Source organism: Akebia trifoliata, chromosome 14 (genome assembly GCF_017979445.1).
Source record: "Akebia trifoliata isolate Shusen 1 chromosome 14, ASM1797944v1, whole genome shotgun sequence".
Lineage (NCBI taxonomy): Eukaryota > Viridiplantae > Streptophyta > Magnoliopsida > Ranunculales > Lardizabalaceae > Akebia > Akebia trifoliata.
Window position 1 is genome coordinate 27,691,974 of NC_141388.1, and position 72,089 is coordinate 27,764,062.

The following is a 72,089-nucleotide window of genomic DNA, read 5'->3' on the forward strand; positions in this document are numbered from 1 at the left end:
GGTATTTTGTTTATTAGGAAAATTTCATATATCCATTTTTAAGAGAAGATGTTGTAGAAATTTCTATAAAATTATAATTTTTTTAAAGAATTATATTTTTTTTTAAATTAAAATAATTATTTTTATAAATTTTTAATATAAAATTATTCTATTTATATATATTTAATGTAAATATGTATTCTAGTAATTTGTGATGCATTCTGGGTTCATTATCAACCTTAAGGGTATTTTGGTCATTTTACCCTAATACAGCAGATTCCAAAAGTTGTATCAAACAATAATAATTAGATTTTGGTAAATAGCACAACACTTTTACAAAGTTATATCAAACAAGTTTTTCAATGTTTTACCTTCTGACAACAAAATCTTACAGTAGATTCTGGCAGTTGAATCAAACACCACCTAAGTGTCTGTAGTCATTAAATGGTTAACCTTACCATTAGTTGCATTTAGTATTGGATTCTTGGTTAATGATTAGTTCGAGCTAAATAAATGGTTACCCAACTATGGTATATTAGACCAACCACAAAATCAAATAAGAATTGTGGGATTTCGCATCAAAAGTTAAGTATTAGAATATCGATTTGCTTTTGTTGAGACGGTTATATCAACGTGTTCTTTAACACTCTTATCGATTACATCGCTGTATTTATATTATATATTTTTCTTTATTATATGATGACTGATAGATATTTTAAAATTCTGAAGTATGATGAAATATTTTGATGATAAAATTGATAAACTGATGCTTATCGTAATTACTTGCTTTCATTTTAGTCCTTATTCGAATGCTTTAATATATTTAAGTTTACATGATTTAAATTTCAATATAATTATACGTTGCATGTTGTAACTAGATGTTAGAACGGTAGGTTTTTGCTGGGTTACTTCCCATTACTTACCCTACTATTTACCATTTTAAATATTTTGATCATTGAGGAGCCAGTTTACGAGAAGGTGCCTGAAGGTTGAGTTTGTCCATGAGTTGCAGCCTTTATTAGTTTGAGTAGTCGTAGAGTTTAGTAGTTTATATTTTCTATTTTGATAAACCCTTATCATGGCATTGCATGCAATTTTATTTAGTCTTATTGATTAATTACGTCTTTAAGTCAGTTTAGAGATATTATGTCTTCGAAGATTGTGTTTAGATCATGGTTATAATTGTTATTAGTTTTTGCATTATGTTAGTTTATTGACATTATATATTTCCATTGTGTTATAACTGTTGAACATAAACTATTGTCTGATATTACATGTTATCATGAGCTGAGATAGTTAATAATGCCTTAGGATCTAAAAAGAATCATTGAGATTTGTGTTGGAATTGGGGGCATAAAATTTCTTGTCAACTTGAAAAATTATGCTTGAATTATAGTTTTTGAAGTCATTTTGAAAAGAGTCAGGTTTCGTCGACTCAAGAAATATGATTTAAGAAATAACATAAGATCCTGGTTGTGTAAAGACAAAATCCAACGATTTTTACAATTATCCTCGAGATAAACTACATTGGGATATGATCCCTATAAGATCTCAATTGTTGGATGTTGTTTTTAAATAATTAAAGATCTTGTGTTTGTTTTTGAGTCATATTTCTTGAGTCAATGGACCTTTTTGAAAAACTACACATGAATGATAATTTTCTAGTCATTTTGAAAAATTGTTAAATGAAATGGATACCAGTCCAACAAATATTGCACATCTCCCCCATCACAGCCGTACGTTGGCTTTATATTCATCAAAATTCATTTGATACTAAATATAAATATGCGAATCTTTGAAATGAAAAACTTGTTAACACGTGTCCTAATTACATACATGGAGAGCAGACTGCACAGAGCCATACAACCATACTCGGCTCTAGGAAAGATAACAAACGGAACATATAAATACTCTCTTCTCTTGTCTTCCTGTTTCAATAACAGCCTCATTTGCTAAATCCTCATTTGCTTGCTTTTCAGCAATTGCAAATGGCGATTTCTTTCCACACCCCTCTCAAGTACCGTCTACCCATAAACACTAACCCTAACCCTAACCCTAAGAGGACAACCTCTTCGCTTCTTCTCCCAAAGCAAATCCTCGCCCCCCACTCCTCTTCATCTCTAACTACTAAAAGAACCTCGAATTTCAGCCGTCGTTTGAGGTTTTCGAATCGGTCTCTTATCAAATGTTCTGTTTCTTCGGAAACAGAAATCACTACTGGTAAATCTCAATTCCTCTCTAACTACTAAAACATGCTCCTTTCTTTGTTTTGTTTTCTCGATTTTGGTTAGTTTTGCTGCTTAATATATTGTAGCTTTGTTGGAAAATAGTCAGTTGCGAAATTGTAGTTTTGATGTTATTATTGGTTTTGTTGGACTGAATACATGGTTTTAAATCTCAGTTAGACGCCTCGTCCGGTTTAAAATTAATTATTTATATTTAAACATATAAAGATAATTGTAATTTTTTAATAATATAAGGTAGATTAGAAGATGTTTTATTATAAAATTATATTTTATATAGATAATAAAGGTTTAAATTCTAAAAAAACTTAATTATTTTTATTAAAATATGCAAAATCTTGGTTGACTCGGACAAGTTTTACCGACTTGGACAAGATCTTCAAAATATCGTCCGAGTCAACTCATTTATCTCTTGAGATTCTGCAGATGTGAGACGCCAAGTCTATCCACCACGTTCATGGACGGTATGAATCATCTCGGTCTCGAACGAGATTTAAAATCATGGTTGAATGGTGGGGTGGTCAAGAGACGTCATGATGATAGATTGAGTGTAGGGGGGAGACGAGGATGCTGAGATGGATGGAAGGCCTAGGAAAGATAAAATAAGAAATGAATGCGTTTGAGTAAATGAATGAGTAGCTCCAATAGGTGATAAACTAAGAGAATAATCCATTAAGATGGGTTGGACACCTTCTATGAAGGTTGATTATAGCCCCGATTGGAAAGAATATGCAAGTTGAAAGTTTTAAAGAGTGAGAGGAAGACCCAAAAGAATGTGGATTGAGATAGTGAAAGCGGATATGAGCACATTTTCAAGAACAAAAGACATGGCTTTGAACATGATTGAATGGAGAAACAAGATTTGTATATGTGACCCCAAAGCTTTGGGATAAGGCTTTGGAGTATGTTTATGGTAAAGAAGAACAGTTTGTCTAGGGATGTCAATTGGTTGGTTTTGGATCTAGTATCAATGTGTCTACAACCAAAACCTATAATATATGAAAGTCATGTTTGCTATAGGTTTCTGTTCTATTACTAAAGTATGTAGCCCTGGCCACCTAGGTCTTATATTAAATTTACAAGAGGAAAAGGAGAGGGAATCAATAAGCTATCTGCCATTGAAAATCAATAAGATCACTTACCATGCTAAGACCACTGAATATTTTGAGCTTTACATACCACAACCGTTTCAATAGGGGCGTGATTTGTTAATACACCGATTTGGCCACTATTAGTAGATAAAATGATTTCTTTCACTTCTGAATCCCAAACAATTCGATTAGGAGTCAGTACACAAAGATTTAAGGTCATTTCTTCAAGTTGCTCTCCACTTCTAAGTTCATAGCCTTCGCGGTAGCTTTATCGATGTTGCCCACCAAATAAAAGGCCCGCTCAGGACGATCATCTAATTCTCCAGACTTGCATGTTCCATCAATTAATGATGGTGTTGATCACATAGACCTGGTTAGGCTTGGAATGTGTGTGGGAGCAAGTATCTTCACCAATTCTTTCCAAAAGCAAATGGGTATCTATGTAGCTTATGATGACTTGTGGTACTTCCCTCTATTTATAAATAATCATGCCTTTAAGTCAAGATCCATCAAAGATATAGATAAAAAGGGATTAACATTTTTAATTGAGCTTGCTTTACTAAACATTCCAAATAAGAAGAGCATTTTTCATCTTTTTCTCAAGTAGCTCTTTTGAGAGTAACATCAAATCATGTTCCATTACTCTTTATGTTGAAGAGTTTTTCAATTGGCCCATCATTTCCATTTGAAAATATGTGGTTGCAACATTCCAATTTCATAGATAAATTAAAGAATAGCAGGTCTCTCTCCCCTTTCTCTCTTGAAGGGAAGAACATTGTATTATTCTCAATGCAAGCTCAAAGCTCTCAAGGAAAAGCTCTTGTTTTGCAACAAAGATAAATTCGACAAAGTGGATATTAAAAAGAAAGAGCTTTTGGAAGAAATTTTCTTACTTGACAAGAATGAAGAAATTGAGGATTTCTTAGAACTTATTTGGGAGGAAGTGGTAGATTTTTATGATAATTTATACTCTTGAGTGTAATAGTGTTAGGTCGGTGAAAACCCATCCGTAATACCCCGAACCTTGAGGAAATGTTTGAATAAGTACGTGAGGTCAGAGGATTGGGAAGCCTATCAGAAAATAAATATGGGGTAAAACATCTTTGGAAGATTTGTTAAAAAGAAATGCACTCAAAAAAATTATAAAAGAAACTGAGTCAAGTGGGACTAAGAGTTAAGGACAACTTACATAAGGAATGGGAGTCTTGGAAAAAGGAGAGTTCCATTAGAGTGCTTTCCGAACTTACCAAACCATGCTCATGGAGATTACTTCAAACCATAGAGTGCTTTCCGAAGCTTACACACATTTCCAGTCTCCCTTAGAGCAACGAACCCAAGTGGTTACTCTATATACACTTCCTCATGTAAATCACGATGTAGGAAGGCATTTTTAATACCTAACTGATATAAGGGCCAGTCAGACATAACAACTAATGCAATCAACACTCGAGCCGAAGTAATTTTCGCAACTGAAGAGAAAGTCTCAGCATAGTCAACTCCATAAGTTTGTGTGTATCCCTTAGTAACAAACCGAACTTTCAATCTATCAATTGTGCCATCAGGATGAAATTTAACAACGTAAACCCACCTACAACCAATAACATGCTTCTGAGGAGGAAGAGAAACTAGAAACCAAGTATCATTATGGTGTAGAACATCCATTTCATCAACCATAGCTGTTTTTTATCTCGGGTGAGATAATGCATCCTAAAGATTCTTAGGAATAGAAACAAAAGAGATAGTGGAGATAAAACAAGACATTGAAGCATAAGAAACAAATTTAGAGATAGGATGCCTAGTAACACAAAAATGGGTACCTTTGAGAATAATGATAGGTAATTCACTAGAAGATGAAGCAACATCTAATACTTGATCGGAAGGAGCTACTGGTACAGGAGGCAGAGATGGATTCAGATGACAAAGAAGTTGGTGCTGGCGGTGTAGTAGTAGTCCTCCTGTGATATACTCGAAGTTGTGGAGCAGGACTAGGTTCAGAAATAGAAACATGAATAGGTAAAGGAACTCTCTAATGAAGCATCAACAAATGACCCAGTAGTATGGTGTAGGCTCGAAAAATGTAACATCAGCACAAATAAAGTGCTTACGTAATGTAAGACTAGAACATAGGTAGCCCTTTTAGGTAAGAGAGTACCCAAGAATCACACATTTTAAATTCTTGAAATTTAACTTGTCACGACCAAAACCCAAATGATGAACAAAACAGACACAAAAACACGAGGAGAAAGATAAAAAATAGGACGATCATGAAATAAGATTTGATGTGGAGAAGTGCTACCAAGGACTATAGTAGGCATATGGTAGATGACAAGCAGTAAGCATAGCTCCACTCCAATAATATTTGGGAAATTTGAAACACTAAGGCATGAGCAACCTTAAGAAAGTGATAGTTTTTACGTTCAGCCATTGAGAGGTATGAACAAAAGATGATTGATGAATGATACCGTGAGACTGCAAATAAGTAGTATAACGACAAAAAAAATTTCTTTTGCATTATAAGAACGTAAAATGCATAAAGAAGTACCAAATTGGGTTTGAATTTGCATATGAAATTGTTGAAATATATTAAAAAACTGAAACTGCTGAAATATATTAAAAAACTCAGAATGATCCTTCATTAAAAATAACCAAGCCATCCTTGAATAGTCATCCACAGAAATAACAAAAATAAGAAGTAGTGGGGAAGGACCCCATACATCAAAATGCACTAAACGAAAATGACTGGACTCTCTACGACTCATACTAAGTGGAAAAGACACTTGATGGTGTTTGTTAAACTGATATGCTTCACAATTAAGTTTGAAGTCTTTATTTAAACCAGTTACTAGACTCCGTATTAGACGAGAAAAAGACGAGAAAAAGGATGACCAAGCCGACAATGCTCCTGAAAGGTGCTAGAAGATGAGTGAAGAGCTATTGGAATTGAAACATTGTCGAGAAGATACAAACCATTTACTTCACACCTGCCACCAATCATTTTCGTCTCTATATCCTGAAACACACAGTGAGAAGGGAAAAATGTCACCGAACAATCCAATTTCTTTGTAAGTTGACTCACATTAAGAAGATTAAATGGAAATTTAGGAACATAAAATACCGATGACAAAGAAAGACTAGGATTGGGTTGTGAAGTTCCTAACCCAACAACTTTTAAAAATGACCTATCAACTAATTTAAAGTTTTGACTGGAAGATGGAGAAAGAGATGATAACAGGTGAGAATTACCTGTCATATGATCTGATGCATCAGAATCAATGATCCAAGGGCTTATAGAATAAACAAGTGGATACCCTACCTGTTTGGGCTAAAGTAGCAGTAACTGATGAGTTGGGTACTAGCTTGTCATACTCCTCTTGAGAAAAGACAATGAATTCCTTTTCAATACTCTGATTAGATGAAATAGTAGGTTGCACAACATCCTTAGCTGAAGATAATGATGTTTAAGGGACGCCTGGTCTCCTATGAAGATCCCAACAAAAGTTAATAGTGTACCCATTCTTACTACAATGGGTATACTTTTAGGTTCCACGACCTCTATGAATTCCTCTTGAATCTCTACTACCACCTCCACCTCCACGACCACCACCACATCCCCACGACTACCTCTGTGACCACGACCGCCACGATCTCCAAAAGTAGCTAAAGCAGAGCGATCACTCGTAGGTTAGCTAAAAACATTGGCCTATGTTGTGTAGTTTAACTCTCTCTTGGAATAACTTTACGGTCTTTGCATGTTGATCGTTCATTTCTCATAACGATAGTTGTTTCATTTTCTTTAATTGTGCTGGAATAATTTGTCTAGGAGTGCAACTTGGTTCGGTTCGGTTTGAGGTCAAATTGGAACCAAACCGACATAGATCGGTTCTACTAAATAAGAATCAGAGCCGAACCAAATTCCATTGGAACCAAACCAACTCAAACCAAATTAAAGTTAGTTTGGTTTGGTTCGGTTCCACGGATTACAAATATTTTATAAATTATAAGTAATATTTTTTAATGAAAAAATAAATATAAAATTTCATATAATAAATCACAAATCTATCCATAAAAAGTCATTAGTTTATCCATAAAAGATCACTAATCTATGTACTAACTCTTAAAATAATTCTTAATAATTATTATATATATTTATTGCATAGGATTCGGTTCTCGGTTTGGTTTGGTTCTATACAAGCTTGATCCGAGAACCGAACCAAATTGATCGGTTCTCCATTTTTGTAACCCGGAACTGAACCGCAACTTGTTCCAAACCGAACCAAACCACCCCAAAGCTATCGGTTTGGTTCGGTTCGGTTCGCAGTTTGAACCGGACCAAGTTGCACCCCTAAATTTGTCAATATGCCTAGATCATGGACTCTTTTTGCAGTATTCTGTTCATTCAATGTATGCTGTATAGTTTGAACTTGAAAATCAATTTTTGTTTCTTATCTCTTGTTCACACAAGATTGTCCGTGTAACTTTGTTGATGGTTGCTTTATTCAACTCATGATCTTCTGTATGCATGCACTTTTCAAATAAAAAACTGATGCATTTGGTATTTTGGAAGATTTTTACAAGAGTTTAATTTCTACACTTTTATGCTGCTGTAGAAAAAAAGAGTCACTTGGTGGCGAGAAGAGATGTGAGGAATATAGCAATCGTTGCTCATGTAGACCATGGAAAAACAACTTTGGTTGATGCAATGTTGAAACAAGCAAAGGTAGCATCAGAAGAATCTTATGCCTTGATTATTCTCGGGGCATTTAATAAATTTATCTTTATCGATCAAAAAAAAAAAATTCTCGGGGCATTTGCATGTGTGTGTACACGAAGTTATTTTAAGAAACAAAAGGGGAAGTAAGAGAAAACCCGTGTGAGGATTCCCTATGTGTAACAACGACAGAGCATTCTACGGTTTTTAGCCACGTCAACATGTCTGACACTAATACATGTGTCAATATGGACAAGACATGGGGCTGGTTACAAACATCCATGTTGTTGTTCAACCAATTTAATTTAGTGATATAATATAACTTGATCTCTTTTAATCAAAGATTTCATGATTCCTTTTTTGAAACTCTGTTGTGTCTTTTTTACTTAAACCTGTGTGTTTGGATTTGTACATACTGGTGATGCAGCACATCCAGAAGTCTGCCTCAGATTTACTACCCATGAATACTTGTCCCCTGTGTTTGTCATCCTACCCTTTTTTTAAAGCTGTATCCTATCCTTGAAAAGGGTTTTATACTTCTATCTGAGATCAAAACCCTGTCTTCAGTTCACACTTAAACCTATATTAAGAAAATGTTGAAGTGTGCTTTTAAAAAAAAAAAAAATTATTATTAGTTTTCTCATCTATATTTTAATTGAGGAGAATTAATATGCTCTGAAGGTTGGAAATGATGCCATCCTTCCTTACTAGTTACTAAAGATGGTTGGATGTTACTCAGGATAACATGAATCCCAAGGACCATCGAAAAGTCTAGACCAAAATATCCTCTTATCTTTGTTCCAGAGAAACTGATGAAATCTACTTTGAGGCCTAAATAAGTAATTGATGTGATATGATACAGTCATGTGTCATTTTCTTTCATTAGCACATTTTGACTGCTAACTCACAAGTCCATTTGGTGTTACAGATGGTTCTTTTTACACATTTTTTTTACATACAGTTTTTTTTTTTCCTTTTTAAACTTAGCAATATTTCCTTTTGAACTTGACTTCTTGGTAATTGAAACAATCAGTTTCAGAATTAACAGATGTTGTATGATAGATAACAATAATTAAAAATACCCAAGAATACACAATCTAACAAGTTATAATTGCATTTACTATATCTTTATTTCTTTTTCTAATTCTTTCGTTAATTATTTATGGTTTAGTGAAACATAGAAGGTCACCCTCCAATCGTTGTGGATATACAGGCTTAATTTGAAGTCCCAATCGAGAACAGGTTGCTTGAATGTTTGTTTCTCTTAATCGGTCTCGAACACCTTCAAGAAGCATGAAACACCATATTAGTGCAATATTTTCCAAGAATCCAGACTTCTTGTACAACATAATGACCACTCTTTAGTTTCAAGCATGATTTAGTACTGTTGAGTGCTGATCATTTCCCTCTTGTGCAGGTTTTCCGTGACAACCAATTTGTACAGGAAAGGATAATGGATTCAAATGATCTAGAACGCGAGAGGGGAATTACCATACTTAGCAAAAACACATCGATCTCCTATAAGGATACAAAGATCAACATAATTGATACTCCAGGCCACTCTGACTTTGGTGGTGAAGTGGAACGTGTCCTCAACATGGTGGAAGGTGTTCTCTTAGTGGTACTAAACTTGCATTCTCTCTCTTAAGTAGTGGTTATATATGGTTTTTATACAAACATGTCAGTTCCATTCCTCTGATAGCTTATGTTACTGTTTTGATGCAATAATAGATTTCAGCGAATAAAATGAAATGAACTAGGGAAGAGAACTCCTTATGTATAATGGTTGCTTGCGAACACCATATTTAGCTAAAGAGTCGGATCAATGATAGGCTGTCCAGACTATAGTACAAAATCCTAGGCAACTCCACCACTACAGTTTTAGGTTTTTATTTAATTTTTGCTGTGTTGACACATCTACACGGATATGCTCGTCTACCTGTCAAAGACAAATCCTGGCTTATTTGATGTGCCATCCTTTACTTTTATTTAGAAGCTTTATTTCCAATTACTTCAAATGTCATATATTTAAGGTTCAAAATTTTGAGCCGTTTCAGAAAGTTTTTGTGGAATATTTCAGCATTGATCAAATCAGAACAAACCATCGATCCCGAAACATTCAATGTTCTGAAATGTTTCTGTCATGATCATTTCGGTTTTCCTCCACCGAAACATTGCCTTGAATCATGATTTTAAACCTTGGTCATATCCATACCATATAGGTCCTGTATACTTGCAGTATCTGGGTCTCATAGTCTAGAAGTGATCTCTAAACGATGTCTACGGTGTTCCACCCACCATACACTACTTCATGAAATTGTTAACCACTAACAACAATTCTTTTTATTTTTCATCAATAGACACAACTATGGTTGTTTGATAATCTTTCCTTTATAATTCAATTTATATTTTAAATTATTAAGCTCTTGAACAGCTTTTTGATATATGGATTTTCTGGTTGGTAAATAATACTATCTTGGGTAGAGGGGATGGATCCCAGCAAGAGATATAACCTAGACGGACAAGCTGTCCCTCCAAAGGCCACACATATGTTAAGTAGAGTGTTTAACAACACTCTCCCCTAAGTACAAAGTCATCAAAACATAAGCCTTTACACTCCTTTAATGACCAAAGACTAACGGGAAAGCAAAGCTTTGGTCTAAAAATCAACATCTACTGATTTTTGGCATCGAATGGATGCTTCCTTGATCTGTCTTATCCTCATTCCAAAGTTGGTAGTGCTCGTCCTTATCTTTTAATAGATAAAGATAATTTTATTAGCAAGAAAGAAGGGGGGTTGAGATGACCAACCCAAGGAACAAAGACAAGGAATGTGATCAGTTTAGCAGTTTTTTGGGGGCTATGGAAAGAAAGAAAAATGAGGACTTCCGAGGAAAAGGAACAATCATCTCATGAAGTCATTGTTAGAGTGAAGGCTCTTTTTTCCCCCTTTTGGTCGAAAGTATTTAAAGCTCGTTCTTTGATGATTTTGTGTTCAGATGGGATCAAGTGACTCTTGATGTTTAGCTAGCTTCTTATTGGTCTTTTTTCCCCTCTGTTTTCTTTTCTTTAATCCAACCTCCTCTGCAATTTGCTTTTTTTCTTTACAATACAATTTATACTTCTTAAAAAACAAACAAGAATGACAATTCAAATGAATCATTTCCTTCAAAAGTCATGTTTCTTTCTTTCCATATCCCTTGATAGATCTCAATGGGAAGCATGGATCAAATAATCCTCCCATGATTGGAAAATGCATAATACCTTGGGTTGCTAAAAGCATCCCCCACCTTTGTGGACATGATCCAACATACATGGAAGAGCTTAAGAACAAACACCATACACTTTTTGCTGGAAAATGAAGGTTGAAATAATTCACAGACTTCTACTTTTCTTGCATATGATTCAAAAGTTGACAGTAATCTCTTTGTGAGAAATTGAGGGGCCGTTTGGTAACCATTATGTAGAATTGACTATGTTTTTCAGAATTGGTTATGCCAAAACCCATTGTAATAGCAAGTTTTGTTTTGTTTTTTTTTTGAAGCATATTTTGCAAGCAATTAAAGCTAAACTAATCCTTGACATCAAATGCAACACTGGCCTACTCATCTTCAGCATTTTGGAGACATCACACATACACACACACACACACACACACACACAAGCCAACAACACTTTTTGTAATTATTTAGGTTGCAGCTTGTTTGGGTCTAAAATTATTTTGTATCCCTTTCTATTTTAGATGTCTTTTAATTATTTTAGAAATTATATATATTCACATCATTTTTTGTTAGTCCTTATTTTGAAGGTTCAAGACGTGTCGTATTGGGTCAATTTTTGTGCCAATTTGAAAGGTTTCTTTTTAAGAAAAAAAGTTTTCAAAATCTCAAAAGGCTATATGTTAAAATATAAAATGCAAAATTTTGCAATTAGGGTTTGGGGAAAGTTTAGGGTATTTGGTTGGGGTTAGGTAATAGATTATAGGGTAGATTTGGGGAAGAAGTTAATGGTATAGGTGTTTATAGTTTAAGAATGATTTGATGTTTTATTTTTTATGGGGGTTAAAGGATTCTTGATGGTTCAAGAATCAAAATTTCAAGATTTCTTGAAAATCAAGAAAACATAAAAAAGATAGGAAAGACATAAGATTTGTGGAAGAAGAATATAGATAATACCTTGGCCAAGAGTGGTCTCACACCATCATCCAATCACTGGAAAAATCTCTGTAAGCTAGCTGTAAAATTTATTTTGTTTCATCAAAATTGTTAAACCCACTTACAATGCCATATAAATAGGCTCCCTCATGTTAGACTTAAAATCTTAATTCTAATATGATTTAGACAATGACACTTTTGACATTGAGAAGCCAATCCCATGTAAAACTGATGTCCCATCGGTTACAATGCCATATATAGGCTCTCTCATTTTAGGCCTAAAGCTCTAATCCTAATATGACTTAAACAATGACACTTTTGACCTTGAGAAGTCAATCCTGTGCTAAACTGATATTCCATTGGTATTTTGGCCATAACTTTCTCAAAACTCATCGAAATTGCAAAATCTTGGGCTCGTTAGATAGGTAACTGAATAACCTTTCAAATGACACAAAATTGACCCAATATGACAAATTTTGACCCCTCAAAATAAGGCCTAACGAAAAATGATATGAATAGTACATAAACTCATATACAACTTTTAAAATAATTAAAAAACATCTCAAATAAAATAATCCAATCTAAAACTAATCCCAATAAAATAAAACTGGATAAAAAAGAACTTTAGACCCAAACAAACTGCAACCTAGATAATTACAAATTTCTATTAGAAGCCGTTACTGTTGGCTTGATTTGCGTTTCACATCAAAGAGAGAAAGAGAGAGAGAGTCTTCAATGAAAAATCGTTTTTGTTTATATGAACTTTTTTTTTTCTTTTTGAAATAATCTATTTTTTTAATTTTATTTTTAAATTATTGATTATACAAATAATTACCAAATGCAATTAACATACCTCATAATAAATTATAGAGTCGATAATTGATTATCGACGTCATTATCTATTACTAGAATTGTTACTAAATGGCCCCCTAAGTTATTGTTGTCAACATTTTCTTCACGTAGATTGCCTTGACAAAGAAAACCGCCTTTTAGGGTAGATGAGACCACAAGAAAAAAATAACTCTAAACCATTGAGCCAATGCGGGATGAATGGTTGATTACAACTGAAAATATACCTTCTTCTATAGATGCCAAACTCTTACGCCTCTTAGTTGGAGAGAGAAAAGACTTGTTGATTAAAGCTATAAGACTAAAGACTGTCTCCCATTTCCCAATCATTTAAGTTCATTCTAAGATTCAAACCAAGCATCCCATTTATCAGATGAAGCATACATGGATGGGATCCTGGGAAGAAGACCTTTTTAGGGTGCGAATGTGCATGGTGATGGAAGAGAATTCGATCATCCCTACCAACCGTGGAATGGACATGCCTTCTAAACTCAAGTCTCACATTTACAATGCCTCAACACCCAATTAGGTCAAATAAAGACTAACCTCATTGCTGTCCCATCCACCATGATTGGACCCATATTTGCTCATCGGAACCTCTTTCACAGACTCTTATCCTCTCCTTATCTCCAGACCACTTCCCCAATAAACCAATATTTTCATAATTTTTAAGATTGCTTATTTCGACCTTCCATACTTTTTTGGACAATATATCTTCTCCCAAGGATCATATGTTTATTATTTATTTTTCTTTTTTTTTTCCTACATGATTTTAGAGATATTTACTTATCTTGCCTTCTAATCTGTTATGAATCTTGGACACAATTCTTATAGTCAATGAGGGTATTGCTTTTAGGATGCACCCATGAATTTCAAGGATTGTCTGCAAGATTGATATGAAGAAGGCTTACAACCATGTTAACTAGGATTTTCTTGATTATATGCTAGGCAGAATGAGATTCAATTTGAAATGAAGGAGATGGATCCGAAAATGTGTATCTACAAAGAATTTTCTATTTAATTAATGGTTCCTGAGCTGGTTATTTTAGAAACAATAAGGGTTAAGAAAAAAAATTGAACCTTTCATAATGTTTCAACCAATATTGAAATGAAACATTGAATGATTTGGTAATTTTTCAGAATGTTTCTGTTGAGATAATTTCGGATTTTCTCCCAATCAAAATATTGCCTTGAAATGAGATTTTAAACCCTAACTACTACTACTACTACTGCTGCTATTTGGGGGTGGAGTATGTATGATGCATGGTGTTGCTCAAGTAATGGAACTATTTTAGATATTATCATGAATACATTCTAACTTATAGAAGTAAACACTAAATTAATTTTGATACATGAGAGAAGGAAATATTACATGGGGAACTTCAAATAATTTCCTTACTTTTTCCCGCCTTAGTGATAGTAATAATGGTCAAAACTAGTAATGATAAATCAAGTTATTACGGGTATTATATAAATCTTCAATTGAAATATATTTTATTAGTAGGCCCATGTCCTTTTCTTAAGTGCACTTCTTCAAAATTAATGAGATCCATGTCCTTTCAACTTTGTCATATTATTGAGAGCCTTCAACTTGCACAAAAGAACTCCCCACAGGTGTTGTCAATGGTTTGTTGCCCGTGATCATAACTTCCTAATTTATTATCCTTTATTTTATCATCCACCGGGGATGCTTGTAACTTCCATAGGATGCACATCATATCTACTTACAACGGTAACAAATATTTCTGTAGTTTTTGTATCAAATATTAATATTCTACTTTTGCATGCTTATAAAAGTTATTGTGGATAGTGATCCTTTATAATCCTTTTGATTCTTTAAATTAGTTTAGTCTTCAGTAATGGACTTCTTATTTGGAAATAAATTCTAGGGTGTGCATTATAGATTTTTTGCAGTTCTTTATTTTATAATGGGTCCCCTATTTATTATCGATTTCCCAAAAACACAGATAACTAATTTTGATTATAGTTAGGAATCAGGATAGTTGATCCTCCAATCTCTTCTAGGAGTACAATCATATGCATTAGCATTCTTTTGAAGGTGTAATGGGAACTCTTGGCATGTACCTCATTATGCAATATATTGGTGGAATCTAAAAGGAGAAAAGACATTGGCTATTGCATATAATCAGACAATAAAAGAAGAAATGATCTCTTTCTCTCTCTCTCTCTCTCTCTCTCTCTCTCTCTCTATCTATATATATCTTTATTATTACATTGAGAGAAGGCGGAGTAGAAGTGGTTTGAACCAAAATTTGAGTGGTCATAAATGCCTGCACTTTTATATTTTAATTTAATATAATTAGGGTCGTTTTAGTAAAAAACTCAGAAAATTGCAATGCACGACCTTAGCATCACGTTGCTTACTTTCAAAAATTACAAAAATAGCCTTTATTACTATCTAATCTACAAAACCCCTTTTGTCAATATTTTAAATTACAAATAAGCCATTTTGATATATGTGCATTTGCACTTGCCACCTAGTATATATATGTATTAATGATTTATTTTACTGACAAGCAGTTGCTGCATATTTTTTTTGTAGGTTGATTCTGTAGAGGGTCCAATGCCGCAAACAAGATTTGTTTTAAAGAAAGCTCTAGAATTTGGTCATGCTGTTGTCGTGGTTGTGAATAAGATTGATAGACCTTCAGCTCGTCCAGAATTTGTGGTCAATTCCACTTTTGAACTTTTTATCGAATTAAATGCAACTGATGAACAGGTACACATTTATAAGATATTGTCAATATTTTTGGGGTCTTTATGGAAATATAGTGAAGCATTATAAGAATTTATGTTCTAGTAAGTACAATTTTGAGTTTAATATCCAAGCTATGTTCATATTATATGCAGTGTGATTTCCAAGTAATATATGCAAGTGGTATCAAGGGAAAGGCTGGACTCTCTCCAGAAAATCTGGCTGATGATCTTGGACCACTTTTTGAGGCTATTGTGAGATGCATACCGGGACCACGTATTCATAAAGATGGTGCATTGCAGATGCTTGTTAGTGGTTCTTTATTTCAACAATATTTAGTATCACTCGTATATGGTTAATCTTCAGATGCAAATCTCTGTAGTATTGTTTTGAGCATGCATGTGTGTAATTTTTTCTTGGGTCAGAATTGGTAGACTCATGGAAAGGGAACTCATATGTTCACTCACAATCTTGATCGTGTACAAGTGAAATCCAAGGGTCAGGATAAAAAAAGTACCCTGAGAATATAGCAACAGATCTCGAAGATAAATCCCAATAGTTGGATTTAGTATTTACATGGTTGGGATTGTGTGTGAACATACGAGTTCACTTTAATGAGTACGGATCCCAACCCTTTTCTCTTTGTTGTACTTATGTATTTTGTCCACTGGCCGTTGTCAGTTTCCTAAAGATTTCTAGAAATATATGGTGAAAGAAAACAACTGTCAGAAAGAGAGAAATTTTAATAGGTCAAAGTGTATATTGAGGTGGGATGTACAATTCTCCTCATGCAATGAATACGATCGGTAGGAACAAAAAAAGGGGAAAAGGAAATGGGGAAATCAAGATACAACAGCTTGAATAGGAGATGATGTTTGCTGGATGAGGTGAAAGCTCAGTGGTTTGTACCTTCTTTAAGCATCCCACTTTTGTAAGTAATTACATTTTCCGACTTAAGAGGGTATCGAATGGAGTCAGCAACAAGAGGAAATTAGGCAAAACATTATTATTATTATTTATTTATTTATTCATTTTTCCATCACTATTGTCCAACCGAAAAGAGAAAAGAAAATGGAGAAAGGAGAAGGAACTCTTGACATAGAGAAATAAAGATTATCCTCGATAAGACAAGACAATCAAGTCCAAAATTCATTTCCTTTCCCCTCCTCATGAGAGCAGATAAACAGTTTCAATTACTTGCATTATAACATTGGTAACCCTTTTGTGGACTAAAGTGTCAATCATGGCACATTAGCAAGTCTTGGACTAAATTTATTCTTTCCATGACTATGATAATTTCCAGACTCCTTGATAATTTGATATTGTTGACTAAAGCCCAATCAGCAGATTAACTGCTAGGTCCAGTATCACTTTTAATGGTTTGAGGAGCAAGAAGAACGGGGAAGGAGGGGATAATAGAGAGAAACAGTAATGCTAGGTTGCATAGGACTACTGACATATATAACAAGAAATCTGCTCCTATGTCCACATTACAACTCATTAGAAGAGGTAATTAAAATAGTAAAGCACTTATACGTTCAAAATAATGTAGTTAGGATTTTGTTGCATGCTATGGAATTAAAGTCAATGACCATGTAGATAAAAATATAAGCTCTTTTTTACTATTGTCTTTACCTGTGGATTTTTTCTATATGGCTTCTCTCTGAATAATTTACATACTACATATGTGGTAGGTAATGATTTTTACCTTATTTTAGGCAACAAATATTGAATTTGAAGAGCATAAAGGACGAATAGCTATTGGACGCTTGCATGCTGGGAAGTTGCAAAGAGGAATGGATGTGAAGGTGAGTATGATTGTCATGTACTTTGATCTGGGAAAGCTTTATGTTTATTATATTTATTTTTAGTCTCATATAATAGTTAATTTGTTTTAGTTGTTTAACTGACACACTTGTCACAGACATGTCAAAGATAGTGTTTCTTTAATGATCTGTGTAAATTCTTAGAATCCAGTTTAGATTTTTGTAGATTCTTTCTTTAGTTTCCTTTAATTTTTTTTAAGGACTTTGTTTCTATTGTCTGGGTTTTATCAACTGCTTGGTATGTCTTCTGATTCATGGACATATCATTTTGTGTTATTTATTTTGCTGCTTCTATTCTCTTTCTTAGTTGTGGGTACAATATCGTTTTCAAGTAATATTTTCTGTTCATGGTTGGGATGTCTTCTACGGTAAAAGGAACAAATCAATTCATGGCATTCTTGCTACTGTAATTTGAAATTTTGTAGGTTTGCACATCAGAAGATGCATGTAGATATGCTAAAATTAGCGAGCTTTTTGTGTATGAAAATTTTGGACGGGTTCCTGTGGAGACTGTGGAAGCTGGTGATATTTGTGCTGTCAGTGGTATTAGTGATATTCTGGTAAGCTTATTTATATTTTTCACATCAATTCAACAGTATTTTAAACTTTGCACCAACTTGGCAGGGATTCAATTCATAGGATTCTATTTTATTTATTTATTTATTTTTTCCGCTTGGGATATTCTAAATCACTATATGTATCCTTTTTTACAGATTGGGGAGACAATTGCCGATAAAAATTTTGGAACACCATTGCCTGCCATTAAGGTGGAAGAGCCAACGGTGAAAATGGCTTTCTCCATCAACACTTCACCTTTTGTTGGTCGTGAGGTATTGTTTAGATCAACAAGCAGTCATCATCATCCTCTACCATTCATCCCATATTGGGATGACACGATATTTCCTGTTTAGCCTTTTAACTCTTAGAGCTATAATTTATGTCAAAGCATATCTTTTATTGCAGCCCATTGCTTCTAGTACACGGCCTAGCCCACCTATCACTACACCCGGGTTGATGCAACATGTTATTTCCAAAGAATGCTCTAACATAAACATAGAGATTTATGCTCTTTTAGGGTCATTTATGATGATAACATGACCATAACTAGGGATCTTACGTGAGATTGATCTAATAAATTCACTAAAGGTGAATGTTTGCAAGTCAAGTACTACTTCTGCAAGTGTTTGTCTCTAGATGTTTCTTGTTGAATTCTCAATGTAAATGCTACATAGTTGGTTCTCATCCTTCAGAGACTACGAGTGTAATAGGAGCATCCGTCGACAAAGGGATCACCCTAAGATGATCATCTCATGGCTACTGAGAATGAATCAAATAAGATGGTTCTATTTCTCAATATTTCTAACTTGAACGGATCCAATGTCGAAAAGATTGAAAAAGTCAGTCATTCACAGAGTTTTGGGAAATAAAATGAATAGCCCTATGCTTCTCTGTTTTACTTGCTTCATGAGAGGATGGATAGATTCCTCACATCTATAAAGGAAGTGCTTTCCACAGTAGCGTTTCTGAACTCTTTGTTCTTTTGTGTGTTACAAGGCCATGCTGTTTCCATCTGAGCTGTGAGCTGAGGTGGAAAGGTGGAGATGATGAGTGCTTAATTTGTTGTCTAAGCTCCATCAATTTCTCTTTCCGACTGAGGGCATCCTTACCTGATTCTGTGGATGGAGTTTGGTGTGGCCTTCGAGTGAATGCTTTCTGATATCTTTGAAGAGGTTTATGGCATGACCATTTTGGTATGTCTTATCCTGGAGAAATTAGCTCCGAAAGTATAGATTAATTAGCTACTTGTGTCATGATTACGGTTATTGTTGAGTCTTGGGACTTAAAATTCTTGAAGCATTGAATTATACTTTTTTTCCTCTTTCCTTTTCATATATCTTTCTCATTTCTTTTATATATATAATTTGAAGGGTAAGCTGGACTTGTATCCACGACCTCAAAGTTACTTTGCAATGGTTCAAACCAACTGAGCTATGGATCTAAGCCCTTGTTTCTTATATATATGATAAACACGTACAACTATTTTCGGTATTGCTGTTTATGCTTGCACGTAAATTCATATTATTTAGCATATCACCTCCATTTGAATCTGTGAGGAGTTTCCTGTTTTGTGCTACAGCAGCTCCTAGAGCTGTTTTTGTTTTGTGCGACAGCAGCAGCCCCTAGGGCTTTCTTGGTGGGCTTCTTATGTAATGGGCCCCACCTTATGTTATGTATGTGGGCCCCACATACACTTTATTTGATTATTATTTAATATATAGGAGAGGCAGAACCCTTGCACTTTGGACTGTGTTCAGCTCTCTCTCTCTCTCTCCCTAATCTTCTTCTTCTCCCTTAGTTCTCTTCTTCTACTTTCTCTAGACTGTTTTGGTTTTTTACTTGGTATTAGAGTGAAGTTTTTTTCTTCTCTCCCAACCTTTCTTTGGTTTTAAAACCTTATTTCTGAAGTTGAACCCTTCTTTTATGCAGTTTTTTAGTGAAAAGAACTTCGGTTCATTGTGGTGGTGCAAGATAAACCCTAGATGTGTATCTAGGGTGTGGTTGTGTGCTTGTGGTTAGTTGTGACTGAGTTTTGGCGCCTCCTACCCTTGCCACCTCTCTCATAGCTGTCTTTTATACCGGTTGTTGCCTTCCTCGTTGTGTGTTTGCTCTTCTTCGTGGTTGCTCTAATGGATGAGCTTATTTTTTCAAGTGATGATTCGGCTAAGCAAATTACGTCGGTAAGGTTGAATGGAAATAATTACCATTCTTGGTCCCATGCTATAAAGGTGTTCCTACGACCCAAGAAGAAAACAAAGTACCTTGTGGAAGATGCTCCTCTAGAGGATTCAAAGAATTATGAAGATTGGAGTGAAAATTTATTGGTTATGACTTGGCTTTGGTTAAGCATGAAACCATTTATGGCTTCCAATGTCCAACTCCTTTAGTTACAAAGAAGATTTGGAGCTCTCTTGTAGAGATGTACTCTCAAGAGAGTAATGTGACTAGGGTGTTTGAGTTGTTTGAATGCATATTTATTACCAAACAGAGTGATAAACCCTTGAATGAACATTATAGCCATTTGAAAGGTATGTGGAAGAATTATTACTTTATCAATCTTTGAGCACTGATTTGGAAGTTCAAAGACGCTGCGGGAAGAGTTTCAAGTTCTATTGTTACTATCCAGTCTTAACTCGGAGTACAATGTCTTCAAGGATCAGATCCTGGTGAACTACTTTCCATTGCAGCAAATGCATATTCACGTCTTTAGACGGCCTCACTTACTCATTCAACTCCTTCTCTTAAGGAGTCATTTGCTTAGTGATGGTACTCGTGGAACTTCCCGTTGTGGACTCGGCGGTACTCGTGGTGGTAGTCGTAGTTGTAATCATGGTGGAACCCTTAGGGGTCGTGGTGGTGGTACTGATAGGTCCAATTGGAAATGCAACTATTGTGGTAAGACAGGGCATACTGATGATTATTATTGGGACAAATGGGGACGTCCTGACTATGCCCACAATGCATCTGTTGATACATCATCCGCATCTATCACTCAACCATCTGTTTCCAGATCCTTGATTACTGGTTTTGAGTCTCCTGACAATCTTGCTGCTCAACTTAGTCAGCTCCTTCAAAAGTTGTTAGGTCTACCTCCTTTATCTGTTCCTACAACAACTATGGTCAATACAGGTAATTCTACTTGTGTAGTTGCTTGATCTCCTTCATCTTCCTGGGTTATTGACTCTGGTGCTAGTGCTCATATGTCTGGTATCTCCTCTATATTTTCTAATTTCCGTTCATCTAGATCTCATATTATTTTAACTGATGTTTCCTCTCGTCTTTTCCTTGGCATTTGTGATCTTTTTCCTACCAATTCCATGACACTCACTTCTGGCTTATTTGTTCATGAATTTCCTTCTAATTTTCTATTTGTAAGTTGGTTAACAAAATCATTAAATTGTTTTGTAATCTTTTTGCCCACCTCTTGTGTTTTTCAAGAACTCATGATGAAGAAGGTGATTGGTTCGGGGCATGAATGAAATGAGTTGTATTTTTTGGACTGTGGTAAGCTAGTTCTTGTTTTGAGTGCTGCCGTTACTCATATTCAGTAGCATTATAGCTCGTGTCACCCATCATTGTAGAAGTTGCTTCAAGTTCCCACATTGAGTCTTATTTCAGTATTAGAATGTGAGGCTCGTCAGTTAGGCAAGCATCACAGTAGTAGTTTTCCTCCTAGTCTAGAGAGTCATCAGTTGAGTCCTTTTGATGTAGTCAATTCGGACATTTGGGGTCCTGCAAGAATAAAGATTATTTATGATTTTTCTGATTTTGTCATTTTTATGGATGATTACTCTAGAATGTCTTGACTTTTTTTAATGAAAGACTGTTCTAAATTACCCAATTTCTTTTTAGCATTTTATAATGAGATATTTGTTAAATTTGAACTTGGTGTTAAAATTTTTCGTTCTGACAATGCCCTTGAATATACCTAAAATTGTATGTCTAATTTTTGCAGAGACCATGGTATAATCCATCAGCCTACCTGTCCACATACTTCCCAATAGAATGTCATCGTTGAACGTAAACTTCGTCATCTTCTGGATGTCACTTGCATTTTATTGTTTAATATGTCAGTTCCTAAAACTTATTGGGCTGATGGTGTTCTTACTGCTTGTTACCTCATTAATCAAGTTCCTACACATGTTTGGGGTAGCCAGACACCTTTCTCTTTATTATATCCTACGACCAAGCCTTTTCCTCTTGTTCCACGTGTCTTTAGGTGTGTGTCCTTTGTCCATATTCTTGAGACTGGTCATGATAATTGATAAGTTGTCTCCACGTGCTATTAAGTGTCTTCTTGGGTTATTCTCGAACCCAAAAGGACTATCGTTGTTATGATCTTGTAGGGCATCAATATTATACTAGTGTTGACGTCATCTTTTTTGAGTCGACATTTTTCTTCTCCATTTTTGGTCGTCAGCTCAATTTTGATTTGGTTCATTCTCTTCAAAGGGAGTTAGTTTTGCCTAATGTTCCGCTTCCAGTTTCTTTTCCTCGTTTGCAGGTTTATCAATGATTTCAACATCGCTTAGTTGTATCTTACGGTCCAGTTGCAGTTGAACCATCACCTGACTCTCTTGAGGACCCTCCACCTCTTGCCTCTTTTGAAGACCTTCCACATCCTCCTTGCTACTTATTTTATTACTGAAAGGTATTCATTCTTGCACTAACCATCCTATCTCTAATTTTGTCCCTTTCCATCGTCTTCCATCAACTTTTCGCTCCTTTGCATTCTCATTGCTCATTGTTTTTGTTCCTAGTACTTATCGTCAGGCTTTAATTTTTTCTGGATGGAAACTTGCTATGGTCGACAAGATGTATGCCCTTTATCATAATTAGACATGGGAGCTCACTACTCTTTCTTATGGAAAAACCATTGTTGATTGTCATTCGATGTACACTGTAAAGTATAAACTTGATGGTTCTGTTGATCGCCTTAAGGCTCGATTGGTGGCTAAAGGGTATACTTAGACTTATGGTGTGGATTATTGTGCGACCTTTTCACCTGTTGCTCGTTTCAACTCTGTTAGAATTCTTTTAGCTGTTGTAGTAAGTTCTAACTGGCAACTTTACCAACTAGACATCAAAAATGCATTTCTTCATGGAGATTTACAGGAGAAAGTGTATATGGATCAGCCCTCAGGTTATGCAATTGAAGGGAAATGATATCTTGTGTGTAGGTTGGAGAAGGCGTTGTATGAATTGAAATAGTCTTCACATGCGTGGTTTGACAAATTTAGCATTGTGGTGCTTCGATATGGGATTTAGCATTCCACCTCTGATCATTCTGTATTTACTCGTCATTCTACTTCAGGCACTATCGTTCTTACTGTGTATGTGGATGACATTATTGTCACTAGTAGTGACTTTATTGGTATTATTCAGTTGAAGGATCATTTGATTACTCAGTTCCATATAAAAGACTTGGGCTTTTTTCGTTATTTCCTTGGGATCGAGGTTGCATTTTCCAAGAATGGACTCACTTTATGCCAATGCAAGTATTTGTTGGACTTATTATGACGGGCATTCTGTAATCTCGTCCAGTTGATACTCCCATGGATCCTTCTGTCAAGCTTGATGTTGAACGAGAGGAAGTTTTTGAGGATACTGAGAGATATAGGTGTTTGGTTGGTAAGCTCATTTATCTCACAGTTACTCGCCTTGACATTGCTTATGCTGTGGGAGTGGTCAGTCGATTTATACATGCCTTTCGACAACCTCATTGAAAGGGTGCTCCTGTCATATTTTACATTATCTAAAGCGTGCTCCTGGAAAGGGTCTTGTACCGTCCTTCCTCTTCTTTAGTTATTTTTGAATACTCCGATGCTGATTGGGTTATGAGTCGTTCTGATCGTTGATCCACCTCTGGTTATTGCACTTTTGTGAGTGGAAATCTTGTTACTTGATGTAGTACAAAGCAACACGTTGTGGCTTGTTCTAGTGCTGAAGCTGAATATCGTGCCATGGCTCACACTGCTTCTCAGATGTTGTAGGTTGATTCTCGTCTTTGCGACATTGGTGTTGATGCTTCGTTACCTATGCAGATGTATTGTGACAACCAATCTGCCATTTTTATTGCTAGCAACCTTGTCTTTCATGAGTGCACCAAGCATATTGAAGTTGATTGTGACTTTGTTTAGGATCTACTCATGAGTAAATAGATTGTCAAACCCTATGTGAAGTTGACTGATTTTCTCACAAAGCCCTTATCTCGTGCATCTTTTTCTTCTTTATGTACCAAGCTGGGCATCTTTGATATGTATGCTCTAGCTTGACGGGGAGTGTTAGGAGTTTTTTGTTTTGTGTGACAGCATCAGCCCCTAGGGCGTTCATGGTGGGCTTCTTATGTAATGGGGCTCAACTTATGTTATGTATGTGGGCCGCACATACACTTTATTTGATTATTATTTAATATATAGGAGGAGAGGCTGAACCCCTGCACTTTGGACTGTGTTTGTCTCTCTCTCCCTAATCCTCTTCTTCTCTTTTATTTCTCCTCTTTTACTTTCTTTAGACTGTTTTGGCTTTCTACTGAATCCATGGAAATGCTTGCTTGTGGTTTGTAATTTGTATAGTTCTACATTTATGATTGCATGTAAATTTATATTTTTAGCATATGATTCTGGATATATTCTAGCTCGTCTACCTATTTGGTAAGCATGTTTGCTTGACCATGTTGCAACAACATTCTTTATTTGCATGTAGAGTTAGCATATTCCTTATTTGGATCATGGCAGTAGCAGATAACATTTTTTTTCAATGTTCTTTTCAGGGAAAATATGTAACAAGTAGAAACCTGAGAGATCGACTCTATCGTGAACTTGAGAGAAATTTGGCTATGAAAGTTGAAGATGGTGAAACTGCAGATACATTCATTGTTAGTGGGAGGGGTACTTTACATATTACAATACTGATAGAAAACATGTAAGTTGAAGGTTAAGCTCTTTTGTTGATCAGGGTCTTTATATGCAAGTATAGTATATAATCCCCATGCTTTCCAGGCGAAGGGAAGGATATGAGTTCATGGTGGGGCCTCCTAAGGTTATCAACAAAAAAGTGAATGACAAGTTGCTCGAACCTTTTGAGGTGAGGTGGTTGTTTTTACTTGAGTTATTCGCACTTGTGTAGCTAAAAAGAGACATAAATAAGGATTGCTTGATCCTTGATTTATGTGTTAACTTTCTTTGAGATTCCTTCTCATGTGTGTATGTGTGTGTGTTCTAATGGAGGCTTTTTATATTTTCCCTGGAAATGATACGGTTGACAGAAGTTTGATCTCAGTTCAACTCCCAAGATTTACATCCTGTTACTTCTAAATTTTAGTGTCACCATTATGTGCATTCCTTGCAGATTGCTACTGTTGAGGTACCAGAAGCATACATGGGACCTGTGGTTGAACTTCTAGGAAAAAGGCGTGGGCAAATGTTTGATATGCAAGGGCTTGGGTTCGTAGTACTGTTTGCTTTAGTGTTTCTATTACCATTTGATTTTTTGATTTTATACTTTAAATAATTGAAAGATTATAGTCTCCATGTCATTTCTAGAATTTTCCCTCATCAACACGGGGATTGTTGTGAAAACCTTGTATATTTATCATTATGTATTTGATTTAGCATTTTTTTATACTATGATGGTGCGCATCTGTATCTTTTGCTCTTTCTATCTGGCTCATATCATTTGTCTATAATATACAATTTCCTGTTTGTAGTTCCATTGATCTTATAAGCTGAACTCCATTGTTCTACTAGGTCGGAGGGAACATCTTTAGTTAAATATAAGATACCAACTCGTGGCCTTCTTGGATTACGAAATGCAATATTAACGGCTTCTAGAGGCACGGCTATCCTTAACACAATATTCGATAGCTATGGACCGTGGGCTGGAGATATTAGCACCCGTGATCAGGGTTCACTGGTGAACTCTTAGCTCCCATGATTGGTCTCCTCTCTTGAAATATTTATTTTTCTCATCTAATCCAAATTTAAAATTGTTTCAGGTTGCATTTGAAGGTGGAACTACAACATCCTATGCTCTTTGTAGTTCACAGGAGAGAGGTCAGCTTTTTATCTCCCCTGGCCTTGAAGTGTATAAAGGTCAAATAGTAGGCATATATCAGCGTCCTGGTGACTTGTCCCTGAATGTGTGCAAAAAGAAGGCCGCGACAAATGTACGCTCCAACAAGGAACAAACAGGTGAGTGTTCACTCTAAAATATTATTCAATTTTAGAGAATTATTTCTCACTAGTTACCATATATGTTTACATTAATGAAGTGATTGTTAAATTAGTTTAAATCAGATGTTATGTTCTCATTTGCCTTTCGGCATCCAGTAAAAGTTCTTACTTTTCATGTTTTAGTTAGGAAGATATTGTCAAATCCTAGATGATGATTTTTTATTTTTAAAATTTTTCCAAATGAAGTTGAAGCGTATTCTGCATATTTGGATGTTTCTACTATTTATGGATGTTATCTGGGAAAACTAAACTATTGGCAACCCTATACGGAGCACCCCATTCAATCAGTGGATATGAAATCATGTTTTTGTTTACACATCAAAGTAAAATATCATGTTGTTTGGTTTCACCTTCACCTCCTTATTTGGCGGAAATATGCGTACTCATCTGAAAACATTGCCATTTTTGAATGGACCATGATTTGATCTCAACATTCAGGTTTTTCAACCCTAGTTTTGTTTTTGATAGGCAACGTGAAGGTGTGTGTGTGTCCATGAAGCAAAGACACTCCATTTTCTAAAAGTTGGATATGTCAAGACACATGTGACACTCTTATCTGAACAACTTTTTATTCGAGTTGTTTGCCTTTTGATTTCTCACTCTATTTAATTAGGTTTTGACAATATACAGGCATTTAAGTTAAAGTAGGTTGGCATGAACATTGAGGTTAACTCAAATCACCAAATGCATATCTGTATATATTAGTAACAACAATTGATCTATACAAGCAGCAATTCTGCGTTCTCTTCTGTTCATTTACTTGAATTTCTTCTCTTTTTTATGCAGTTGTTCTTGATACCCCTTTGGATTATAGTCTAGATGACTGTATAGAATACATTCAAGAAGATGAACTTGTGGAAGTCACTCCTTTAAGTATACGGATGTGCAAAAACCCAAAGCTCTCAAAGAAGATGAAGTAAACACATGGTAGAGCAACCACATATCAGCCACTGAGCTTTCTTGCAAATTTATATCAGTTTATGTCCCATCCAGCAATTGAATTCTAGTGCTTCAGTTGATGCAAATGTTTGTGGGATCTATTTCAGTGATTCTGAAATGGCACCAGAGATGGATCTTTCATACGAAAAGCTAGAATTGAACCCTATGAAACGTATAGGTAGGGGAATAAATGTTGCTGCCTCATGGAGTGGTTGGATATAACTTCTTATAGAACGCAGATGTTGTATAATTCAGAATCATCACTGTTACATAGAGAACGGAATTGAAACTACAAGACCAATCTCATCTACCATTTATTGTACCTTTAGCAAGAAAAGGTACATTTCAGTGCTTGTTCTATATTGGAGATGTAGTTTTGATCTGGGTTCCAGGTGATGTAAAATTGTATACTTTGGGTTTTAACAGATTATTGTCTTTTTTCTGATCTTCTAAAACATCTTTCATGGTTCTCCCGTATTATCATCGGTTGTTTTAACATATGTGTTCGTGATGAAGGAGCATTAAGACTAATGGAGTGTAAACCCAATGTTGAAACTGCTGATGGTCCTTGAGATTCACACCAAAGCAATCTGGAGGAATAGCTAATGGTCTTGGCCTTGGGATCATGCTCCTACTAGTCCTCATGGATGGATTGGACATTTCCTTGAGTAATTACTAGTTACTGAATTGCCCTTTTTATTTTTTCCTATAATACAAAGAAAAAAGACTTATAATGACTAAAATCCCCTCATCTGCCTACATTTTAAGATACTTTTTAGTCATGGTTTAGAGTTCCGTACCATCTTCAAATGTTACAGTTGAAAAATTGAATGTTTCGGTTTGACTTGAAATGTTTCCATCGAGATATTATTGGATTTTCTCTTGATCGAAATGTTGATGGAGGTAAAAAGCAGGTTTCCTTGATAAGTGTTTGGATGTAAGAAAAAAGATAGCCGTTTGTTTATCCATTAAGGCATTTTCTATCAACAAAATAACAACTCATGCAAACGTGCTTGGGATACTCAAATGTGATTCTAATCTAATGAAATATCATATAAAGAGGGTTGGGATTCGTTGACTCACAAAAAAAAAAAAGAAAGAAAATAAAATTAAATGCAGTTGTTGGGAATTATCTTGAAGGTACATGATATATCCTTGGGATACGTGTTTATTATTATTGAAATTTCTATGAACTTTTACCCTTTTTTAAAGTCTTTTATCATCCACTCGAAGTACCATTTACATGTATATACTCCCTTAAAAGTTGAAACTGTTCGATATTACTTTTGTGACTTTTAAGTAACTTTTGTAATATTATTTTGTGAGAATAATTTTTTATATTTTATTTTGTTATTAAGGCAGAGGGATTGATTCAATGGCAATTTTGGATCCATGGTGGGTTGGACTTCCACAGTAGCACACATTAATCATCAATTAACTGCTTTTCATTCAAGGACGGGTTAATGCAATATGAGTTTACTATGATATCATTTCGCGGTCCTGATTGAATGAATCAACTTAATAATTGATTAATCTCCTCTTGCGCCTCAAGTCTTTAGTCTCACTTCAGCTCGATGATGGAAACTTTCTTTGTCTTGTTGACCTATGACCCGTTGATCTTGAAACGTCTGATCGCGAAAGTGCAGATGGAACTATTACCTCTTCCGTTGTACACGACCTTCCATGTCATCCTTTTTGTACGGTGTCGATTTAACGAGTGATCGGATATCTTGTTGATACTACTCTTGTGAGTCCTTCTTCCGGTGAAGTGACCCAAACACGAGTCCTTTTCTTCCAAACTGTATTCTCGCCAGAAAGTCGAGAGGCAAACCGAGGAAGAGGACATGGTGTTCATCCGGGTGGAAAATCAGTAGGAATAGTTGTAGAAAGGGCTATGAATCAACTTAGGCTACTCATTTCTATTGGTGTTATGAGTCAATATAAATGAATTTACTTTGGTTCTTAATGCCACCTCTACCCATGCATTGCAGTGGTGAGAGTCCGTAGGTTTGTGTTTGATACCAGTATGACCGATACTTCCTTGGGGTAACTCGAGAGGGCACTCCCTCACTTACCTAGTGCAAGTGATGTGCAGGCGTTGCAAGTGCCTGGGGTAGGGAGCCATATGCCTTGGCTCCAGCCCTGCCTCATCCGATTCCCCTAGTCAGATGTAAGTCCTAACACCCCCATAATCAATTTTTGTTTTTGTTAGTACTTTTATGAAATGTGGATTTGTTTGGTAACATTTGGTTGTAGAAGTAATTAAGCAACAAAACGTGTTTAAAATTGAACAATAGATGTTTGGCAACGTTATTAAGAAAGTAATTATTTTTTTATTTGAATACTTATGGTTAATATTTAGTGGAATATCTCAAATAATTAAGATGTAAGATTCTTTAGTGGAATATCTCAAACAATGAAGATTAGTTTTTCACAGTTTCATCTCTAAGAATAATCATTAATTGCATAATTCGACATTAATAAGAGGTGCAACTTTGTTATTTTCATAAACGTGAAAAAAAAAAATGTCTTGTTGGTACAATTAATGTAGCCTACTATCATCTTGTTATTCAAAATATCTCTTTTTTTTTTTTTTTTGTTAAAAAGATAAAAAAAAAAAAAAAAAAGAGAAGAAAAAAATCAATAGAAATATATTTGAATAACAGAAGAAATCGAGAAAACGATTGAGATCAAAATTGATAAAAATAAAATCTAATGACTAGAAGTCATTGACCGATCAATTGAGTATTTATATGTAAATCCACCAAAACCCATATATATATATATATATGAATAACAAAAGAAATCGAGAAAATGATTGAGATCAACCATGATAAAAATCAAATCTAATGACTAGAAGTCATTGACTGATCAATTGAGTGTTTATGTGTAAATCCACCAAATATATATATATAGGGTGGGGTTCCGTAGACACATAAAGCTACTCATAAAGCTACAATGTTTTTGTCTTATATAATTAAAAATGTTCGGAATGGGCTGATTTTTTGTGAGGATGATCTCTGTGGTGAGGGAATCATCCTTGCAAAAAATCATTCCATTCCAAAACTTTTAACTCCATCAAAAGTGATTAACAAAAATTGGATGGTCTAAAATTTTTCATCTTGTAAACATGGGGCTAGAAGTTTCATAATGGGCTGATTTTTAGCAAGGATGATCTCCTCACCATAGAGATCATCCTCACAAAAAAGCAGTCCATTCCAAATATTTTTACCCATATAAGACAAAACACGTTGTAGCTTTATGAGTAGCTTTAGGTGTATACGGATCCTAATCCATATACATATAATATTAGGCACCCAATGCCTAGGGAGTTAACATGGAGCTAACGTTTTGTTCTAAATGGGTTAAAAGTTCTAGATTTGACTGATTTTTTGTGAGGATGATCATCTCACCAGAGAGATCATCATCCTCATAAAAAATCAACTCATTCCAAAACTTCTAACCTATAGAGGACAAAGCATTGGCTGTCCAACTAGACTCAATATATATATATAATGATCCCCACAATAATTTATTACTGAGATGTACATCAAACATTTTATATTTAAATGATACATCCAATTTATGCCTACATATATCAATTGACATGAAATTATAACATACTACCAAACAAGTAAGCTCTACTTTGTATTAAGAGATAAACTAGAAGATTTACAAGGAGGGGTTCTAATTATGATGGAAATTCTATGGGACCTTTTCATTTAAGAGATAAAATAGGAGATTTCCAATGTGTAAATTTTGAACCTGAAATTTTACTTCCCCCCTGAGGAATAAGTAGAAACAATTTCTCTCTTACATCTACTTTAAATACACTTTTTTTTTTCAAAATTATATTATATAGAATAATGATTTTCTAACCAGAAAATCTCCACTCGATTAATATTCGACTGACGTGGCATAAGCCTACAATCATAAATCTTTTTTTTAAGATACACACCTGCACATCTTTTATGAGAGTCTGCGGGTGTGTATCCCAAGAAAAAAGTGCTATGATTCCATATACATATCACATCAGTCGAGTATTGATTAAGTGAAGACTTTCTAATTTGTAAATCAACACTCTATTACAAAAGTACTTTTTTTACTTTATCAGACTAAGCTGGCTTTTTCAACTTTTTATGCTTTTTAAAGTTAAAAGTCACCAAAGCATTTAAAAAAAAAGAGAGATCTACCGGGCAGACCTGTTTGTCGCAATTTTATAATAAAAGCTCCCTTATTTTATGTAGCAAACCTTTATTTTATGGATCAGACTAACATGACTAGTTTAGTAATATTTTAAATCTTACTAAGGATCTTTGGGTCTATATGAATTATCAAATATGCATTCCAACACCATATACTTCTAAATTTCATAACAAAAATCAGATTAAAAAGAAAAACAATTTAAAGAAAAAAATCCATTTTGAACTTGATCCAAGGTATTGAAAATGGATGACTATCAAACTCTGAAATTTAAATCTAAAATTTATGAAGAAACTAATTTTTTTTTTTTCGAAATTCTTTTTTTCAAAGTTCTTAGAATTATGTCTGTGTAACCCTGTGGTATTAGATCATGTTTTTGGGCACCACAAATCAATGAGGTTAAGATCCACTCCAAGGTATGTTGAGTAACAAATTAACCCATCAATTTGAATTTTATGACGTGGATCCTCACTTCAAAGTTTGTTGGGTAATAAACTTGATAAAGTAAGGTTTGGTGGGTAACAAATTTCATAAAGTAAGATTCCCTTGAAGTTGTTAGAATTCCAAGGGAGTTTTTGTAAAAATGCAACAGTTAGATTTACCGGGTAAATCCCTCTTTTTTGAATAGCTTTACCAAACACAACACTCCCTCCAAACCTTGCTTTCTTGACAAATTCTTTGTAGATACATGAGAGTTTAATGGTTTAAATTTCTTCTACTTCGATTTTAGAGTTGTCACCATTCAAAGAGTTTAATGAGGTTAAGATCCATCATAAAAATAAATTTTATAATGTACCCAATGACTCAAAAATGATTCAATCAATAGATTAGGTAAAAAGGTTCGATTGCAAGATGGGGAAGGTGTTAGGCATCCCATCTTACCCACCAAATTGGTGGTTACCATGGTATTGGCCATAAGTGAAAACTAAGACTATTTTTTAAAGAATTGTTTTTTGAGTTGGTATGGTGATGATGATGAATGTGTGTATGAATATATATGCATGGAAAGGTGGGTGCAAGTGTATGAGTGTTATGAGTTGTTTCCCCTAGTTGGGATGTTTTTTATTGCTTTGAGTTGAGAGTGCTTATCCATAAGGAGAGAACTCTTGGATTTTTTGAATGCAAATGATGTTTATGAGAATGTGCTCAAAGTGAGTTTGTTTCTTTGTTGTTGATTCTAAGAGGCTTACCATTAGTTGGAGATTATCGTTGGAAACTTCATCTTATTTGAATGCATGAATGGGTAGGTGCAAATGTGAATGGATACAAATGTTCCCTAAGGAACTAATTATGGACTTAGAGGAGGAGATACCTCACATGGAGGGATTACTTTCAAACCACCTTTACCATTTAAGAATGCTTACACTACATGATACATGCAAAGTTTGAAAAGAGGATTAAAATTTATTAAAAGATGATAAAAATGGACTTACATTACATAATTCATATTGAAAGTGCCCTCGATCCGCGTGTGACAAATATGCTTTTTGGTGTTTGGGAGTCGCCACCTAGCTTTACGGTCTAGGAACTGAATCATGACTCTAAACAGATAAACAATACTTATCTACGAAAAAAGAAACTATGGGTCCGGGGATCACGTTACGAAATTGGAAGGTGTTAGGCACCAATCCCACCTGAAAAATGCCGGTCTTTACTTTTTTCAAAAATTACATTGCCAAAAATGACTTAAAAAAAAATAAAAAAAAATTAATTTATCTAGATGATTATGACGGTCGATTCCTTCAGAACTGGCGGATAGCGTTCCTCATGTGAGTTTTCCTATTTTTGTCTTCGTCACTAGATCCACTTCCAATCTACGAGATAAGGTATTTTCCTCCTAGATCTGAGTATTTTTTGGATGTTCTGTGTGTTTTAAAGGTTTCTGAGTGTTTTTTGAGGATTTCTAGGTATTTTTTGAGTAAAAAATAAGGTTTGGGTGTTATGTAGAGATTTGAGGCTTCATATTTAAAGTTTTGGGAAAACTGGGGAGAGTTTTTCGGTTATCTTTTCTAGGGTTTTTCTTGACCTACGAGTTTATGTTGTGGTGACTTCTTTTATAGAGTTTTTTTTTGGGAGTTTTTCAGTTTGAGTAGGTTTCTTTATGATAAGGTTAAGTTATTTAATTAGAGTTTAATTAAGTATTTTGAATTAGGATTTTGAATCTTACGTACAATAAATATTTTTTAGTTTTTTGGAAAACCCCTTAATTATTTTTTAATTCTTTGGGACCCCAGATGGATGAGTCTTTTAATAAATATTATGTGGGCCCCATTTAAATAAATGGATCACCACTTAAAATTTGATCTGTGAGCTTAATTAATTGGTTTTATTTGTTTAAAATTTTAATTTAATTTATTAAGATTTCACTTTACGTTAATTAATGTTTTAATTATTAAATTTAAAATTTTAAGGTTGGAAAATTACTGTTTTGCTCTCAAAGAGGAGTTTTGCGTTGAAAGGTTGTTTTTCGATGTTTTGAAATCAATTTTTCGTAAGGAATTCAATGAGAGTATCTGTTTGTGTCACTTATGAGTTTTTGGCGTGAAATAGTCGTGGATTCTATGAGGGGCATTTTCATAATTTTGTCGAATTTGGTGAAATAGTTTATTTGATTTTAATTTATTATTTTATGTGTTCGAAAGGATTTTCCTAATCGTAATGTAGGCTTTAGGGATGTTTTGATGTTAGGGGTATTTTGATAATTTGATCATTTTTTAGTTATTTTTCTCGTAAAACTTCTTTTTGTCTCAAAATGATGATTTCTATGTTTTGAGTTATAATTTCATAACGTAGCGTGGTTTTAAAGTTTTTTTAGCTTAAGAGACCTCATTTGAATTCCTGAAACATATCTAGTAACGAATAAAAAACATTGAAATATTCATCCATTATTGGGAACCGTTACAATCGGGTTGACGAATTGATTAATCGGACGAGTGCGAAAATGAGGTGTCTACACGTATTTTAATGAATAATTCTTTTTAGGCCCATACAAATAGGAGTTAAGTCTATTCTTTGCAGTTCTTTGCACGTAACTCTTGCAAAGAGGAAAATCTATAGACACCTCAATTTGAACGCACCCCACTAAAAAATGGTACATTAAAGTATATTTTATTCAAAAAATACTAATGGGCCTATAGGCCCAAAATTTCAAAACTCTAGGTTTTAATTCAAATTAAAGGCCCTAAGACTTCCAATAACCTAATGGACCCACAATAAGATCAACTTACCAGTTAAATCCAATCAAGTTCTCAACCAATCACCATTCTAACCCCAAACCTAAAATCGATTCTTAAGCCCAGTTTCAAGCCCATCTAAAATCCACTATCCTAAAACCACCCTAACCCCCTTTTCAACCCTATCTTAAACTAAGCCCTAACCTAAACCAATACCAACTCATCCCCTAACCTAAGCCAATTCCAATCTATTTTTTTTTTTTGTTGTTATAACCATAAACTAATCCTACGCTCAACCTACAAAAGCCCAATTCAAACCATCCTAAAACTAAATCAATTTACCTATGGAACACCATTCACCTCTCTTTAAGCCCTACTTATGAAGTCCAATTAATATCCATTTGAGGTCCACAAAACATTAAAAGCCCATGCTAATCAAAGTGGACCCTTGGCACCACTACAATCAACCTCCCAAAATCAACTTACCTAACCCAATCATTACTTTCAAAAGCTACACAATCCATATCTCAACCCATAACACTTGTCATCACCAAACCCCTTCAATTCATTCAAATTTTCATCACAAGTCAACCCCGCACCCCTTTTCCTTAATTAACTCACCTAACTACTCATCTCCATACCATGTGTCACATTTCATCACCAAATTTACCCTCCCAAAACTTCATCACCTGATCCTTTACACAAACCATTTTTTTAATCAAACACTCACACTCCTCAACTTAACCAACACTCAACTTAAGTATGGGTTGTCTAATTAATCCAATTGGATTTAATCCATAGGTTTGGGGTCAAAAGTAACCCACTTACCCTTTTTCCACATTTACCCCTACTTAACATCAAAATGCCAAGTACCCCGTGCTTAAACCTCATGCTATTTCCCTCAATATTTTAATCTTGACCATTCTAACCCTAAAAGTAACCCTTTACCCCTATAAAACACCCCCACCTTTTAAAATCTCCTGCTTGAACTTCTTTTTTCAAACTTCAAAACCTTCAAGTCTCATTTCTGTCAATCTCTCATCTCTCTCAAACCCACTAAAACCTCTCACTCTCAACCTAAAATTCCATCAACTCCAAATCTTGATACTATAAGCACCTCAACCCTCAATCTCTAAACATCAAAAGTTCAAGATCAAGTAACATTTTAAGAAAATAAAGATGAAAAACGAATTAAGAGCAAGGTAGGGTGATGACATAATATAAATACCCCATTCTCTCCCTTCCATCTTTCCCATCTCTCTTATTTATTTTAGTTTAACAAGTCCTTAAGATGCAATGAATACTCTCCCTTACCTCCGGTAGATCGAACTTTGATTTGATTGAACAACCATTTTCAAAAGAAAACTTACTTTATACCTTCAACATTTTGTGCACCTACCATTCAAACCATTTTGAGGCCATAGGTAGTTGGGCCCCCTCATTCTATGAGAGTAGGTCCATAACCACAACAACCTATATTTTTCAAAAATTATATTCCCAAGGTGAGATATGGAAAAATATCTCTAAAAGGTAGTCCTCATGATCTTGATCAACATCAAAGTCTCTTATGTTTGAGGGTACGAAATCATCATTTATAAAAAAAAAATGGCCATATATTCGAGGTTACCACCTAAGGTGGAGAAAGAGGGGTGCCTAACACCTTCTCTTATTTTCTTTAATTGAATCGTTACCTAGATCTTACGTAGACCCATGCCGAATCTGTACGAGAGTCACTATAATGTCCAAAATGTCAATTTTTGAAATACTTTACGGGTGACCATTCATATCTTTTTCTAAAAAAATAATGGTGGCGACTCCAAATCCACGTAGCATCGATCTTTGGACTCAAAAATCATATAGTTACACATTGCATAGCCCAATGAGCATGCGGCGATATGCGAATGTCTCAAAGGGACATGTGAACGTTGTTTTTTCCTAGTCTTTAAGAGTAATCGGGATTTGATTGTATCTCAAATATCTATCAAGAAAGTAATAATAGTCATGTTCGAATAATCTTTTGAGAATTTGATTGATGAAAGGGAAGGGGAAGCTATCTTTTCGAGTCATCGAATTCAACTTTTTGTAGTCTATACAAACTTGCTAGTTCATTGTCTTGATTTGTCATAATCGTAACTCCAAATTTCTTTGGGACAGCTTGAACTTGACTAACCCATTTGCTGTCTAAGACTCTGAGATTGGGTATATAATACTTGTATCTAGTAGTTTGAGGACCTCCCCACAGACTACTTTTGTTCAAATAAGATTGAGCTTCCTTTGTAGTTCCCTCGATAGTTTAGAATTATCCTCGAGGTGGATTTGGTGCATGACCATAGAGGGGCTGATGCCTTTGATGTTAGCTATGATCCAACCTATAATTTCATAGTGTTCTCATAGGACATCAAAATTTTTTTTTCTCTTGGGATTTTTCTAGGTTTGGTCTGATGATGATTGGAAAGGTCTACACCTTTTCTAAGAATGCGTATTTCAAGGTATTTTGCAACTATTTCAACTCTAATTTTGGAGGCTCACTAATTAGTGGAATTGGAGAAGTTGGGGGAGTAGGGAGACTCTTGACTACTGGTTTCCACTGTTAATAATCTATCACATGGACATATTCAAGTTGAGAGTTGACTTCTTTAATGGATTTCTCTACAAATATTTAAGCCAAATTGGCCCAAGGACTTTTCTAATGGGCCAACATTCCTTGATTTTTCAAATACATTATTGACCAATGTGTCGATCATATTGAAATTTGTTATAGAAGACATTCTTCTTCACCTTCATGTCTCAAAAGGCCAAATTCATTATTCTGTTTCGGCATTGAATAACAACATCAAATATTGCTAGAAATGGTCTGCCTAAGATGATAGGACCATAACTGTAAGGTTTACTACATGTTTGGTGTTGAGAACTATAAAGTCCATTGGAAAGTAAAAGTCCTTTACCTTGATTATAATATCCTCTACATTCCCTTTGTAACCTTTATCGATCGGTATGCTAGACTCAATGTTATGAAGTAGACGTGCGGATTTTGGGTCTCCCAATATCCAATGATTGAGTCTAATTTTAAGTCAAAGTCGTTGAAATCAAAATTCCTATATTATGGGATTTTGAATTTCAAATTAGATAAAAATCTCTAGATATCTCGTTGGTTATCGAAAGGATTTTGATATGAGATCTAAACAAAATAGGAAAGTTGACTTCCAAGAATATTTAGGGTTTACTGTATTTTATTTATAAATAAAATAGATCACAAAAGAGAGAATGAGTCGAAGACATCTAAGTCTTACAAGCCAAAATCCAATTCGTGATTCAAAAAAACCTTCTCCCTCTTTCTTTCTCTAGCTCATGCACCATAAATTGGAAGCTCGAGATAATTTTCGAGGGATACAAAAAATAGAAATCTTAGAGGAAAGCTGAAGAAAAAATAATATTGTGGAGGAGATAAATCATTATTGCTTTAAAGAAAAGTTTGATTGAAAGGAAATGATTATTCTTTTGATCGTGATTGTAGACACCCCAATTTGAACGGGCCCTCACTCGAAAAGGCCCAAAATAGTAATTTTTCAATAAATTTGGCCAACGGGCCTCGATGGCCCGAATCATCGAAATATTGTATTTTCGCCAAAATCAAGCCTCTAACACCTCTCAATGGGTTAGTAGGCCCGCTAAAAGATTCGGCAAGCTCCCTTCTACCCCACTCCACTCAAAAGATCGATTTTCGACAAAATAGGCCAACGGGTCTCAAAGGCCCAAAATGCTAAAAAGTAGCAACTTGATTGAATCGAGGCCCCTAAGACCACCCAATGGTCTAAGGGACCCACCAAAGGGATCGTACTTATCGTACGCTGTCCCAACCTTCACCGTTCCACGCTTGCATCCAAGCGCTCGATGAAATTATCCAACGGGCCTAAAAAGTCCGATTCGCCAACATGTGGCAATTTAATCGATCTAATAATTTCTAAAAATCATAAAAAGATAAAAAAATGAAAAAATGAAAAAATGTGAGACTTGGGACGCCTATTCTTCATCTACCCTCCACCGCTCCGTCTCGGAATTCGCAAACACCCTAAACACTCAAAAACCCATAAACCCTCAACCTTTTTGTAATTAATTTCCCACTTTACACCCTAACCTAAAATTAACTTCATGTCACCTAAACCCTAAAACCTACCCACCCTCAAAATCCAATCCAAGACTAGCCCTACCCAATCCAAAATAACTTACAACCCCAAAGCCCAACACCAAAAGCCTACAAGACATCACCCTATCCATATCCAATTATCCAAACCACAACCCTAATCCATCAACTACTACCCACATCAACCAATCACAATCTTCACACCAAAAGGTGACACATGTCATCACCACCCTTCACCTCCCTCATCTAATCACCTACCCCCATCATCATTCTCTAAACAATTCATCTAACCCACATCACCTCTCTCAAAAATCACCTCAACCCATACCCTACCCTAACCTAACCTATCCTCATTCTCTAACATCATCAACCACCCACACCTCAACCCATACCCTAATCCATCACCATTCTCTAACATTATCAACTACCCACATCACCACCCATATCCCTTACATATCAACCCATCACTTTCCCTTAAAACACTCCAACAAAATCACCTCAACCCATACTTCCCTCATCATCAACTAACTAACCCATACTTCTCTCTCTAATCAAACAACCACCATCAATCAATCAACCAATCTCATCACCTCACTCTCTCATCACATATGCCATCCCCTTCCTCCTCCCAAAAATCAATCCACCAACCTCTTACACAACCCATTCTCCTAAATCTAAACACCTCACCTCTTCAACCAACCTAACACTCATTCTCCAAACAACCCTCTTACACCCCCACTCCCCCCATCAATCATCACTCATCTTATCCCACCAAACACACTATCCAAATGGATTTGGGTAGGATCCAAATCATTTGGGTTAAAACACAATCCATTTCCCTTATTACACAAATACCCTCACTTTCATTCTAAATTTCATACCCCCATTTTCTAAAAATAATGCCATTACCCATTCTCCTAAACTTTTACCCCATTATACCCCTAAACCTCCTCCAAACATCTATAAATACCTCTCCCCTCATCCTAAAAATGGTTACCAAGTCTTACTAGAAAAAGGAAATCTAATTTCTACTTATTTCTCTTCTACTCTCACTATAACCTTAAAAAATATACATACTCTCTCATAGCCTACTAAGAACTCAAGAGAAGTCAAGAAGCATAGAAAGAGAATGAAGAAAAGAAAAAGAAAGGAGAACCTTAAAGCTTCAAGGTGGGTTCAAAGTGCAACCCCCCCTTCTCTCTCTATCCTCTTCTCCTCCTTCTTTTAGTATTCCCTTCTTTTCATTTTGTTTTAAATGAGTTGAGCATGAATGGACCCCAAGGCTAAAGGTCTAAAAGGGTCATTTCCATCGATGAAATGACCCTATGATCAAGCCGAAAATGAATCCCTATCTAGGGTACAAAATGCACACACGTGGCACTTTTATTTTCTCCTCTTTATTATCAAATAACCGAGTTGCATAGAGGTTACCGCCACTTGGCGGGGAGAAAAGGGTGCCTAACACCTTCCATTTTCTCCAACCGAGCCGCTTACCCGAATCCCTAGGTTCGATTAGTTTCCTATCCATTGCGAGTCACTAATGCCAAAAATGTCACTTTAAAAAAAAATGTACATCAGGTGACCATTCACACCCACTTACAACTTGAATGGTGGCGACTCCAAATTTAGTAGATGTGACCGTCGTAATGACGAAAACCACGTATCTACAGTGATTATCCAAGATGTTGGAAGGATTACTTATATTTTATACTTGCATCTTTAACCTGATCAAAGTAAGACCTCTATCCCATTTAGTTTTAGATTTATAATCATGTTAAGATTGGTGAGTTCAAGATCTAATGGCTATAATCGGCAATGAGATTATTTTGGTTTATCAATTTTTTATAATAAGTTTTTCTTGGTTTATCAATTTTGAAAATACTCCTTCATGTACATGATTTATCCGGTACTTATTCATCACCTCAAACAATGAGGATTAAGACAATCAGTGGTGGTGCTCATAGATTCTAGAAGTACTCATAACTTCGTCCATTCCAATGTGACAAAAAAAAATTGGTTGTTGCATGCAGGCAAACAAACCCTTCAATGTCATGGTCGTCGATAGATGAAGACTACCATATCACGGAAGATATCCTAATGTGAGATTAACTATGCAAGGGCACTCAATACACACATACATATATATCCTACCTTTAAGAGGATATGAAGTGATTTTGGGCTCCCAATTGTTTAGGATGCTTGACCCAATATTATGGGACTTTTCTGCATTAAAAATGCAAATACACCAATGGAGGCCACCAATTCATTATAAAGGGTGAGAAGAATGGTCAAGCAAGTTAATCAGATCACAACAAATGGTGCGGTTGATCAACAAAAAAAAAAAAACAAGTGAAGTGGTTGCACAAATATACCATCTAGAAGTCAAAAATCTTAAAACCTGTTGCACTAGAACTTTAACCACTTCTACCAGAGTTTTCAAACATATTTGAAAAATCTCCAGCCTTCACCATGGGCAGTTTCATGATCATTGCATCCCATTAGTATACCGGGCGAGACACCAACCAATGTTCATCCATCTCAGTACCTGCATTTCAGAAAAAAAATGAAATAGAGAAGACAAGTGAATCATACATTACAATGTGAAAAAAACCCAAATTTGACGACCCTAGGCCTTCAAATTTTCATAAAATTCGACAGACAAAGGGGTCGAATTGGCGTTGAAAAATGTTTGACATAATGTTTGCTCTCTTAAGGTTTGGGATCCGTTGACTCATAGAAAAAATACATGATTCCCAACCGTGTAAACATAAAATCCAACGGGCAAGATTTATCCTCAAAATAAGTATCTTTGAGATTTGTGCTATCTGGATACATATAAATCGCGGCCACTGGATTTCATGTTTACACGATTCAGATCATGTGCTTTCTCATGAGTCAGCAGACCCCGACCCATATTATGTGTATATAAATATGGGATAAACATCTGACCAAGTTATAATTTTGTAGGTGTCACTTTATTTTTTTTACTCTTCACCTCCTCTAACTTTATTATATTAACCCACGTTATTAGTTTTCATCTTTTACCCCTTAGCCTTAATTTTATCTTAGTAAAACTCTTCCAACTTTATTTCTTTTCTCACTTTTAATCCCCTTCACCCCCTCCAACTTTATTATATTTTTTCTTTAACCTCAATTTTTTTTCTAATAATTCCCCTCAAATTTCTTTTTTTTTTTCTTTCCATTTTTTGCTCCTTAACTCCAAAGGGGATGCACGTACCGTAGGAATAGGCGAACTCTCTCTATATATATATATATATAGGGAGCCAATGCTTTGTCCTATATGGGTTAGAAGTTTCGGAATGGTCTGATTTTTTGTGAGGATGATCTTTATGGTGAGGAGATCATCCTCACTAAAAAACAGCCCAATCTAAAATTTCTAACCCATCAAAAGTGGTTTACTAATTAATAGTAAAAATCGATGGTCCACAATTCTTCAACTTGTAAACCATTTTTGATGGGGTTAGAAGTTTCAGAATGGGCTAAGCTTTTGAGATGATCTCCTCATCATAGAAATTACCCTCACAAAAATATCAACCAATTCCGAAACTTTTAACCCATATAGGACAAAACATTGGCTCCCTAAGCGTTGGCTGTCGAATGCTACTATATATATATATATATATATATATATATATATATATATATATATATGGGTCATGTTCGACACCCTAATATTTGCCCTACGTGTTTTGTCCTACATGGGTTAGAAGTTTTGGAATTGACTGAGTTTTAGTGAGGATGATCTCTATGGTGAGTAGATCAGTCCATTTCGAAACCTCTAAGCCCATCAAAAGTGGTTTACAAAAAATGGACAGTCCACGATTCTTCAACTTGTAAAGATGGGGTTAGAGTTTCGAAATGGGCTGATTTTTGATGAGGATGATCTCCTCACCATAGAGATCATCCTCACCAAAAATCATCCCATTCCAAAACTTCTAACCCATGTAGGACAAAACACGTAGGACCAAATTAGGGTGCCGAACATTTCCCTATATATGTTACTCCAGAGACTTTTGTCTCCTTTGAACTATATTCTTTTTCTCAAATTCCACTTCCACCATGACTTTAAAGCACTGGCTTGTTAATCTAGGGTCTGTATGATTATGTGGGAAAATGTTTACCCTGGAAAATGCAATTTTGCTCGTTTATGATTGAACATTTTTATTGGGAAATTGATTTCTGCGTGAAAAAGATTTTCCCATCTTGGTGGGAAAATATTTCTGACTAGATTCCTTATAAAAATGATTTTCTCGTTAGTGTATGAAAATCCAAATGTTTTTATGTCAGTTATTCTCACCTCAAAACTAAAAACCATGCCTACTTTTGACTTTTCCTAGGTTGGACCAATCAACAATAACCATTTTTTGAGTAAATTCATTTCTTTGGACCAATTTATCAGGAAATTGATTTTCCTAAGAAATTTTTTTCTCTGCAGTTATAAACATCCATAGCGTGTAGTCAATATGTCAAGATATTTACTAAGACAACATTTTGAGTATAGTAAATCATATCAATCTTACCTTCCAAAAAAAATCATATAAATGTTACTTTCCCTTTTTAAGACCATTGAAACAATTAAAGCTGGTTTGTACAGGCTGATGTGGATGGTAATGGAGCTTTGGACTATGGAGAATTTGTTACAGTTGCAATTCATCTGAGAAAAATGGGCAATGATGAGCACCTACGCGAAGCCTTCACATTCTTCAATCAAAACCAGAGTGGGCACATAGAGATCGAAGAGCTTGGGGATGCTATGGCTGATGAAGTTGACCCTAACAATGATGCAGACATCAATGCCATTATTGGTGATGTGGACACAGACAAGGTTGGTCTTTTACATTTATACATTAATATTTTTGCATGTAATGTACCCTATAAATTATGAATATATGTCAGTGTACACTTCTCTTACTATCTTAGTCCCATTCCAACAACTTATAGGATGGGTGCATAAGCTACGAGGAGTTTGCCACGATGAAGAAGGTGGGCACCGATTGGAGGAAAGCTTCAAGGCAGTATTCATGAGAGTGGTTCAATAATCTTAGCATGAACTTGATGAAGGATGGGTCCTTGAAGTTTAGCAATGAGGGTAGATGAAACAAGAAAATTTTAAAAAGTGAAAATTGAAGAATTTTTTTTTTTTTTGGGTTTATAAAGTTCTTTCCCTTTCTTTTTCAAGTCTCTGTTGGATAAGATCTTCACTCTAATACTCAATCAATCTAATTTTAAATCTGAATGGTTTAAATTTACATACCTTTTGACGAAGCTTGAACAACAAATCAGCAAGAATGAGATCCCAAAATCAGCCTTTGGTGTTCTATAAACAGCTATAGAATAGATCCGAATAATGGATCTGACCCCTTGCTTCTCTATTCAACTGATAGTTGATTTCCCTTCTTCAAAATACAATATCCCTTCAATCCGAAACAGCGGTGCTCTACCCTTTATTTTTGTATGACGAAAACGATGGGATTCTCTTACGATCATACACAATAGAGGATGGCTACCACTTCCCTCTTTAAAGAGTCTTTCTTTCCAATTCCAACCCATCACCAAATTGGACGAAACTCTAGGAAGATGAGAACTCTAATGTATTTAGAAAATCACAATATCCTAATCGATGGAAACTTCTTAGATTGCAAGAAATTATTTCCAACTTGGTCCCCAATGTTCTTAGCCAATAGCAATTCAATCCCTTTAAAAAATTAATATTTAATTGGACCACAAAAAGATATTTTAATTCAAAGAAAACCCAAAATAAACAAGTAGTTTTGATTAAAATTCTAACAGTCTCATCTGTATGGGACCTTTCAATTACTTCTTTTTTGGGATTGGTAGGATTTGGGTGTGGGTTTCAATATTTTTAAGAATGTGTGCTCCTCTTGGTTTGTTTTCAAAGAGTTCGTAGGATAAGAGTGAGAGTGAAGGTGGGGAGATTGCTATTGTGGGTGTAAGTGTGTCAAGATGGCTGAAAATTTAAAAATGGGATTGTTGTGAATATTCTTGAATCTTTGCAATTCGAGTTATTTCTTGAGTATTTTTCTAGTACTATTAATCATGACTAAATTTTTGTAGCGTTGAGTCTAGACTCTCAAACATTGAATGTGTCAAATTGTGTCTCAATATCTTGGATGTTTTGGTCGAGACTACCATGATTTGTGTCTCAACCAAAATAGTCATGAGATGAGATTTTAATTCCAGCTATTAATAATTTGATTGTTTATTGACCACTATATCTTCCTCGGTTTTATCCCCAAATTTGAGTGTTGCAAACGAATTTTAATAATTTAATTTAGGGTATATTACACTTTGACCCCCTGTAATTTGACATAATTCCATTTTGAACCTCTAACATTTTGATAATTGCATTTACCTCCCCTTCACTAACGGGTAAAAATTTAGATGTTATTTTACCCTTTTATCTTATGTTAGATTTAGAAAAAAAAAAAAAAAAAAACTAAAAAACTAAAATGCCTCCAACTAGGCATTCATTGAACTTATTTTTTCACAGGCATATATTTGTTTATAAAAAAGAATAACATTTTTAAAATGGTAAAATGGTCTTTATAAAGGGAATTTAATAGTTAAGTTGACGGCAATTTACCAAGGGGTAATTAGTGAACTCTTTAGATAATTATAAGGAAGGTAAGAGCAATTATGAAAACATTAGGGGTTAAAATTAAATTAAGCCAAACTATAGGGTGGTCAAAGTCTAATTTACCCTTTAGATTATGAGTTTGAGTTAGAAGACGAATAGAAATCCTCAAAGGAGAGTGTTGTGTCAACCATATATTAAAGAGTCACGATGAATGCAGGTGGTCTTGGTACAAGGCATATGTGGCAAGGGCATAGCTAGAACCTATGATCATTTTCATCAAGATGCACACAAAAAAGATGTGTGGTTCTGTGCCTTTGTGTCACGGCCAAATTCTTTTGAAGCGAGGTCGTGCGGCGCAAAGGGTGTCAAATCCACTTGCAAGCTTATAAAAATGATCGTATACCAGAAACGTAGCTATCAAACAAGTAAACGAGGCAACCCGAGGCAAAGTCCGGAGGTAACTTTGTTGATATAATATTGATTACACGGGGTAACGCGTTACAAAAGCAATAAGGTGCATTACAAAGCAATAGATGATCCTATGACACACGGGACTTCCATTGAGCTGGGCTTGAGGGCTTTAGTCAACGTGGGTGTAGGCCGGGGATTGGGAAGTTCTAGACACCTTTCCTACAAGATGTATACTTTTCCTTTCCTAGGTTTCCAAAAGGAAATATCAAAAGTGGAGGTCAGTTATATTCCCTTATTACAGAAATGCCACTAAGCTAACATATATGCCCTGACTTCATATTGAACCTTACATATTATTACATGGGTGCTCTCGAGTAGCTCCGAGACGAGTTTACACCTAACTCTAAGTGATAGATGTTATGGCCGTCACACTTTACCATGTCAGCCGTTTACCCAACCACGTTCATTCATCACTATTCTATACTAAAAGCTCACCATTGAAAATTAGAGGTTCATGAATGTCCATCCATTTTCGAAGTCTTGGATAACTGTTATTTTTTTTATTAAATCAGATCTAGGTCATTTGCACCAGAGGGTTGTGGTGTAATTTTTCCTAAATGTGGTAGTCTTTCTCGACTGATAAAGTACTACAGGGAGCAACAGGAAAAGTTGCTACTGAGGATATGCTCCTTGGCAGCGACAACAACATAAAAAAAAAGGAAATAGAAAAAAGAAAAAAGAAAAAAAAGAAAAAAAAAAAAGAAAAAAAACACTATTTTTGGAACCATTTATTTAAAGATGCGGCCTGCACACCTGACTAAATCGATAGCATACTCCTGTCCATAGGGGATTTACTTAACTCAATGCGATTTACTCTTCCACTATGACTGAGGTAGTACACCATCACTTGAGCATCACTATCCATCATCGTCACTCCTGCCCACATAATAATGCTTGGACTCACACCCTACAATTAGCGAAGGTGTAGTCCATCAGATTTTGGTGGATACAAAGAATGAACATGAAGTACCTATTTTTCAATACATCAAAGTGGAGTAAAGAATTTGAGATGAACAAGACAAAGCTATTGTATTTTTTGATATCAATATATCTTAGTATAATGTATCTTATTAGTCACATATATTCCATATTCAAACGAACGAAGCCTACCTAGACGCTAGCTTTCATATCAGGCTTAAACGAATAGGTTGCTACAAACTTCTCAGCATGTTCACCATGAAGATCAAAGCACACTGGCAAGTCGACCCAAGTATCCTGCAAGATGTTGTACATTACAACCCTATAAACGCGAGTAATGTCCGAGGAGATCACACATACAACACAGTCATCATGACCAGCACATCTGATCTTACTAAGGCCTGGATACACAAGGAACATTTCTGGTGGCATGGCTGCAACATGGCTCCATTGGCACTTGACATGGTCAAACTCAAATATTTCAAGTGTTGCATTCCCTAATGGCTCCCTAATGACCATTATAACAAGGATACGGCCAGCACACTTGACTAAATCAATACTGTCCTCATCTCTAAAAGGCATGAGAGGAGGGTATATCATTGCGGTACCTTGGAGTAAGTCGAAGCGCACTAGTTTTCCTCTTTGGTTGAGATAGTATATCATCACTTGATCATTACTATCAATCATTGTCAGTCCTTCCATTTCTTTTTTGGGTGTCCACTCAATATACCATACTCTCTGCGAGACCATTTCGATGCCTGCTTCAACATTAGCATTGTTTGTGATCATTCTAACCGAGCTAACTGGCGATAATGTCCAAGTATTGTCCATGGATGAGAATGTGTTCACAAAAATATCATATACGTGCCAAAAAATTACAAACACTTTATATGACGGCCCCATTGTATGCATTGCAATTAACCTTATATTGTGATTGATATCCAACTGAGTTAGTGTACGTGCTGACCCAGTTATTGGATTGCACACAATGAGCCAGCCAGTTTTAGAGATGAAGCACATAAGACCATAAGAGGATGCCACTGGACTTGTTGGTGTTCCATCGAAATCTATGGGGACAGGGAGGCGAACATGGCGCCAGTTGTTGATTTCCAAATCATAGACCACATTGGCTGGCGATTGAGAATTGAGCATGTAGAACCACGCACGACGATTACAGAGTTCATGAGAAGTACTTTTAAAGGAGGGAGATTTAATGAGTGACCTCCACCTCTTACACACCAATTGGCAGCATATGATGTCAACCAAAGGAAGTCGTGCCAATACACTCTCGATGGTGGCATCATCCAGTTTGTTCCATGGATCAAGGCTTGGCATCAAGCAGCTCTCACTGCATCATTAGAAGTTCAGCAAAAGTGATTACAATAGAACAAGGATGGTCTTGAAATGGGTACATGTAGGGGACATTCCAAAGGTTCGATGATCATAATTAATCTTCTGACAACTGAAAATTTCATAAAGCAAAGAGCTAAAATCATCTAGCAAGATAGAAATTTGGGCATAAAATGGGTCCAACACGGGTAAGATAGAAATATATTTGTATTTAGAGCCGGATATTTAATATTAAATTGGATTAAATACAATTAAGATAATACTGCGACCATATTAAAACCATTTTGTTTTCAACAATAATTCGGATCCAACTGACCTTACCCAAATTTATTGACTTGGGTTGGATAATTGGTACTGTATGAGTATTTTATTTTTAGGCAAGAAAGGGGTTCGATTTGAGCGTAGGTCATGGGATCAAGTCTTGTCATGCATTTACCAACTTAGTTAAGTACCACAATCCTTATAATATCATTCTATTTACCATTATAATCCTTTTATTTCATATGAATCTATGTTATAGAAAAGTAGTAGAAAATGTTATTTTGAGAAGCTTAGAGATATAGTTTTGAAAACAAATATCATTCGGATGGAGGAATGGATCCATATTTGACTCATATTCGGGTCAGGTAAAGGAACATTAAATAATATTTGACCCATTTTTATTTGGATCTTCAAAAAAAAAAAAAAGAAAAAAAAAAAAAAAGGATTAAGAAACAATATAGATAAATATCTCTTCACTTAAATGAGCCAAACACTTTTTGAAGAAAACATCAAAACAAGTAAATAATACACTACAAAACCCATGCATATTTAAGGGCGAAAGCAATCTGCGATTTCATGAAATGCCAGCAAAAGACCCCAAATAAAGGTGGTTTTATCAAAACGCGAACAAAGAGACGACGAACAAAGGGAGTTTTTGTGTAAACGCCCTCAATAGATGACCAACAGAGGCGATTCTTGAGAAAACCCCGATGAATCTCAATCCATTTTGTCACCAATGTTTCACGTTCTTCTTTTTGGGCAAAATGTGTTGCCACCCGCAACATCATCTAGTGTCATGTTAGCATCTAGAGAGTCAATTAGTGGTTACTAAGTCCAATAATAGTCTTGGAATTTTTTTGATTCCAAATTTAATTGTTACTCAGTTCCTACTTTTTAGAATTTGTTAGTTTGTTAGTCTACTTATGCTTTCTAGGGGATTGGTTAGTCAAGTTGTTAGCTTCATTTATAAATTTTAACCTTGATGGATATGAATAGGGAGGGGAAATTTTTGATAGTTTCCTTAGTTAGATAGCTAGTTCTAATTAAAAAAAAAAGAGCACTCTTATCATTTTGATATCAGAGCACTTTCCTGTACCTATGGCAGTACTACCCTGACTTTCAGAATGTCCATCAAGAGATTGATGACATTCGGATGCAGTTATTAACTACCCATAAAAACATCGATGACTTGACCTCTGGAGTTGCTGAACCCACAACGACCATGCTGAACATGCAAGCCTCCATAAACAATCTTTGTCTTCAACCAGCTCCTGTTGCTATGGAACCACGACAACCACCCCTATTTGCCCCTTTTCGTGGTTACCAAGGGAAGTCGATCCTACTCGATTTTCCTGCCTTTGATGGAGCTAATCCAGAACGATGGGTGTTCTGAGCACAACATTTCCAGTAACTACATGATGTTTCAGACGACCAAATGTGGACATAGTGTCAACTCATCTTCAAGGTGAGGCAATACCATGGTATCAATGGCTGGCTAGAACCATGGGGCATCCAACATGGGTTGCTTTCACTCGAGCCTTATGTACCCATTTTGGTACAACGAAGGGTAACGACCCTGAAGGATCATTGGCCAAACAATGAAAAACTACGACCGTACACGATTTCCAATCCAAGTTTGAACGGTTAGCAAACCATAGTTTGGTATTACCGGAAGCATTCCTCATAAGGTATTTCATCTCAAGGTTCGAAGAAGGAATGAAACTTGGAGTCAAGCTATCGATTCCATTGACTTTAATCCAAGCATATGTAATTGCTTAACAACATGAGAAATCCATCAATGCAATTGTCCTTACTATGTCAAGAAGACAACCAATTCGTCCTTTCTGTTTCTTAACGCCACAATTGTCATCAACTACCCCTGCATTACCAACTCCACCAAGTAAATGGACTAGATCAACTGTTGGAGTTCCACCTGTGAATGCAAACTTACCAATTGGTGTTCAATGGTTAAGCCTAGCCGAACAACAAGATCGTTGACTTAAGGGACTTTGCTTGAATTGCGATGAACAATTTTGTCCCGGACATCAATGCAAACAACCCCAACTATTGCTTCTTGAGATGGATGACTATATTGATTCCAACAATGAACAGAAGAATGAGGTCAATGATAACCCGTGTATGGATATTTCCTTAAATGCAATAACGGGTACACAATGTCCAGAAACAATGAGACTTGTGGGGTAAATTAAAAAGCAATTCGTCACGATACTTGTTGATTCTGGATCAACCCACAACTTCCTTCGTCCAAAGACCGCAAAGCAATGTGGGCTAACCTTCACTCTATTAAATCCTATTAGTGTCATGGTAACTAATGATTGCAAGAGACAAAGCCTCGAGCATTGTAATAAGGTGAACCTATCATTACAAGGGCATTTATGTAATTCAGATTTTTTTTTCTGCTTCCAGTGTGTGGTTATGAAGTTGTTCTTGATGTTGAATGGCTTTGATCTCTTGGAGTTATTAATTGTGATTTTGGCCAACTGACGATGCAATTCAAACATGGTCAATGCCATGTTTTACTCAAAGGAGTTTCTCCCTCAGTTGATACAATAAATGATGTCGAAAAATTTCATCACATGATTTTACGACAAAGGCAAGTTTTTTTCATATATCTTTTGCATTCTCAACCCTTGCAAGAATCACACTTGGACCCTACACTTGCCTTACTATTAAATCAATTTTCTGATGTATTTGATGAACCACGCAGGTTACCTCCTACTCGAAATCAAGATCATCAAATTCCACTATTGCCTGGAAGTACTCCAACCAATGTTAGACCTTATAGATGTCCTCATTTCCAAAAAAGTTGGTGCGGGAAATGTGAGATTTTTGTATTATAAGGCCTAGCACAAGCCCATTTTCTTCACCAGTTCTCTTAGTTAAAAAGAAAGACAGAACATGGAGGATGTGTGTGGACTATTGGTTTCTTAACAACATCACGATAAATGATAGATATCCAATACCAATTATCGATAAGCTACTAGATGAGCTTCATGGAACTTCTATTTTCTCTAAACTAGACCTTCGGTTTGGTTATTACCAAATCCGAGTAAACGATGCAGACATTCCAAAAAAGGTATTCCGGACTCATGAAGGACATTGCGAATTTCTCGTAATGCCATTTGGCCTATCCAATGCACCAGCCACCTTCTAGAGTCTTATGAATGAGGTTTTTAGGCTGTTTCATCGACAATTTATGTTGGTATTCTTTGATGATATCCTCGTCTATAGCTAGGATCTGAGAACCTATCTTGATAATCTCAAATCAGTATTTCAAGTCCTACATCAGCACCAACTATATGTCAAAAGATCCAAGTGCGCTCATTCTCAAACTTTAGTAGTGTACTTAGGCCATATAATATTAGCCACAGGTGTTTAAGTTGATCTTTCAAAAATTGATGCCGTGGCACAATGGCCGAAGCCTTTATCTCTCAAATCCTTACTAGGATTCCTAGGGCTCACAGGTTATTATCAAAAGTTTGTCATAGGCTATGGTACAATAATAGCCACTCTCACTCAGATGTTACGAAATGACTCTTTTCATTGGACACATGAAGTTGAAATAGCCTTTGAAGCATTAAAGAAAGCCTTAAAACTTACAACTACTTTGGCCCTACCAGATTTTTCTCGTGACTTTATTCTCGAGTGTGACACTTTCGTTAGTGGCATAGGAGCAGTATTATCACATGGAGGCCAGCCCATTCCCTACATTAGTAAATCATTGGCTGAAAAGCATCGTAATCTTTCTGTATATGGTAAGAAAATGATGGCTACCATCTTTGCTATTTCTAAATGACGACCCTATCTACTAAGAAGGCATTTTAAGGTCTTCATCAATCATCGCACTCTTAAGTATTTTATGGAACAAAGTTTAACCACCATGGAGCAACAAAAATGACTTACTAAGCTCTTTGGATATGACTTCGAAATAGTCTACCACCGAGAAAAATAAAATATCGCAACTGATGTTTTATCTCGTTTCCATGAGGAACCACATGTACATGCTATCTCTACTCCTGTATTTTCAGCCATGGAAGATAGAAAATATCATCAAGGATAATCTTCAAGATGCAAAACTGTATACCATCATCCAACAACTAAAAGAGGACCCATTATCAATCCATCATTATTCTGTAGACAATGGGGTTCTATGATACAAAGGTCGGGTAGTTCTCTCATCTACCTCACCATGGTGCCAAAAGATTTTGGATGAATTCCATTCGTCACCAATTGGGGGCCATTCAGGAATTTTTCCCACCTACAAAAGAATCTACACACATTTTTATTGGAAAGGTATTAAAAGGGCTACAAAAAAGCATGTAACTAAATGTGAGGTCTGCCAACGTACTAAGTATGAAACTATCGTTGCACCGGGTCTATTACCACCTTTACCATTCCCAGCTGAAGTATGGACAGATGTGTCCATGGATTTCATTGATGGGCTACCTAATTCAAGTTATAAGAGTTCAATCATGGTTATAGATCGTTTCAACAAGTAAGCCCATTTTAGCCCCTTGGGCCATCCTTACTCAACCTCGGCTGTATTAGAAATATTTGTACGAAATGTTGTCAAACTTCATCGTATGCCAAGATCCATCATTAGTGACAGAGATTCTATTTTCATCTGCTACTTCTGGGAAGCTTACTTTACTCTATAAGGCACTAGGTTAGGCAAAAGCACAGTTAACCATCCCCAATCTAACAGCCAAACTAAAGCTACCAATAGAACCTTGGCACAATATCTATGATGTTTTGTTAGGCATCACCCACACCAATGGACGAAGAGGCTTCTTTGGGCTGAATTCTGGTACAGCACTTCATTCCTCAGCTCCATAAGATGTCCCCTTTTCAAGTCGTATATGGGTGTGTAGCACCATGTATAGATACTTATATTCTTGGCTCTACTAGTGTCCATACAGTGGACGAGGCACTATGTGATCATGATCAGCTTCTTAAGTTTCTAAAGGAAAACCTCCATGCAGCTCCAAATCGGATGAAGATGCAAACCGATCGCCATTGCACCGAAAGAACATTTAATGTTGGTGATTGGGTCTTCCTTAAACTTCAGCCATATTGTAAAAACTCAATGGACAAAAGGGGCCCCCATAAATTGGCTCCACACTTCTATGGCCCATATCAAGTTCTAGCTTGCTTGGGATTTGTGGAATATAAACTTGCACTACCGATGGAGTCAGGGATTCACCCAATTTTTTCATGTGTTCTTACTAAAAAAATCGGTGATTCTGTTACCACAAGCCCAATCCTACCACCAATTTCTGATTTAGAAGCTCAGACTTGGCGTCCTATCAAAATTTTGAACTAGTGTATTTACAAAAGGCAGAATAAGGTAGTTACTAAGGTGCTTGTTCAATGGGAAGGTCAAACTATAGATGATGCTATGTGGGAATTATATGACGACTTTGTGACACGTTTTCCACACTTTGAGACTTGAGGAAAAATTAATTTTTCAGTAGGGGTGTATTGTTATGACCCTCACCATCATCTAGTGTGATGTTAGCATGTAGAGAGTCAATTAGTGGTTACTAAGTCCAATAACAATCCTGGAATTTCTTTGATTCTAGATTTAAATTTTATTCAGTTCCTACTTTTTAGAATTTGTTAGTTTGTTAGTCTACTCCTACTTTGTAGGAGATTTGTTAATCAAGTTGTTAGCTTCAACTATAAATTGTAATCTTGATCGATATGAATAAGGAGGAGAAATTTTCAATAGTTTCCTTGGTTAGATAGCTAGTTCTAATTAAAAGAAAGAGCATTCTTATCATAATGTTTTTGCGGGGAATCCAAATTTTATCGATCACCCTCTCTTCATCTTTTTATACTCGTACTCTCTCCCAGTGTCTCATTCTCTCCCCCTCCCCCACTCTCTTTTTCATCTCTGGTAGGATTTTCAACTTTACAAGAGTCATAGAAGTTCAACTTGTAGCAGATTCTTTGCCTTCGCTCTACAGATTTGAGGTTTGTGGAGTTTTTATTTTTGTTTTTGTTTTTTTTTTTAAATTTTCATTTACTTTGACATGATTTTCTTTCATGATCTACAATTCTGTGCTGATGTATCTTGTGTGTAATTACTTCATATATGATGTCTAGAAGTTTTGTTAAAATCATAGTATTTAGACCATGAATCCTACCAAAAACTAGTTGAATCTGCTACATGAATCATATTTACTATTTAGGTGTAAATCTTACGATTCATATATCAATCATATTGTGAATTGGATTGTATGATCTAAAATAGATCATAAGACTCAAATTTGTAATGTTTTTTAGGGGTGCAATTTATTTGCTCATGGTATTAAATTTTGGTATATATCCAAACAATTTATCGAAATATTTCAACTTCCATTGCACTTGAAAGGAAAATTCAAGTGACTTTTTTTTTATTCAACATTTCTATGGAAATATCTGTTTTTGAGTCCTACCATTCAAATCAGATTGCCTTTTAACTTACCTAAGACACGTATTGGATATGTTAAGGTCATTTTCATTGTTAGGAAAGAGAGAGAGGGAAGTTTATAATTTCAGGTGGGAATGATTCATTTGTGAAGACGTGGGATTCGTCTAAGCATTTGGATGTTGGACAAAATATCAGTTATTGTAAAGTTGGTGACATATTAGTCATCATTAACAAACTTATATCTCAAGCGATAAAAGAAGGGCCACTTAGCTCAGTGGTAAGAACTTGTGGTGGTTGTCCCCAAGGTCTTAGGTTCAAACCCCTTGAACCCCTTCTTATGCTAAACTGAGTCTACTTTAACCTTGTTGACCTTTCAAAAAAAAAAAAAATCAGATCTCAAGCGACAAAGACGTTCCTTTGGTCCGTGTTGTGGATTGAAGTTGTCTTTGACCAATAGACACCAATATATATATATATTCTTCATGAACGACGACTAACCTCATCTTATACTTTGAGGCAAGAATGAAGTTTTAGGAATTTCATTAGTAAGAAGTTGGAATATATCTAACTATTTCTTGTCTCTATGTTTCAATATCAGTTTCAGAGTAGAGAAAATGCATATGACCATATGATTTGCTTTGGGTTCGATAAGAACTTCACAAGATGATTCCTCCATGATGAAGATATCGGTTCGTCGTCATCGAGAAAACACAATTTGGATTCAGATGTGAGACCAGACGTGCAATGTATGAGAGAGCTTTTGAATAATATTTTCAGAATCCCAAATGCAAATTGTGATATGTGTAGTCATATCCACATAATAAATAGTAGGTTAAATGCAGAATCTAATAAATTTTACAAGTTGGTATTCGATAAAGAGAAAGAGTTGTACCCTAGTTGTACAAAACACACCAAATATCTTTCATATTCAAAACTATTTCACATAAAGTATCTTAGTGGATGGAGAAACAAATCATTTACAATGTTGCTTGAGTTGTTCAGGAAGGTACTCCCGGATGGGTCAATATAGCTAAAAAATTTTGGTCAGACAAAGAAAATTATATCAGATTTAGGTCTTGATTATACTAAGATTTATGCATGCCCAAACGATTCCATGTTATATTATAGGAAAGCTAGTGAGAAACAAGAATGTGATATATGTTGTATTTCGAGATGAAAAATGGAAAGAGATGATTTGAAGGGGAAGAAGAATAAAAGTCCGACTAAGATATTGCGTTATTTCCCATTAAAAGCAAAGTTATAAAGACTGTTTATGTCAATTAAAATTGCTTCTGACATGAGATGGCTTGATGAGGGTCGTACTAAGGATGGACTATTAAGGCACCCAACAGACTCATTGCCATGAAAATATTTTGACAATTAAAATCTATCATTCGCTTTAGACGGTTATAATGTTAGGCTTGGATTAGTAAACGCATTTTCAACCCTTATAGGACTATGAGCATTTTCATAGCACATAGCCTGTGATTCTTATTCTATATAATTTACCCCCATGGATGTGTATGAAAAAGTCGAATATGATCTTATCCCTATTAATCCATAGTTCTACTTGTCCCGGAAGACATCTAATAGAAGAATTAAAAGAGTTGTGAGAATGTGGAATAAAGACATGATGTATGGAAAATGAGACCTTTCAGATGTGAATAGCTTTGATACGGATCATGAGTGATTTTCATGGTCACACAATGTTATTAGGTTGGAGTACGAAAGGTAAACTTACATGTCTTATTTTTTATAATGATACATGTAATCAGTATTTGTATAGAAGAAGAAAACATTGTTACTTCGGGCATCGTTAATTTTTACCACCATACATAGGTTTCAAAAGGATAAGATCATTCGATGGTACTGTAGAGGATATAAATTCACCAATTGTTGTGTCTAGAATTGATATTATAAATTTGTTGAACATAATTATGTTTAATTTTGGATAACATGTTGGGAGAAAGCGATGGAGACAAAAAGAAGAAGACATCATTGTAGATAATTGGAAGAAGCTAAATATTATTGTTCGAATTGCCGTATTGGAAGAACAATTTATTGAGCAATAATTTGGATATCTTGCTCATCATGAAGTATGTGTGTAATAATATAATCAGTACATTATTAAACATCAACGGTAAATCCAAAGACATTTCAAAGGTTTGTTTGGACTTAGTAGAAATGGAAGTGAGGGGTGTACGTTACCTACATATAATGACTACAATGAACAAAGTTTGTTAATTGCTTGCTTCTCCATGGCGAAACACAAGAAATAGTTGTTCTATAAGGTACTGATGAGTCGAAAGGTTCTAGATGGGTACTCTTTCAATATAACAAGAATGTTGTTACAGTTATCATTGAATTCTATAGTTTTTTTCATGGATTATGTGGCAAAGTATGTCGTATTCAGGAATTACTTCGACTAAAAGAATACATTGCATTCACGTCATATTGTGCAATTTAGAAAGAATCTTTGCAATTGCATTCGTTAACATTATGGTGTATCTACCTATTCATTTGGCTAAAAAAGTAATAATAGGTTGACCTATTCAGTATCTTTGGATGTATCCAATCGAAAGGTGCATACTATTAAAAATAATTATGACTTTAGTTCGATTTGCTTTCAAACAATTATCTCATATACATTATGTTTTTTTATTTTATATTATAGTATTTAAAAGAGAAAATATCACATTATGAAGTGAAAAATAATACATGATCTTGAACCCTAAGAATTCTTGATTGGCTACCTATTAATCTTAAGTTGATGATATAATAACAAAAAAAATAAAATATAAAAGTAGATTTAAATTTATATTGGTAAAATGGAGAGAGAAAATTTAAAAAATGTTATAATTCTTGAACAAATTTCCATTCCAACTTGCAAGAAGGCAAGTATTTCAAAGTGATGATCTCGTTGATAGAAGGTAGTAAGATCACTGGTATTTATTTGAAAAGTGACATTCTCGCTGGTAATAAAAGTGACGATTTTGCAGGTTCACTTCTTTTTAGCAAGATTGTCACTTTATAAAACAACAAGATTGAAAATTTTCAAATAAATATCTCTACTTTATATCAACGAGATTGTTACTTTGGAATACATGCTATCTCGCTCTTCTTTTTAGGATAATTATAATTCACATTGAATCAGAACCAATTTTTTTTCATATTTAGCATATGTAATTATAATTTACAAAAATGAAAATTATAAGTGAGATGATTAAGAAAGATAAACCATTTAATTAGCTTTATAAAATGAAAAAAAATAATACATGAAACATTAAACTACGAGAAAAAAAGAGGAAGAGGAGATATGCGTACCTTTTTTCAAATAAAGACATTGTAATCGCTTTAAAGATGTAGGATAAAATCCCAAACAAAAGTGACAATAGAGGGAAGACGCAAGTCTAAGCTCTTTCTTTAGAATTAGGGCAAAAATTGATTACAAGTTCTGAGAAAAAGATCTTAAATACTAATGAGTAAAATACAAAAATGCCCTCATATAAAATTATAAAATTACCCTTATAACTTCAAGATAAAGACTAGGATAATTGTTTAGTAAGTGAGAGCATTAGTTATTCTGGATCGGATCCTCTATATCTTTTATTTCCTAGAACTATTTGTAAGGCTTTTCAACGGTTAATAGAAGAGCAAAATCCCTTCATCTAAATTATGGAGTTTAGTGACCCTCCATTTTCAAATATTCGATTAATTAGTAAAAAAAGGTTTTTTTTTTTTTTTTTAATTTGATCTAGTCCATGAATCCTAGGGGATTGAGGTGTTATTCCTTTTCGACGTGGTTTCGTCTATTATATAAAAGGACTACATGGAGCTAAAAGAGAAAAGAGTTATCGAAAATCTATTCCCTACTTATTTATGATGACAACTAGGGGTCATTTATGTTTTGGAAAAAATCATTTATTTTAAAATCTTGAAAAAATAAAATCTTTCTCCAATGTGCATGATTGGAGTGGTTCCTATGTATCGCATTTTTTCTATAGTGCTTTTTTCATAGTCAAGAGAATCTCACCTGGTAAAAAAATATTACATCAGACCTCCGTGTTCATGATTTAGATTATACATATGGAGTATTCAAGGGCCATATAAGAGACCAAGCATTGTTCCAAATACATGATTCTTTCTTGACTACAGAAAAAATGTTGTAGAAGATTTGTTTTTGTGCATGATTTCAACTAATTTCTTGCATAATATTTAAAAAAGTACAAAGTTAGCACTTAGCACATACTATTAATGTGTCTCAACACCAATTTATATATATATATATATATATATGGGTAACGTTTGGCACTCAATTCTTAGGGAGCCAATGTTTTTGTCTACAAAGGTTAAACGTTTTAGAATGGGCTAGTTTACAAATTGAAGAATTGTGGACCATCGAATTTTATTATTAATTTTTAAACCATTTTTGATATGGTTAGAAGTTTTAGATTAGTCTAATGTTTTGTTATGATGATCTTCTCACCAAAGATATCATCTTCACAAAAAATCAGCCCAATTTGAAGCTTTTGGCCCATATTGGCTCCCTAACATTGGTTACTGATGGGACCCTATATTTATATATAGGTCATGTTCAACAGCCAAAGTCGTAGCCAAATTCCTAGACAAAGTGTTTTGTCTTATATGGGTTAAAAGTTTTGGAATGGGTTTTTTTTTTTTTTTTTGAGAATAATATCTATGATGAAGAGATCATCCACACAAAAAATCAGCCAATTCTGAAACTTTTAACCCTAGTTTATTAGTTGAAGAATTGTGGATTGTCAAGTTATAACATTAGCTTGTAAGTCACTTTTGATAGGGTTAGATGTTTCAGCATAGGCTGATTTTATGTGAGGATGATCTCCTCACCATAAAGATCATCCTCACAAAACATTAGTCTATTCCAAAACTTTTAACCCACATAAGACAAAACTTTGGCTCCCATTTTGGCAATTCGGTAAACTCACAGAAAATCACTCATATGTTCACTCATACTCTCCACCGTTCAAGTATTTTAATCCAACAACCATTAATTAAGGATGATGTGGCATAGATTTTAATAAAAAAATTGGCTCAAGTTGTTTTTCCAAATCAAGTTGATATCTAATGTTTCCTTTTTGTAACACACGTATCCCTCCCCCAAATTCTCTCTCTCTCTCTCTCTCTCTCCTCTCACATGCTTCAACCCAAACACACATTCTCTCTCTCATACTCAAATTTAAACAAAAGCTTTTATTTATTTATTATATTGAAGTCAATCCTTTGTGTTAACATCTTTCTCCCAAGTTAAATTATCTCGCAAACAAAAAATTAATTTTCAATAGAGTTGCCAGTAAATTGATTGTATGGCTCGAGATCCTAAGAGGAAGACATCCAATATCACTCATTACTGATCAAGACTTTGCCAAGGGAACAGCCATAAAAAATGTTTTCCTTGACACACGACATTGTTTATGCCTGTGGCATATAAAAAACTTTTTGTGGAGAAATTATTACAAAAATATTTTAAGATTCAAAATTGATATAGAAAAATATATCTAGAATTCATATAAAGTTGAAAATTTTGAAAATAAAGGAATACCATAATAGAGAAGCACGATTTGAGAAAGAATGAATTAATGGCTTCAACATCTCTATGAGATTCGTGAATTTTGGGTACCTTTATATCTTTAGAGTACATTTTTTGTTGGGATGAATACAACATGTCTTAGTGAGGGTGCCAACACTTTCTTCAATAAATTTGTTCTTGAAATTAAAGAGGAATTTACATTTGTTAACACAAAGATTGAATCATTAGTGAAAATAGTTTCCTTGTGAAACATACAACGAAAATCTAAACAAAAAATATTTTTGAGGAATTTTGATTACAATGGGAGGAGGTGCTCTGCTATAGATCCCAAACAGTAGATGAAGATGGTGAACATCACACTTACCTAGTTATAAAGAAGGTTGGTCTACTAAAAATGTTCATTGTGAAGATGAAGTTGGGTATGAACAAAGGTTATTGCACTTGTGAACATTTTGAGTTTATAGGTAGACTTTGTAGGCATTTGTTAAAAGTTTTTAATCTTTTTGATATAGACGAGATTCCGAATCACTTCATTCTGTACAGGTGGCTGAAGAGTGCAAACAGATTTAAAGTGATGGAGACAAGTGGGTTGTAATATATGAAAACCATGGATGTTTAGAAGCATTGAGACTTAACCATCTTTGTCAATGAGCAACTGAAATGTCATGCATTGCTTCGACATAAGAGCATTTGTACAAAATTCCAATAGAAGGGATTGAAGTATTATTTGCAAAGATTTCAGAAAAATAGAGTAAAATGATTATCCACGATAATACCGATAACGATTTGATGGTTGATTTACAAAATCAAGAATATAATTGTACCCGTACATCATGTCAAGTGTTGCTCCAAGATCTGCATATATCACAAACAAAAGGTAGGCCGAAAGATGATAAAGGAAAGGAAAAAACTGAAGGAAAATGTTAGTAGTACGGATAGATTGAATAGTGCCATTGAGAAAGCACTAGTAAAAAATAAACAAAAGTGCATGACAAATGAAATTGCTAACAAAATCCAAATCCAAAGAGACAAAACATGGATTTAAGAAAACCATGTAAGTACACAAACATTTTATATTGTATATTTTTGTTTCATCTATTTTTTAGTATTCCAACAATTTCAAAATATTTCTTAATTGCAAATATTGTTTGCACATCAACTAACGACGAGGCGATGATGGACTTGGGTTACGACGATGTTGATAAGTCTAAGATTTCTAATGAAAAGAATGTAAAAGAGGAAAAGAATTGAAAAAAATAATTGGTTTGATCATTTGAACCAAGGGTTTATGTGGTACATATACCTTTTTCTTTTACTTTTATTTTTTTAGGATGACATACATATATATACCTGACTTCTAGATATCTTTGTTTTCCAACCAAGTAGAATTGTCTCCCTTATGTATTTGTTAGGACGATGAAGAATCTAAAGGATGAATAAGAGTATGGGTTTTACCTCTTCATTTTTTACCGAGTTATTTTCTAATTTTTAATTTTTAATTTTATGTTTTTATTAAAATAATTATCTTTATATATTTATTATTTAAATCAAAATTGAACTTGAGATTAAGAATCTTCTAATTCACCTTTTTTTTACTATAAAAGTAAAGTTATAGTTATTTGACGATATCTATTCTAAACGAAAGGAATAATATTCCATGTGTATCATATGATTTGACTGACATTGAAATTATTGGCTCTTTAGGTAAAACTTAAGTGAGTCCACTCGGTTTTATATTTATATTTAAATAATAATATTATTCTATATTTTATATTTAATATCTAAAATGAAATTAATCTTATGACTAGTATAAATATAATAATTTGAATAAAAATATAGATTAATAATAATTATTTGTATATAAATAAATATTAATAACATAAATCTTTGAGTTAAATGAGTTATCTTGTATGAGACGAAATGATAATAACTAGGTATAACACTACCAAAGATGATAATAGCTTAAATAAATAAATAAGTGATAGATTATAATATAACAACAAAAAAATAAAGAATCTGAATTATAAATATGATAGCAACTCACAAAATTTTTGAGTTCACGAGTACTCAAAATACAAATACTCAAAGTATATTGAAAGTAAATTATGGCATAACATTCTTGACACACACAAATCATCTAACAGCAACTCCTACTTTTGTACTCAAACAAAAGAAAGTTAAAAAAAAAGATCCGACAAACTGAAAGTGGACTCTAATTGTCCGTATGTCCTACAAGCTGAAATTCCTCTAAAGGCTCCTCTAAGTGCTTCTCAACTGAGGAATGATCTGCAATTGAAATGATAGAGTGAGTAACGGGGGAATTACTTAACTAGAAATAACTATCTCAAACTAACAAGTTCCTAAACGTGATGTTAAAAATCATTCTAAAATATTTGAAACATATGTAATTTTTTCAGTGTAAACAAAAGCAATAGTGTATAATCACGTTGGAAATATAGCAGTAACACCATTTAAATATAAAAGTAACATCATTTAAACAATTTGCAAGTAATCTTAATTGAATAAAAGAAACATACATAACATATCTAAATACAAGTGATAGTAGTGTAGTTGATAGGAGCATATGGATACCTCCTAATTGGGATCCAATTGTTCCAAACTTCACCGGTTTGAAACCCTACCTAATTGGGATCCAATAGTTAAGTTGACGGCTACTTACCAAGGGGTTATTATTGAACTCCTTATATAATTATAAGGGAGGTAAGTGCAATTATCAAAACATTAAGGGTTAAAATTAAATTAAGTCAAATTATAGGGTGGTCAAAGTGTAATTTACCCTTTAGATTATGAGTTTGAATTAGAAAACGAATAGAAATCCTCAAAGGACAGTGTTGTGTCAACCATATATTAAAGAGTCATGATGAATGCAGGTGTTCTTGGTACACGGCAGATGTGGCAAGGGCACAGAACCTAAGATCATTTTAATCAGGATGCACACAAAAAAGATGTGTGGTTTTGTGCCTTTGCCATGTCAGCCGTTTACCCAACCACGTGCATTCATCACCATTCTAAACTAAAAGCTCACCATTGAAAATTAGAGGTTCATGAATGTCCATCCATTTTCAAAGTCTTGGATCACTGTTATTTTTTTATTAAATAGGATCTAGGTCACTTGCACTAGAGGGTTGTGGTGTAATTTTTCCTCAATGTGGTAGTCTTTCACGACTGATAAAGTACTACAGGGAGCAACAGGAAAAGTTGCTACTGAGGATATGCTCCTTGACTGAGGTAGTACACCATCACTTGAGCATCATTAGCGAAGCATGTAGTCCATCAGATTTTGTTCGATACAAAGAATGAACATAAAGTCCCTATTTTTCAATACATCAAAGTGGAGTAAAGAATTTGAGATGAACAAGACAAAGCTATAGTATTTGTGATATTAATATATTTTAGTATATTGTATCTTATTAGTCACATATATTCCATATTCAAACGAATGAAGCCTACCTAGACGCTAGCTTTCATGTCAGGCTTAAACGAATAGGTTGCTACAAACTTCTCAGCATGTTCACCATCAAGATCAAAGCACATTGGCAAGTCGACCCAAGTATCCTTCAAGATGTTGTACATTACAACCCTATAAACGCGAGTAATGTCCGAGGAGATCACACATACAACACAGTCTTCGTGACCAGCACATCTGATCTTACTAAGGCCTGGATACACAAGGAACATTTCTGGTGGCATGGCTGCAACATGGCTCCATTGGCACTTGACATGGTCAAACTCAAAAATTTCAAGTGTTGCAGTTTCTAATGGCTCCCTAATGACCGTTATAACAAGGATACGGCCTGCACATTTGACTAAATCAATACTGTCCTCATCTCTAAAAGGCATGAGAGGAGGGTATATCATTGCGGTACCTTGGAGTAAGTCGAAGCGCACTAGTTTTCCTCTTTGGTTGAGATAGTATATCATCACTTGATCATTACTATCAATCATTGTCAGTCCTTCCATTTCTTTTTTGGGTGTCCACTCAACATACCATACTCTCCGTGATACCATTTCGATGCCTGCTTCAACATTAGCATTGTTTGCGATCATTCCAACCGAGCTAACTGGCGATAATGTCCAAGTATTGTCCATGGATGAGAATGTGTTCACAAAAATATCATATATGTGCCAAAAAATTACAAACACTTTATATGACGATCCCATTGTATGCATTGCAATTAACCTTATATCGTGATTCCTATTCAACTGAGTTAGTGAACGTGCTGACCCAGTTATTGGATTGCACACAATGAGCCAACCAGTTTTAGAGATGAAGCACATAAGACCATAAGAGGATGCCACTGGACTTGTTGGTGTTCCATCGAAATCTATGGGGACAGGGAGGCGAACATGGCGCCAGTTGTTGATTTCCAAATCGTAGACCACATTGGCTGGCGATTGAGAATTGAGCATGTAGAACCACGCACGACGATTACAGAGTTCATGAGAAGTACTTTTAAAGGAGGGAGATTTAATGAGTGACCTCCACCTCTTACACACCAATTGGCAGCATATAATGTCAACCATAGGAAGTCGTGCCAATACACTCTCGATGGTGGCGTCATCCAATTTGTTCCATGGATCAAGGCTTGGCACCAAGCAGCTCTCACTGCATCATTAGAAGTTCAGCAAAAGTGATTACAATAGAACAAGGATGGTCTTGAAATGGGTACATGCAGGGGACATTCAATAGGTTCGATGATCATAATTAATCTTCTGACAACTGAAAATTTCATAAAGCAAAGCGTTAAAAACATCTAGCAGGATAGAAATTTGGGCATAAAATGGGTCCAACACGGGTAAGATAGAAATATATTTGTATTTAGAGCCGGATATTTAATATTAAATTGGATTAAATACAATTAAGATAATACTGCAACCATATAAAAACCATTTTGTATTCTACAATAATTCGGATCCAACTGATCTCCCCCAATTTTTTTGACTTGGGTTGGATAATCGGTACTGTATGAGTATTTTATTTTTAGGCAAGCAAGGGGTTAGATTTGAGCGTAGGTCATGGGATCAAGTCTTGTCATGCATTTACCAACTTAGCTAAGTACCACCATCCGTATAATATCATTCTATTTACCATTGTAAGCCTTTTATTTCATATGAATCCATGTTATAGAACAGTAGTAGAAAATGTTATTTTGAGAAGCTTAGAAATATAGTTTTGAAAACAAATATCATTCGGATCGAGGAATGGATCCATATTTGACTCATATTCGGGTCAGGTAAAGGAACATTAAATAATATTTGACCCATTTTTATTTGGATCTTCAAAAACCAAAAAAAAACAAAAAAAACGATTAAGAAACAATATAGATAAATATCTCTTCACTTAAATGAGCCAAACACTTTTTGAAGAAAACATCAAAACAAGTAAATAATACACTACAAAACCTATGCATATTTAAGGGGGAAAGCAATCTGTGATTTCGTGAAATGCCAGCGAAAGACCCCAAATAAAGGTGGTTTTATCAAAACGCCAACAAAGAGACGATGATCATAGGGAGTTTTTGTGTAAATGCCATCAATAGATGACCAACAGAGGTGATTCTTGAGAAAACCCCAATGAATCTCAATCCATTTTGTCACCAATGTTTCACGTTCTTCTTTTTGGGCAAAATGTGTTACCACCCGCACCATCATCTAGGGTCATGTTAGCATCAAGAAAGTCAATTAGTTGTTACTAAGTCCAATAATAGTCTTGGAATTTTTTTGATTCCAAATTTAATTGTTACTCAGTTCCTACTTTTTAGAATTTGTTAGTTTGTTAGTCTACTTATGCTTTCTAGGAGATCGGTTAGTCAAGTTGTTAGCTTCAGCTATAAATTTTAACCCTGAAGGATATGAATAAGGAGGAGAAATTTCCGATAGTTTCCTTAGTTAGATAGCTAGTTCTAATTAAAAAAAAAAAGAAAAAGAGCACTCTTGTCACTTTGATATCAGAGCACTTTCCTGTACCTATGGCAGTACTACCCCGACTTTCAGAATGTCCATCAAGAGATTGATGACATTCGGATGCAGTTATCAACTACCAATAAAAATGTCGACGACTTGACCTCTGGAGTTGCTGAACTCACAACGACCATGCTGAACATGCAAGCCTACATAAACAATCATCGTCCTCAACCACCTCCTATTGCTGGGGAACCACGACAACCACCTGAAGTTCGACCACCCCCACTTGCCCCTTTTCGTTGTTACCAGGGGAGGTCGATCCGATTCGATTTTCCCGCCTTTGATGGAGCTAATCTAGAACGATGGGTGTTCTGAGCACAACAATTCCAGTAATTACATGATGTTCCAGATGACCAAATGGTGGACATAGTGTCAGCTTATCTTCAAGGTGAGGCAATACCATGGTATCAATGGCTGGCTAGAACTATGGGGCGTCCAACATGGGTTGCTTTCACTCAAGCATTATGTACCCATTTTCGTACAACGAAGGGTGACGACCCTGAAGGATCATTGGCCAAGAAATGAAAAACTACCACCGTACGCGATTGCCAATCTAAGTTTGAACGATTAGCAAACCATAGTTTGGTATTACCAGAAGCATTCCCCATATGGTATTTCATCTCAGGGTTCAAATAAGAAATCAAACCTGGAGTCAAGCTATCTATTCTATTGACTTTAGTCCAAGCATATTTATTAGCTTAACAACATGAGAAATCCATCAATGCAATTGTCCTTACTATGTCAAGAAGACAACCAATTCGCCCTTCCCGTTTCTTAATGCCACAATTGCCATCAACTACCCCAGCATTACCAACTCCACCAACTAAATGGACTTGATCAACTATAGTAGTTCCACCTGTGGATGCAAATTTAAAAATTGGTGTTTGATGGTTAAGCCTAGCTGAACAACAAGATCGTCGACTTATCGGACTTTGCTTCGATTGCGATGAACAATTTTGTCCCTGACATCAATTCAAACAACCCCAACTATTGCATCTTGAGATGGATGACTATATTGATTCCAACAATGAACCAAAGAATGAGGTCGATGATAACCCGTGTATGGAGACTTCCATAAATGCAAGAATGGGTACACAATGTCCGGAAACAATGAGACTTGTGGGCCAAATTAAAAAGCAATTCGTCACGATACTAGTTGATTCCGGATCAACCCACAACTTCCTTCGTCCAAAGGCCGCAAAGCAATGTGAGCTAACCTTCATTCTCTTAAATCCTATTAGCGTCACGGTACTAATGGTTGCAAGATACAAAGCCTCGAGCGTTGTAATATGGTGAACCTATCTTTACAGGGGCATTTATGTAGTTCAGATTTTTTTCTGCTTCCAATGTGTGGTTATGAAGCTGTTCTTGGTCTTGAATGGTTTCGATCTCTTGGAGTTATTAATTGTGATTTCGGCCAATTGACGATGCAATTCAAACATGGTCAATGCCATGTTTTACTCAAAGGAGTTTCTCCCTCAGTTGATACAATAAATGATGCCGGAAAATTTCATTACATGATTTTACAACAAAGGCAAGTTTTTTTCATATATCTTTTGCATTCTCAACCCTTGCAAGAATCGTACTTGGACCCTAAACTTGCCCTACTATTAAATCAATTTTCTGATGTATTTGATGAACCATGCGGGTTACCTACTACTCGAAATCAAGATCATCGAATTCCACTATTGCCTGGAAGTACTCCAATCAATGTTAGACCTTATAGATATTCTCATTTCCAAAAAAAAAATGAAATAGAAAAGTTGGTGCGAGAAATGTGAGATTTGGGTCTTATAAGGCCTAGCACAAGCTCATTTTCTTCACTAGTTCTCTTGGTTAAAAAGAAAGACAGAACATGGAGGATTTGTGTGGACTATCAGTCTCATAACAATATCATGATAAATGATAGATATCCAATACCAATTATCGATAAGCTACTAGATAAGCTTCATGGAACTTCTATTTCCTCTATACTAGACCTTCGGTTCGGTTATTACCAAATCTGAGTAAACGAAGCAGACATTCCAAAAAAGGTATTCCGGACTCATGAAGGACATTGTGAATTTCTCCTAATGCCATTTGGTCTCTCCAATGCACCAGCCACCTTCTAGAGTCTTATGAATGAGGTTTTTAGGCCGTTACATCAACAATTTGTGTTGGTCTTCTTTGACGATATCCTCGTCTATAGGTAGGATCTGAACACCTATCTTGATCATCTCAAAGCTTTATTTCAAGTCCTACATCAGCTCCAACTATATGTCCAGAGATCCAAGTGCTCCTTTTCTCAAACTTCAGTAGTGTAATTAGGCCATATAATATCAGCCAAAGGTGTTTAAGTTGATCTGTCAAAAATTGATGCCGTGGCACAATGGTCGAAGCCTTCATCTCTCAAGTCCTTACGAGGATTCCTAGGGCTCACAGGTTATTATTGAAGGTTTGTCAAAGGCTATGGTACAATAACAGCCTCTCTCACTAAGATGTTACGAAATTACTCTTTTCATTGGACACATGAAGTTGAAATAACCTTTGAAGCATTAAAGAAAGCCCTAAAATCTACACCTACATTGGCCCTACCAGATTTTTCTCGTGACTTTATTCTAGAGTGTGACACCTTCGGTACTGGCATAGGAGCAATATTATCACAAGGAGGCCAGCCCTTTCCCTACATTAGTAAATCATTGGCTGAAAAGCATCGTAATCTTTCTGTATATGATAAGAAAATGATGGCTATCATCTTTGCTATTTCTAAATGGCGTCCCTATCTACTAAGAAGGCACTTTAAGGTCTTCATCAATCATTGCACTCTCAAGTATTTTATGGAACAAAGTTTAATTACCATGGAGCAACAAAAATGACTTGCTAAGCTCTTTGGATATGACTTCGAAATTATCTACCACTAAGAAAAATAAAATATTGCAACTGATGTTTTATCTTGTCTCCACGAGGAACCACAAGTACATGCTATCTCTACTCCTGTATTTTCAGCCATGGAAGATATCATCAAGGATAATCTTCAAGATGCAAAACTCAATACCATCATCTAACGACTAAAAGAGGACCCATTATCAATCCCTCATTATTCTGTGGACAATGGGGTTCTACAAAACAAAGGGTGGGTAGTTCTCTCATCTACCTCACCATGTTGCCAAAAGATTTTGGACGAATTCCATGCCTCACCAATTGGGGGCCATTCAAGAATTTTTCCCACCTACAAAAGAATCTCCACAAATTTTTATTGGAAGGGTATTAAAAGGGCTACAAAAAATTATGTGACTGAATGTGAGGTCTGCCAACGTACTAAGTATGAAACTATCGCTCCACCGGGTCTATTACAACCTTTACCATTCCCAGTTGAAGTATGGATAGATGTGTCCATGGATTTCGTTGATGGGCAACCTAATTCAAGTCATAAGAGTTCAATCATGGTTATAGATCATTTCGACAAGTACGCCCATTTTAGCCCCTTGGGCCATCCTTACACAACCTCGGTTGTATTAGAAATATTTGTACGAGTTTTTGCCAAACTTCATCGTATTCCAAGATCCATCATTAGTGACAGAGATTCCTTTTTCATCAGCTACGTTTGGGAAGCTTACTTTACTCTAGAAGGCACCAGGTTAGGCAAAAGCAGAGCTTACCATCCCCAATCTGATGCCAAACTATAGTTGTCAATAGAACGTTGGAACAATATCTACGATGTTTTGTTGGGCATCGATCACCCACACCAATGGTCGAAGTGGCTTCTTTGGGCTGAATTCTGGTACAACACTTCATTCCATAGCTCCATAAGATGTCCCCTTTCCAAGTCGTATATGGGCATGTACCACCATGTATAGATACTTATATTCTTGGATCTACTAGTGTCCATACAGTGGACGAGGCACTATGTGATCATGATCAGCTTGTTAAGTTTCTAAAGGAAAACCTCCATGCGGCTCAAAATTGGATGAAGATACAAACCAATCGCCATCGCACCGAAAGAACATTTAATGTTGGTGATTGGGTCTTCCTTAAACTTCAGCCATATTGTCAAAACTAAATGGAGAAAAGAGGCCCCCAAAAATTGGCTCCAGACTTCAATGGCCCATATCAAGTTCTAGCTTGCTTGGGATTTGTGGCATATAAACTTACATTACCGATGAAGTCACGGATTCACCCGTGTGTTCTTACTAAAAAAATGGGTGATTCTGTTATCACAAGCTCAATCCTACCACCAATTTCCGATTTAGAAGCTCAGACTTGGCGTCCTATCAAAATTCTGAACCAGTGTATTTTCAAAAGGTAGAATAAGGTAGTTACTAGGGTGTTTGTTCAATGGGAAGGTCAAACTGTAGATGATGTTATGTGGGACTTATATGATGACTTTGTGACACGTTTTCCAGACTTTGAGACTTGAAGACAAGTCATTTTTTCGGTAGGGGTGTATTGTTACGACCCTCACCATCATCTAGTGTGATGCTAGCATCTAGAGAGTCAATTAGTGGTTACTAAGTCCAATAACAGTCTTGGAATTTCTTTGATTCTAGATTTAAATTTTATTCAGTTCCTACTTTTTAGACGTTTTTAGTTTGTTAGTCTACTCCTACTTTGTAGGAGATTTGTTAATCAAGTTGTTAGCTTCAACTATAAATTATAATCATGATCGATCTGAATAAGGAGGAGAAATTTTTGTCTAATTAAAAGAAAGAGCACTCTTATCACAATGTTTTTACGAGGAACCCAAATTTTATAAATCTCCCTCTCTTCCTCTATTTCATACTCATACTCTCCCCGTGTCTCATTCTCTCCCCCTCTCCCACTCTCTTTTTCATCTCTGGTAGGGTTTCCAACTCCACAAGAGTCATAGAAATTCAACTCATAGCAGATTCTTTGCCCTCGCTCTACAGATTTGACGTTTGTAGAGTTTTTAAAGTCTCATTTACTTTAACATGATTTGCTTGCATTATTTACAATTTTGTGTTGATGTATCTTGTGTGTAATTACTTCATCTATGATGTCTAGAAGTTTTGTTAAAATCATAGTATTTAGGCCATAAATCCTATAAAAAACTAGTTGAATCCCCTACATGAATCATATGTACTATTTAGGTGTAAATCTTATAATTCATATATCAATCATATTGTGAATTGGATTGTATGATCTAAAATAGATCATAGGACTCAAATTTGTAATGTTTTTAGGGGGTGCAATGTATTTGCTCATGGTATTAAATTTTGGTATATCTCCAAACAATTTATCGAAATATTTCAACTTCCATAGGGCTTGAAAGGAAAATTCAAGTGACTTTTTTTTTACTCAACATTTCTATGGAAATCTCTATTTTTGAGTCCTGCCATTCAAATTAGATTACCTTTAACTTACCTAAGACACGTATCGGATATGTTAAGGTCATTTTAATTGTTAGGAAAGAGAGAGAGGGAAGTTTATAATTTCAAGTGGGAATGATTCATCTGTGAAGATGGGGGATTGGTCTAAACATTTGGATGCTGGACAAAACATCAGTAATTGTAAAGTTGGTGACATATTAGTCATCATTAACAAACTCATATCTCAAGCGACAAAAGAAGGACCACTTAGCTCAATGGTAGGAACTTGTGGAGGTTGTCCCCAAGGTATTAGGTTCAAACCCCTTGAACCCCTTCTTATGCTGGTATGGGTCTGCCTTA

At 35.2% G+C, this 72,089-nt stretch overlaps 3 protein-coding genes across 4 annotated transcripts; 1 reads left to right on the forward strand and 2 right to left on the reverse strand.

The window, feature by feature from the left end:
- The first annotated feature begins 1,548 nt into the window (after nucleotides 1-1,548).
- On the forward strand, nucleotides 1,549-27,754 carry SVR3 (elongation factor family protein). Of its 2 annotated transcripts, XM_086423944.1 has the most exons (15): nucleotides 1,549-2,199; nucleotides 7,921-8,030; nucleotides 9,439-9,642; nucleotides 15,588-15,764; nucleotides 15,896-16,048; nucleotides 17,459-17,548; nucleotides 17,992-18,126; nucleotides 18,280-18,396; nucleotides 24,897-25,048; nucleotides 25,126-25,210; nucleotides 25,475-25,569; nucleotides 25,873-26,038; nucleotides 26,121-26,316; nucleotides 27,145-27,285; nucleotides 27,405-27,754. In XM_086423944.1, the coding sequence occupies exons 1-14, from the start codon at nucleotides 1,968-1,970 to the stop codon at nucleotides 27,276-27,278; spliced, it is 2,046 nt and encodes a 681-aa protein (XP_086280070.1). In that variant the 5' UTR covers nucleotides 1,549-1,967; the 3' UTR covers nucleotides 27,279-27,285; nucleotides 27,405-27,754. The 2 variants fall into 2 exon arrangements, with proteins under 2 accessions (XP_086280070.1, XP_086280069.1); XM_086423943.1 differs by having other exon boundaries at nucleotides 1,555-2,199; nucleotides 27,145-27,754.
- A 19,097-nt stretch (nucleotides 27,755-46,851) lies between these two features.
- LOC147386656 (F-box only protein 13-like) lies at nucleotides 46,852-58,303 on the reverse strand. The gene is made up of 2 exons (XM_086424003.1): nucleotides 58,194-58,303; nucleotides 46,852-48,170 (listed from the first exon to the last, which is right to left on the reverse strand). Exons 1-2 carry the CDS (start codon nucleotides 58,211-58,213, stop codon nucleotides 47,015-47,017), a joined length of 1,176 nt encoding a protein of 391 aa, XP_086280129.1. The 5' UTR covers nucleotides 58,214-58,303; the 3' UTR covers nucleotides 46,852-47,014.
- Nucleotides 58,304-63,909: 5,606 nt separating this feature from the next.
- Nucleotides 63,910-70,393, reverse strand: LOC147386657 (F-box only protein 13-like). The gene is made up of 4 exons (XM_086424593.1): nucleotides 70,384-70,393; nucleotides 67,161-67,279; nucleotides 66,670-66,734; nucleotides 63,910-65,065 (listed from the first exon to the last, which is right to left on the reverse strand). Exons 1-4 carry the CDS (start codon nucleotides 70,391-70,393, stop codon nucleotides 63,910-63,912), a joined length of 1,350 nt encoding a protein of 449 aa, XP_086280719.1.
- Nucleotides 70,394-72,089: the final 1,696 nt, after the last annotated feature.

Excerpts from the sequence above, each read along its gene's own strand:
- SVR3 (XM_086423944.1), top strand. The coding sequence starts at position 1,968 with ATGGCGATTTCTTTCCACACCCCTCTCAAGTACCGTCTACCCATAAAC. Across the intron at positions 18,397-24,896 it reads CACCTTTTGTTGGTCGTGAG|GGAAAATATGTAACAAGTAG; the intron begins GTATTGTTTAGA and ends TGTTCTTTTCAG. Across the intron at positions 26,039-26,120 it reads CCCGTGATCAGGGTTCACTG|GTTGCATTTGAAGGTGGAAC; the intron begins GTGAACTCTTAG and ends AAATTGTTTCAG.
- LOC147386656 (XM_086424003.1), bottom strand. The coding sequence starts at position 58,213 with ATGTCTTTATTTGAAAAAAG. Across the intron at positions 48,171-58,193 it reads ATGTCTTTATTTGAAAAAAG|TGAGAGCTGCTTGATGCCAA; the intron begins GTACGCATATCT and ends CTAATGATGCAG.
- LOC147386657 (XM_086424593.1), bottom strand. Across the intron at positions 66,735-67,160 it reads TTGGTTGTCTTCTTGACATA|AACACCCATCGTTCTAGATT; the intron begins GTAAGGACAATT and ends TGTTGTGCTCAG. Across the intron at positions 65,066-66,669 it reads AATCGGATCGACCTCCCCTG|TGAGAGCTGCTTGGTGCCAA; the intron begins GTAACAACGAAA and ends CTAATGATGCAG.